At 38.9% G+C, this 72,089-nt stretch overlaps 1 long non-coding RNA gene across 2 annotated transcripts; it reads right to left on the bottom strand.

Moving 5' to 3' along the window:
* Window positions 1-43,807: 43,807 nt before the first annotated feature.
* On the bottom strand, window positions 43,808-70,550 carry LOC310643184. 2 transcript variants are annotated; one of them, XR_014493029.1, is made up of 8 exons: window positions 70,412-70,550; window positions 67,091-67,181; window positions 66,253-66,378; window positions 61,913-62,165; window positions 61,374-61,473; window positions 58,614-58,839; window positions 44,768-44,963; window positions 43,808-44,210 (listed from the first exon to the last, which is right to left on the bottom strand). It is a non-coding gene; the product is annotated as an uncharacterized lncRNA (long non-coding RNA). The 2 variants fall into 2 exon arrangements; XR_014493030.1 differs by lacking the exon at window positions 61,374-61,473.
* Window positions 70,551-72,089: the final 1,539 nt, after the last annotated feature.

Here is a 72,089-nt window from a genome sequence, read left to right as displayed (position 1 = left end):
TTCTTTGAGCTCGAACACATACTTGAAAAAAAATGTACTGATATAAACTAAGTTGTATCTTACTTTTCATAAATGCGTAGGAAACTGCTTTTTTCAGACAATTTAGATCCATCTATCTCAGTAATATCTGGTTGTTGGTTAGCAATGACTTTCCAGCATTTCAATTCAGAGACTTTTTAAAGTGCTACCTATAAATACCCGAACTGAAGTCAACATGTGCTATATGGAAAACGTGTATTCTGTGACTCCTCTAACGTTTCTTTGGTGTGTTGTCACCGTTAAAGCCCTGTATGATTTAAGAAATAATTATCTTGATCAAAAACCACTGTTTACTCCCAGTGGTTTTTGCTTTCCCAGTAAAATTGGGGAAAGCAAGTGTGCTGCCACCATGTGGCTGTGTGGAGAAATCACAATGTGGGCAGTCAGACCCTCCTACCCTATGACGTATTTCCTTTCCCCTCCCCTTTCTGGGATGGACTTCCTCCTCCTTTTTCCCTAGAGAGCCATGCTTCATTAGCAGAAAACATGGGGTCCCAATATGCAGACCCTGGGAGCATTATCATCTTCTAACCTTGGGGACACCATGGAAATATCTTGGAAATGCTGTACAAATGTCATCTGAATGTATCCACCTACTGTATTCGACTTTACGTGCAATAAAGGTATTTCTATATGATAAAGGTGTTTTCTACAAGTTCAAAACTATCTGGAAAGACCTGTTAAGGTTAATTATATCTGCTTACATAGACCATAGAAGTCTTACAAGAGATTAATTAAAGCACAACAGCTTCGATCCAGAATAGCAAGTTCTGCTTCTTAAGGAATATTATATTTGTAAACCACATTAACGAGCTTTCTCAGTTATAGACACTCTTCTTTGGAAATATCATTTCTCTTAAAATTAGATTAAATTAAAATTAGGCTCCCACCCTAATTGGCTTTTGTGAAGTCATAAAGACTGGTTTATCTAGATAACTTTGGGAATATATTAGTGATGATGGTAAATCTCCTGCTATGAGGTCAGGTATAGTGAATATACCCAAGGCACTGTTGCTTTGTTTTGCTGGTATTTTATCACTGGTTGCAAAGTAAGCCAAATATTTAGACAGAATTTTGCATTTTTATTCACCTAGTGACTCCTTCCTAATGACCTGGGATAGACAAATATTGTTATTTAATAATATTAAAGGTATCGTCACAGAATGTAAGCTATTCTAAGCAAAGCTGCCTTTTGCAATTAACTGATGATGATTTTGTCAATGCTGATGGTGATCTAGTAGTGCTCTAAATGTTTTGGGATTGCATCATAGGCATCTATTACTATTGTATTATCTTTGCCATTGTTGTTCTATTTCTTTTTCCACGTCTTTATATTTTGTGATTTTTGTAGTTCTTTTCTGTTTTGCTGTGTCCAGATATTGTAGTGTCCACGATCCAGATGTTTTTGTCTTTCTTATCATTTTTTTTTCTTTCTTATCAACTATTGTTCCATCTGGGGTATTATGTGTCTGATGTAATTTAACACCCCAATCTATTTGAATTCTAAAGTACCAGAGTATTTTAGCTTCTTCATCTTCTATTACTTTGCATATTTTGTAGTTGTGCTTGCAGGCAAATAGCATTTCTTGCAGATATTCCAATGCATAATTGTTGCTAATTTGTCATGCCATTGTTGAAATCAATCTGTGCAATCTTTTGCAGTAGCTAACTAGATGGTCCACTGTTTCTTCAGCTGCTTTGAAAATCTTACTTTATTGTATATGCATTTGTTCTTAAGGCTGTCTTAATCCCTCTGTGTCTTTCTTCAGCTTTCCTACTCTTAGGCATTTTCAAGTATTGTCGTTACCTGCTTTGCCTTCTAGCTTTTTTGTATGCTGGCCACATAATACTTTGCCTTGCTATATCTCTTTTATATTTTTCAGTTGGTCTTTCCTTTAGATCAGTTTGGTCTCTTTGATTTTCAGTAAGTCTTAGTGGTGTACTAGTATCAGTGCACATTCTTCATTTTATTTCTGACATTCTTCCAAAGCCCATTTTTTTCTTCCACTTTCAGTTGCACATACATTTCATGGTTTTGTATGCTGTTTTGCAAATAGTGTCTGTCAACACTGCTTTGTGGATGAAGGGCATGATTCCTTTTCATTATTTTTCTTGTCTTCCTATCCAGAGCTTATACTTCAGCTTGAAACTGGTCACTGTTCCAGATATATATTTAATAACTGGATTGTCCAGGTGTTCATTATTTTGGAATTTTCTCCACTGAGTTTGTACTTGGACTTTAAGATCTTCTTCACTTGTCTGTTGTATTTACTACTAACCTTCCTTTTGACTGAATGCTTAATTTTGATGTTGTTGTTGAGATGATGGTGATGATGATGATGATGATAACAACGATGATGATGATAGTTTATAAGCTGCTTTCAGCTTTGTTGGGTTGTTTATGCAAGCAAGTAAGTAAATAAATAATAAGATAAATAGTTGACAGGTAAGTCCAGGTAGCAATAATTTCTAATAAATATCTATTAACAAATGCACAAATGGAAACAAAGTCACAAATAACTGGCAGTAAAGTTAATATTATTAAAACACAATAAATATAGCATTCAAGCTAATGTAATAATTGTGCTGAAATAAATACACATGCTATTTAGTAAAAAGGACAAATTGATTTTACCAATCATTGTTCATATAACCAATACGATATCTGCCAACCAATTCTAAAATTAGGGGCACTCAAACTGAATCTGAGATTGAAAACAATCTATTCTAAGACATGACAACACAAGTATTATTTTACCAGCATCAAAGATGTTCAAACCTATATTATGTGATTCTTATTAGTAGTTCTAAATGATGCTTTAAAAGTCAAAATGTCTTTTTATCTCTGTTTTCTTCAATTTTTGGGGAAGAAAGTTTGCAACTGCTGAAGGAAAAAAAAGCATTGTGAATAAAATGGACTTTCATAATAGAATCAAGTATAAATAAAGGAAAAGATGTTCTATATAAAAGTGGTAGAGCTAGAATGGAATATGAATATAAAGACAGCAGAATGGAATTAGGAAAGATAAAAAACCAGAAACAGAATATGGAAACAAATTGCACAAGAGATGAATCTAAGTAAAACTTTTTCCCCCTAAGTATCTGAAAAATTAGAGATTAAGTAAAGAAAGATTATCCTTGGGAATATTGTAAAAATAATAATTTGATTGTCAGACAAGAATAGTGATAAAAACAGTTTCCCAATTTTCACAGAAGTAGTGGATAAAAGATCTAGCACTATGAGAAAACTAATGTTAATCATCAGTAACGGACATCATAAATTAGAGGTTGGTGGAAAACAAGGAAGTATAAAAAAATCACCTGAAAATTCATAATGGTTAAAAAGCTTACAAGCCTTGACACTGAACAGTAATTTATTCAATCAGAGACCTATAATAACATAAACTAGTTCAGGAAATCAACTCTCCTGCTTATGTATAAATCAAATATGTCAATGCAGATATTGTTTTAAAAGATTATTAGCTAGTCATTCAGTTAAACATTTCTCTGATATGTTAACAAAAAGTTGAGCAAGTGTAAATTAAAAAAAGAATATGTGTTTTAATATTTCTATTTGTACATTTGAGAAATGATAAGCAATAGACAAATTCACCTCTTTATTGACTTCCTTCATATCATTTCATTTCTGAAATATTCATAATTTTATTTTTATAATATACTGAATCTCTAAGCAATAGTTGGGAAATCTTAATGATCTTATTTTATTTGCATTTAACTGCATGGACATCTCTGACAATATCTTTAGTCTTCCTCTCATCATTATGATTTTTTTAATCTCATCCTCAGTAATTATCAAGGATGTTTAACATTATCCATAGCTGTTCCCATTTTAAAGTATTATTTTTCATTTAAGCCACAGCAGTGTTTTTCATGAATGAAATCGGATGTGCTTCATCAACCATTCCATTGCTGTTTCTGTCAGGTGACCTCTAGAAGTAAAATCAATCTGGCCCAATTTGCCACTTCTGATTAGTGCATGTATGCTCTTTTCCTTCAACTATGGGGCATTTCATTCAGGGTTATTCTGCCTCTCCACTTGTGGTCACCAGCCTCTAAGATTATCAAAGGGTCAGACTTCATAGTAACTGCCATCTATGGTAGTAGGAGAGGAGTCTTACTCTCACTTTTCCCACTTTAAGCTATCTCTATAGGCCTTTATGCCTCTATATGTTAACTGTCATTCAGCTAGCTGTCATTCAGCTAGTTTAAAATATGAATTTTCTCTTCTAGAATAGACAAATATATAGCCCCAATGAGCTGAACAATCAGCTTTGCTTTGGCAGAGTTATTTCTTTCAGGTGCTTTTGAAAGGAGTCTACTTATCTGCTGAAATTCCAGTAAAGCATTATAAAAAAAGGTAAAGGTAAAGGTTCCCCCCGCACAGGCATGCTAGTCATTTCCGACTCTAGGGGCCGGTGCTCATCTCCGTTTCAAAGCTGAAGAGCTTGTTCGAGGACGTCTCCGTGGTCATGTGGCCGGCATGACTAGATGCCAAAGGCGCACAGAACGCTGTTACCTTCCTACCATAGTGGTCCCTATTTTTCTACTTGCATTTTGATGTGCTTTCGAACTGCTAGATTGGCAGAAGCTGGGAGGAGTAACAGGCGCTCACTCTGTTACGCGGCAGTCAGGATTTGACCCGCCAAACTGCTGACCTTCTGATCGACAAGCTCAGTGTCCTAACCCACTGAGCCACCGCGTCCCTAAAAGCTTATAACCCTGTCCAAAAAAGGATCCTTGAAATTAGCCATACAAGGTGCTTGTATCAAAGCAAAATTTGTGTCGACAAATGGCTAATCTCACTAATATATCTTCTCCTAGCCATCTTACATAATAAGAGAATAACAGATGGATGTGTTCCTGATAACTCGTGATGTTTAACAGAACAGGTAGGAAACAAAGTTGGGGTAATTCACCAATTCTAATCCTTCCTTTAAAATAAACTATTTTAAAAGGGCAGCACTATTTTTTAGAAAAAATGACAAAAAGTTTAATTATCTAAGAGCAATCTCCTAGAAATTAATAGAATTTGTCAAGCTTGTTTTCTCTAGGATTTCTGTTGCTTGCAAAAGTGAAGATAAGATTATTTCTTCTTTATGAAGTTTTTTAATGCCTAAAATGTTAAATATATTACTAAGGAATAGTGTTGGTCAGTTTATATTTGAGTGAGTGTGTATTTAATGCTGGTTTGAAGATTTTTGTTTGTTTGTAAATTGATTTTTTGATTTTAAATTATGTGTAGGTTACCTTGATAAAACCTTTCAGATAAAGAAGAAATGTTTAGAGAAATAAATAAAAATATTAAAACTTCATAGAAAGATTTTAAATGCTAGAAATCTCAATTTCCTGTTTTCTGCACTATTGAACTGATACCATATTCAGTTTCCTAAAATACTAATAATCCTCTATAAAGTTTGAATTAAAAACCCCATAAAAACTTATAAAATCTACATTTGGTGTAAAAGCAGATATTAATCTGTATCACACATTTATCTTCCATAATTTAGATCATCATAATCTCATAATAACTTTAATGAAATAATCTCATTAAAAAGATGTTGAGATAGCCTGATACATCTTGATAAACAGAGTTTAGAAAAGCTTACAAGGGGCATAATCTCTCCTTGGAAAGATCTGACAACTCTTGACATCTCAAGAGAGCAATGCCTCCATGCCTTAAAACACTACTAGAATACAGAAAATCATATAACACCAGAATTATGGACACCTGTATATATTCTTTGTTCTCCATCTGCATCTAGCTTTTTTATGTATAGGCCAAAGGGGAAAGAGTCTTTAACTGTGACATTACAATTTCCAATTCCAATTTCTGTTGCCAGTTTCACAGGAAGAAAAATACATCCATTAAAATAAACCAAAGAATGTTGCTCATGACCTACATTCCTCTTCATTTTTCAAGAAGTGACAGATTTTCATTCCACTTTATTTCAGACAAAGGCCTTTATTTTATTATATGAAACTTAACCCCAGATTCTAAGTGCCTTCATGAGATTAATATGAAAATTTAAGTTCTAGGTATTGACCATACAGAATAATGATCTTTATGAAATAACTTGTCCTACATCTGTCATCCATGATGCAAACTATACTTGTGGAAGCTTCTTCATAAGTGTTTGTCATCCGAGAAAGATTCTATAATGGAATCTTTACTTGATCTGCTACCGCTATGAAGCTTATAAATGTAAATAATTTAAGTAATATCACTTTTGGGAAATGTTTTTTTAATAAAAATAGGCTAACAATTAATAATAAAATAAATAGTGAAAGAAGTTAAAAAGCTACATTAATCATGATTCAGAAATAACCTCAACCAGTTCCTGATTTCTAGTTTAGTTTAATTCTAACATACTCTGACTCAAGCCTTGAAGGAGTTTGTTGTGTACTGGGTTCGTTGTGCAGGAATGAAGATGAGGCGAGTGAGTTCAGCAAAGAGCATGGTTTATTTCTTGCAGGATCTGAACTAGAGAACAGGGCTGCAGCAATTTATACCTTGGCCCCTAGGCGGTGGCCAATAGGTTTGAAGCAACCTATTGCCACCTAGGGGCAACCAATAGCAGCGCTAGAGACGGGTTGTCTGAGATGCTGGGAGCCATTAGCTAGCTCCCTGCTCTAGCAACCTACCAGCCGTTACCACATGGTGTTAACAAGCAAGCCCAATACATTACACCCCTCCCTCCTTAGAATAAATAACACTATAGCAACAATAGAAAATAATTACAGCAATACACTTACAAAGACTTAACACTGGTGTGAATAGGTTCCACTTAGCAGCACAATAAAGTACTTACATCATTATAGCTCCTTTGTCTATTACAATTTTGTAGGTCAGCATTAAATACAAGGTACATACAACATTATAGCTTTATGTTACCGAACAAAATCTTTCAGATAAGCAGGAGGTTTGTGTGGCCTTGTGGAATGCCTGGGGGACTGAGGCACATCCTGGCCTACCAGCTTGCCCACCAGGCTGGGTAGACCAGTGTCTCTTAGTTCAAGCAATTCTGAGTGGCTTGGTGCTCTCTGGCTGGCCTTTCCAGGTTGGCCCACCCCAGAGTCAGTTTGTTCAGAGGAGTTAGCACAGCAGCTGTAGCTATCAGGTTGGCTTTCTCCATCAGGGGAGCCATGTTGTACATCCGGGCTTCCCTCCTCTATGGCCAACTCCTCATTGCTTGGGCTGTATGAACCTTCATAGTCTATTCATGGGCCGGCTTGGCTGCCAGTTTGTGGACCTTGGTAAGGACTTGTGATGAAATCCTTGCTTTGTGGCCATTCTGGGAAACTCTTCCTAAGCTGATCGATGTGGCACTGGACAACTCGCCTGCCCTCCAGCCCCACTTCGTAAGAGAGGGGGCCTGATGTTTTAGTAATTTTTCCAGGCACCCACAAATTCCCATGCCCATAGTTCCTGGCCCACATCTCGTCGCACACTTGCACCCCCCCTTGGGGGTTTGGGCACGAAGCTTCTGCTGCCACCCTATTTGGATGCAACCTGTCCAGTTTCATGATCAGTCGCCTCCCCCAGCACAGCTCTACTGGGCTTTTCCCTGTAGCTGTGCAGGGCGTGGAATGCTGGCAAAGTAAAAAGTCTGCCAATCTGTGATGCCAGTTCCCAGTCACTATATACTTTTGTGGTCCAGACCATCCATTCGGCTTGACCATTAGAAGAAGGGTAAAATTCGGCCGACTTTGTGTGCCTGATGAGGTTTGCTTTCAGGAATGCCTGAAATTCTGCTGCTGTAAATTGGGCTGCATTATCAGATACTATGATGTCGGGCAGCCCATGAGTGGCAAAGAGTTTCCTAAGCACCTGGATGGTCCTAGCAGTAGTCATGTTAGCAACTGGAATTACTTCAAGCCATTTAGAGTGGCTGTCAACTACTAGAAGGAAGAGCTGTCCTTGAAAGGGCCCAGCGAAGTCTATGTGAATTCTAGACCAGGGAGTGTGAGTCTCTTCCCACCTGTGAATTGGAGCATGCGGCATTTCAGGCCTTGATTGTTGGCATGTGTAACATCCTTGCACCTGGGCTTCAATGGCCTTGTCTAAACCTGGCTACCATAAGTAACTTCTAGCTAAAGCTTTAATACAGACAATACCCGGATGACCTTCAGTGATTGCAAGACCCTGTCCCTTAGTAAGGTGGGGACTATGACCCTGTTCCTACATAGGATACAACCCTTGTGAGCTGATAGCTCATGTCTTCTAGTAAAATAGCTCTGAAATTCAGAGCCTGGGCTCTTATCTAGCCACCCTGTTTGCACCCAAGAAAGCACTCTACTTAGTGTCTTATCAGCTGTTGTTTCTGCAGCTATGTCCCCAGCATGGAGGGGAAACTCTGGCAAACCCTGAATGGATAATATGCAGGCCCCTGGGGCCGGATATGGTTCAATCTGTGGCAGTGGAAGCCTACTCAGGCTGAATGCATGGCCCATTTCTTTGCCGGGTTTGTGAATCAGCTTAAACGTGTAAGCTGATAAAAAATAGACCATCTCAGCATTCTAGGGGATAATATGTGGGGTGTCTGTCTGTGGTGAATAACCCCAATAATGGTTTGTGGTAGAAGTTGAGGAGGCCCAAGAATGCTTGCAACTCTCCTTTAGTTTTAGGGCTAGGTGCCATCTGAATGGCCTTTACTTTGGGCTCAGCTGTGTGGATGCCATTAGCATCAATGTGAAACCCCAAAAATTCAGCCGAGGGAACCCCAATACTGCATTTGTTCTTTTTTAGTTTGAGGCCTGCTTCAAGCAGCCTCTGCAGGATGGCTCTGAGCCTCCTTGCTAGCACTTCTGTGGATTCTCCAGCAATAAGCATGTCATCAAAATAGGGGCAAACCCCTGGGATGCCTTTGAATATTCATTCCATGATTCCCTGAAAAATGCCCGGGGCTACACTGACCCCAAACTCTGAAAGTCCTCCTGTGGGTCACAATTGTCTGTGCTGCGGCCGTGGCCTCACCAACAGGTAATTGCTGATAGGCCTGCACCAAATCTAATTTTGCAAAAGTGGTGCCCTGCAAAGATGCCAGGATGTGGCTCACCACTGGAACTGGATATGCGTGCTGTTTAAGGGCCCGGTTAATTGTGCATTTGTAGTCTGTGCATATTCTGACTTCCCTGTTGGCTTTAAGTGGTGTTACAATAGGAGTTTCCCACTCCCCACTATCTACTGGTTGCAACATGCCCTATTCCACAAGCTTGTCTACTTCCATGTCTATTTTGTGCTTGAGGGCAAAGGGGACCCTGCGAGGCTTAATCCTGATGGGAACCACATTTGGGTCTAGTTTAAATGCTATTGGCGGGCCCATGTAAGTTCCTAGGGCTGAATCAAATACATCTGCAAAGTCCTTGCAAACTAATGCTAGGCTCGCGACTTGTGTCCAGTTGATACCGGTTACTTGGGTGCCTAGTGCATCAAACCAATTGAGCCCAATTAGGCTCGTTCTCTGACCCCCTACTACAACAACATCCAGGTGCCCTGCAAACCCTTTAAATTTAACGGCCAAGGTGGCTTCACCCTTGAATACAACCTTTGCGTTCTGGAAATCTGTTAAAAGTATGTCAGAGGGCCTCAGCTTGGCCCATCTCCTACTGCAACTGCACACAGAATTAAATGTGTCCAGAGAAATAATGGAAACGACGGAGTCTGTGTCCAGCTCCATCTTACAGGGGACCCCTTGCAGCTCCACCTGGGCAATCAACAGGACTTCTCTTGCAAAACGTTTCTGCTGCAGCTCTCTGTTGCGGAGCCACAGATGAGCCAGTCTCAGAGTCGCTCTTTGATGTCTGAAAATCAACACAGGCGTGCAGCCTGCCTCAAGCCGCAATGTACTTGGATGCGGTCTCTCCTGGTTGCTGTATTCGTTGTTCAAAGGCGTAGTGCCATGCAATTACCGACATCTTTGGTTGGAAGTGTTCTCAGAGCTTCTTCTTCAGTTCGGTGTAGGAGATGGATTCCAATGATGTGGGCGCAAACAGGTTTTTGGCCAGATCGAATGTCACTGGGCCGCACACACAGAGCAACATGGCGGCCTTCAGTCCATCCTCTGTGACCTAGTTCATCCGAAGGTAATTCTCGACCTGGGACAGGTACGAGGGCCATCCTTCTGGTTGCTTGATGTCAAATTTTCGCAGCCTTCCAACCTTGGGCATTCTGCTGGTCTTTGCAGCTGGATCTCAGCGTCTTTGGCTCCTGCCTCTCCATTGCCCAGGGACTGGTCCTCTGAGTGTGTGGTCACTAGCGTGGCATAGCTAGCCAACTGTAGGGGGGGAAATTTGCTTTCCCGCCAAGCGTGCACTGCCTCTCCCCTAGTGACTTTGAGCTTTGACGGAGAAGCAGGATCCCACCTTTGTCACCAGTGTTGTGTACTGGGTTCATTGCACAGGAATGAAGACGAGGCGAGTGAGTTCAGCAAAGAGCATGGTTTATTTCTTGCAGGATCTGAACTAGAGAACAGGGCTGCAGCTGCAGCAATTTATACCTTGGCCCCTAGGTGGTGGCCAATAGGTTTGAAGCAACCTATTGCCGCCTAGGGGCAACCAATAGCAGTGCTGGAGATGGGTTGTCTGAGATGCTGGGAGCCGTTAGCTAGCTCCCTGCTCTAGCAACCTACCAGCCATTACCACGTGGTGTTAACAAGCAAGCCCAATACATTACAGAGTTCATCACTGGATACAATGTGCCATGTGTACACATCATAAAATGAAAAGGGTTATTTAAATACTAACTTCCTATTGGAAACTGAAGGTGACATAACTGAGTGTCAGGGTCAAAAGCTGTTTCTTGTAATGACTTTTCTTATCTGAAATTATACAGAAAACGAACACTATGGCAAAAAATGAACAGCACCCTGATTTAGAATAACAAGTATAAGTAGCTTAATAATAAGCAGGCATATACATAGAATGAAGGCTATTGCTAAGCACATTAATTGGTGCTTAGATTGTAAGCCGCCCTGAGTCTTCGGAGAAGGGTGGGATATACTGTAAATGGGATTAAAAATAAAAAATAAAAAATAAAAAAATAACAGATGATTAACAGTTTTCAAGACTATTTTTTTATAATGGATTGCATCATGCTGAAGACAGGCAAGCATAAGTAAATAATCCTCTACAATATTTGCATTGTGGATCCTGATAATACTAGCAGATTACAGAGTAATTTGAAATACTCTTAACTTTCACTGATTTTTTTTTCTGAATTGCTGGGACTTTTAGGAATGTAGGAATTTAAGATTGACTTCCTTTTCCTGGTAACCCTGACTAAGAATTCTGTTTGTACAACAGACACCTTGTTCTCCTGCAGGTCTGACATGCTACCTAAGAAAATTAGATAGTTTGTTTCACTTCTTCTAGTCCAATATATCTTCTAGTAGATAATTTCACTTGATGTTCTAATATTGAGTTGGGTGTTTTTTGGCTGCAGGAGAAGTTGTAAGGCTACTATGGCTGTTGATTTTACTGAAATGACAAATAAATGAATGAAACTTTGAATTATATACATGTTCTAATAGTAGGAAATGTGGTTGCTCAGGATTGAGCTGTTAGGTTAATGATGACCTATGAGCTTGGTTGTTTTTATAGACATTTTGTTTCCAGGCTAGGAAGCATACAGTACTTGGATTGTGAAATTTGAAGGTTGTTTATATATGTTTGCTCAACCTGCCAATTTTATTTCATGTGTGGCTTTTTCCTTGATAATTCCTTGATTAGGTATTGTTGTGTTTTTTTTCTCTTTGATTATTTGTCTGGTGCTGGATATGGCTATTACATAGGAATTCCGTTCTTGAATGAAGGAGGGAGACTCCTTCCTTCCTTTTGAATATGAATATTCAAAACATTAAACATCTATAGTTAATGGATTTTTAGGATTACTTAAGATATTTTGGAGGTATTTTATTGGTTTGTGTGCTACGTTAATAGTAAGTGGTTTGATAGAATGAGAGAGAGGACAAACCAAGCCGCAAATGGAGTCACTTATGGAGCAAATTGAATAGCACAGTATCATTTTGGTTCAGCTTTTTGTTCCTTCTTCTCATTCATATCCTTATAGACTCCAGATGCAGGAGTCAAGATTTTCCTTGAAATACCACCTGAGTATAAAGGAAGTGCAAACAGAAGGAAAATAACAAAATACAGGTCATAATGTCATGATTCAAAATAAAGATGTGGCATTACAGATTGGAATAACCAATCGGTTAAACTTTCTTCCTCAAATTACCACAACTAGAAGTGGAGCTCAGAAAGCAGGGGAGCCATTATAGCCATGTGTCTAATTCATAACATTTGCAGGATATCATTGAGAAGAGAGCGAGAGAGATACAACAGGAGAATTTCATTCCTCCATATCTAGGTTCCAAAATAGGTCCATAATTCATGCAAATATAGATTTTAAACCTTGTTTAAGTCTGAATTCTGACTAAAAAGGGTCCAAATAATAATCTTCTTATAAGGTATTTTGTTGTTGTTGTTGTTAGTTACGAAGTCGTGTGTGTCCCATCGCGATCCCATGGACAACTTTTCTCCAGGCCTTCCTGTCCTCTACCATCTTCTGGAGTCCATTTAAGCTCACGCCTACTGCTTCAGTGACTCCATCCAGCCACCTCATTCTCTGTTGTCCCCTTCTTCTATTGCCCTCAATCTTTCCCAGCATTAGGCTCTTCTCCAGTGAGTCCTTCCTTCTCATTAGGTGGCCAAAGTATTTGAGTTTTAGCTTCAGGATCTGGCCTTCTAAAGAGCAGTCAGGGTTGATCTCCTCTAGGACTGACCAGTTTGATCGCCTTGCAGTCCAAGGGACTCACAGGAGTCTTCTCCAGCACCATAGGTCAAAGGCCTCAATTCTTTGGCGCTCAGCCTTTTTTATGGTCCAACTTTCACTGCCATACATTGCAACTGGGAAGACCATAGCCTTGACTATACGCACTTTTGTTGACAGGGTGATGTCTCTGCATTTTAGTATGCTGTCTAGATTTGCCATGGCTTTTTGCCCGAGGAGCAAGCGTCTATTAATTTCTTGGCTGCAGTCCCCGTTTGCGATGATCTTGGAGCCCAGGAAAATAAAATCTGTCACTACCTCCATTTCTTCCCCATCTATTTGCCAGGAATTGAGAGGGCCGGATGCCATGAAAATGGTTTCCTTAATGATAAGTTTCAACCCAACTTTTGCACTCTCCTTCTTCACCCACAACAAGAGGCTCTTTAGTTCTTCTTCACTTTCTGCCATTAGAGTGGTATCATCTGCATATCTTAGGTTGTTTATATTTCTCCCAGCAATCTTAATTCCAACTTTTGATTCATCTAGCCCTGCCTTTCTCATGATGTGCTCTACATATAAGTTAAATAGGCAGGGCGACAGTATACAGCCTTGCCAGACTCCTTTCCCAATTTTGAACCAATCTGTGGTTCTGTGTCCAGTTCTCACTGTTGCTTCTTGGCCCACATATAGGTTTCTCAAGAGACAAATAAGATGGTCTGGTACTCCCATCTCTTTAAGAACTTGCCAGAGTTTGTTATGATCTAAACAATCAAAGGCTTTAGTATAGTCAATGAAGCAGAAGTAGATGTTTTTCTGGAACTCTGTAGCTTTCTCCATGATCCAGCATATGTTGGCAATTTGATCTCTAGTTCCTCTGCCTCTTCGAAATCCTGCCTGTACTTCTGGTAGGTCTCGATCCACATACTGCTGGAGTCTAGCTTGTAGGATTTTAAGCATAACTTTACTAGCATGAGAAATGAGTGCAATGGTGCGATAGTTTGAACATTCTTTGACATTGCCTTTCTTTGGAATTGGAATGTAAACTGATTGTTTCCAATCCTGTGACCACTGTTGAGTTTTCCAAATTTGCTGGCAAATTGAGTGTAGCACTTTTACTGCATCGTCTTTTAATATTTTGAATAGCTCAGCTGGAATACTGTCACTCCACTAGCTTTGTTGTTCCTCAGCTTTTCTAAGGCCCACTTCACTTCACATTCTAGGATGTCTGGCTCAATCACCTCATTGTGATTATTAGGGACATTAAGCTCATTTTTTGTATAGTTCTTCTGTGTAATTTTGCCACCTCTTCTTAATCTCTTCTGCCTCTGTTAGGTCCCTGCCATTTTTGTCCTTTTTCATGCCCATTTTTTCATTAAACATTCCCTTCATCTCTCCAATTTTCTTCAAAAGATCTCTGGTCCTCCCTATTCTATTGTTCTCTTCTATTTCTTTGCACTGTTCATTTAAGAAGGCATTCTTATATCTTCTAGCTAATCTCTGGAATTCTTCATTCAATTGGGCATAACTTTCTTTTTCTCTCTTGCCTTCCACTTCCCTCCTTTCCTCAGCTATTTGCAAAGCTTCCTCAGACAGCCATTTTGCTTTCTTGCATTTCTTTTTCTTTGGGATGGTTTTGGTTGCTACCTGTTGCACAATGTTGCAAACCTCTGTCCATAGTTCTTCAGGCACTCTGTCTATCAGATCTAATTCCTTAAATCTATTTGTCACCTCTACTGTATATTCAACAGGGATATCATTTAATTCATACCTGAGTGGCCTAGTGCTTTTCCCTACTTTCTTCAGTTTAAGCCTAAACTTTACAAATAGAAGCTCATGGCCACAGTTAGCTCCTGGTCTTGTTTTTACTGACTATATAGAGCTTTTCCATCTTTGGCTGCAGAGCATATTGAATGGTTTGCCTTGGATTTGAACTGAGATCATTCTGTCATTTTGAGGATTGTATCCCATTATTGCTTTTCCTACTCTTTTATTGACTATGAAGGCTACTCCATTCCTTCTGAGAGATTCTTGTCCGCAGTAGTATACTGATGGTCATCTGAATTAAATTCACCCATTCCTGTCCATTTTAGTTAGCTGATACCTAAGATGTTGATGTTCAGTCTTGTCATCTCTTGTTTGACCACATCCAGCTTGCCTGGATTCATGGATCTTACATTCCAGGTTCCTATGGAGAAAAAAATGTTTACAGCATTGGACTTTCCTTTCACCACCAGACACATCCACAGCTGAGGGTCCTTTCGGCTTTGGCCCAGTTGCTTCATTATTTCTGGCACTACTAGTACTAGTCCTCTGCTCTTCCCTAGTAGCATATTGGACGCCTTCCGACCTGAGGGGCTCATCTTCCAGCGTCATATCGTGTTGCCTTTTGGTACTGTCCATAGGGTTTTCATGGCAAAGATACTGGAGTGGGTTGCCATTTCCTTCTCCAGTGGATCACATTTTGTCAGAACTCTCTGCTCTGACCTTTCCATCTTGGGTGGCCCTACACGGCATAGCTCATAGTTTCATTGAATTATGCAAGCCCCTTCACCACGACAAGGCAGTAATCCATGAATTGGGAGACTTGGCATAAAGCATTGCAATTATTTCTATAGATGCTGATTTTAAAGATTTCAGATTCTATGTTTAGGGATGTGTGTATGTATGTTTATTAGAATACATAAACTGAGGTACACATAACCTATTGATGAGAAAGTGATCTGGTTTTAGGAATGGATTTTAAAATAACTAAAATTCTAGTAGTTTAAGAGGCAGTTACTCAAAAACTATATATAATATTTGTATAAAAATAATAAAAGAACAAAGATTCATTTAGGTTACTATTACTAGTTAATGAATATATGCAGTTAGTTTGGGTTCATTTCATTTCATTAGTTATAAAGGAAAAAAATATTGTTATAGGCAAGTATTTATTTTATTGTGGTGTTTATAATATATTTCATGTCATATTATAAGTTTTTATGAGTTACAGTATTTAGATAAAGCAAGTAATATCCTTTTGAAAAATGTCAAGTAATAAATATTTACTACATCATTTTAATAACTTGGAGACAGTTCTCAGAGATCTGATGAATTAGGTTTATGACTTCCAGGTTTATTTTCAAACATGTGGAAGAAGCAACTAATTGAGGTGAATCAGGTTTTAATATGAGTTTTCATCACTTGGTTATGTGCAACATGTATAAACAACAATACTGCAAATTTTGCATGGAGAAAACTAAATGTCTGATGGAAGCTAGAAATCTGTTGACAAGCTATTACATTCTGTCTTGCTTCTTTGGCAAACATGTATTTTCCAAGAACTCCACTCTAATTATTTTTAACCTTTTTGTTCCTGGTGTTATTGAATCTCTATATTACCTTCTCCTTTCAGTCAAGTGCCAGGAGCACATACTGATTGAATTGGTTGGCTTTTGGATCAGTCATCCCAAAGACATATTAATTTGCATCCTGCTGTATCTTTAAAAGGAAGCTGTTGAAATTCTAACTTGTAGAAATGTCTATATTTTGCCACAGCAACTGTTCTCACTAATTTATTATACTTTTGTTTAATCAGTATACACTACTCTTTTTGGACATACAATAGAATTTGGGACATTATGGATTCCTCTTGCAGAGGGCATGAACAGAACTTTCAGAAAATTCAAATGAAATAAAAATGTGCTTCTATGTTGTATGGATTTCTATGGTATACAAAGTGCTGACTTAGACATGGAAGAACTACTGCAGTAACAAGTTGATAAACTCACACAGTGAAAGGAAACAATATAAAAAGCTCTGTAACTATATTGAATCAAAATTTTGGTCCATCTTGCCCAGTACTGCTACTGCTTAATAATAATAACAACTTGTCAACATTTCACTCAGAAACCTTTTCCAATGCTGCCTGAAATTGACAGGAAATAAACCTGGGAATTTTTTGTATGAAAAATATAAGCTTGACAAGTATAACTTTTTTTAATCTTGCACAATATACTGTGTGTGTGTGTGTGTGTGTGTGTGAGAGAGAGAGAGAGAGAGAGAGAGAGAGGGGGGGGAGAGTATGTGTGTGTAGAGAGAGAGAATGAGTGAGTATTATGGGATTTGCATCACACTAATCAAAGCAATATCACACACACACACACACACACACACACACACACACACAGAGTACATTATTTATATGTTAGGATTAATCAATCCTAAACATACAGTATTTTCTTTGACTTATTCCTTTTTAATGTTTTGGTTTTTGTTTTTATTTTTGAAGGAACTTTTCATGCTGAGTAAAACCTTTATCCACCTTAAAATTAGAATATAATTTGGTTTCTTCACTACCAATCCCAAGCTGTATCTATAACCTCTATTCCAATGTTACTGGAATAGAAGTATTCTGACTTTGTGTAATGGAGGCATAGAGCAAAAATATGACACTCATTTTTGGTAAATTAATCTACAAATTCATTTTTTTAATCCCATTTATATCCTGCCCTTCTCCGAAGACTCAGGGTGGCTTACAATTTAAGCACAAACCAATGTGCTTTATCAAAACTTTTCATCCCATAAATGCAGATATATAGAGCACTGAATAAGATTTTCCATTCCTTTCCTTTTTCATACACCATTACCATACTGTTCAGGAAAATAAGCTTTCCTCTTCTTCTCAACTTTTGTAAGCCATTGGAGTAAGGATATTCTCCTTCCCCTCTTAAGGATCCATAATTTTGAATCTGTGCTGTGTCCTGTTCTTTCTTGACAGAAGTGGGGAAAGATGGCAAGCAAAGGATGTAATGAACCCAGGCAGAGGGCATGCCCACATCAGCTTGAAGTAGCCAAGAGGCAGAGAACAGCCTTCACTTCTGTAGGACACCTGACTGCATTACTGACAAAATTGTCTTCAATGCATATCACATTTTACACACCATGACACTACCATGCTTTGTTAAAAACTTAATGAGGAAAATGAGACATTAAAATTGGAATAGCTAACTGATATACCAGACAATATTTATACTGTGGTTATATCTATGTCAGAAAAGGCCTAATATGTTCAAGATGGTCACATGGTTGCTTATTTTCTGTCTTTCTCCTCCAACAATTCTGTGAAGCAATTTAATAAAGAGTAAATGACTGACTAAAGATATTCTATTCAGTTGAGTGGAATCTTGCACATAGTTTTTGTACAATGTACATTTCTATGTATATACTGCATGGCTTTGATGCATTTTTATATTAGAAATGGTCACTGACTTCAAATTTTGTTGAATCTGTAATATTGTACAAAATAATCACAAATCTGGAAAATATATTTATAATAAAAATAAGACAAGAAAATTAAATATAAACAAATGTGTCATGATAATCCACTAGAGTGACTAGTAAAAATTATTATGGCAGAGGTCCCCAATCTTTTTGGTACCAGGGATCGGTTTCATGAAAGACAATTTTTCCATGGGCCCGGGAGGGGGGAGGTTTCAGGATGATTCAAATACATTACATTTATTGTAAATTTTCTAAATAAATAAACAAATAAATAAAATAATGCACTTTATTTATATTATTGTATTAGATTAGACCAGTGACTTTCTGCTTCTAAGAAAGTGGGAAGGAAAAAAGACAATCCTAAACTCAGTCTTACAGCAAAATCCTCCCCTACTGCAAGCCGGTTAGGAGCACACTTGGCTTGCAAACTTGGAGAGCTACACAAAGAAAGGAGGACACACACACACACAGACACAGACACACACAAATACACCAAATTAAACCTCAAAAAGCAGGCAGGAAGTTGCGAAAACACGAGGCACCTGGAGCATCAAAATAAAACCAAAAAACTCCAGTTGAAGTGCAATGGAGCCCAGCGGTCTTCGAAAAGGTTCAGATGAGAGAGAGAATCTCATGGAGATGCAGTGTTAAGGTGACAAGTACAGTAGCTTCTCCCTACCCCCATTTGCACTCTGAGAAAGACACTGGATTAGCGGCAGGAAGGACGAGGGAGACACGTCTTCGTTCAACTAGTTTATTTAGTCAGCCCGGACAACCGAACAGGGGCGAACATGCCTTATATAGGCGGCTGTCAAACGGGACAGCGAATCAGCTGGGCGCGTTTTCCCGCCAAGAACAGGGGGCCAATTGGTCAGCTGTTAGGGCAGAATCTCCCCAGAGACAACGCTAGCTAGTTAGCTAGGCAGGGGATCCCGTCAGCTGGTTTTGGCGCGCGGCCGGCGTTTTGACAGCTCGCCGCCGCTACTGCGCATGCGCCAACTTTGACAGCTCGCGGCGGCCGCCAAGGGCTTGCCGCGAGTTTGACAGTTCGGGTTGAAGTGCGCATGCGCGCCGTTTGACAACTGTCAAATGGCCGCGTGTATTTGTAGGCCGCGTGAGCGGCTGCGCATGCGTGGCCTTTTGACAGCTGTCAGTGCGGCCGCGAAAAAGCGGCCTGTGACAGCTGTCATTATGTCTTTGGGTATATTGCACCCCTTTTCCCCCCCCTTGAACTGAACTCATAACTTTGAGTAAACTTTTAACTGGTGTTGGAACTGTTTGGCGAACTTCCGGCCCATTCGAAATCCGACAAGTATGCTGGCGGCCTCTTCTGACGTGTAGATCTGCGAGGTGCAGGTTCTTCTATGGGTTCGGGGGTTTCTACGGGGGGAATGGGTGGTGGGTCTGTATGGCAAGGGGTATCTTCCTGGTAGTCGGCGCTGGGGGGTTCGGGATTTTCAGCCGCCGCTTCTGGCGTGGTGGTGTTGGGGGGTGACCGGGGGCGAAGCTGGTCTGCATGCCTCCTAATTGTGAGTCCCTTGCCCACGTTGATGGTGTATGACAGGGGGCCGGTTTGCTCGAGAACCACCCCCTGGGTCCATTTATCCCTTCCCCCATAATTTCGGGCCCATACATTTTGTCCTTTAGTGAATGTTTTGTGTGGCAGGGTGTTGGTTTTTTCGGCCGCTGGCCTGTCCGGGTGCAGTCTGTCTAGTCGAGTGACCAGTCGGCGACCCCATCTCAGTTCTGCCGGGGATTTTCCGGTGGTGGACACGGGAGTGGTGTGGTGTGCGAGGAGGAAGCGGGCGAGTCGGCGGTGCCAGTTTCCGACGATCATTCTGCGCAGAGAGTCCTTGGTGGTCTTCACCATGACCTCTGCGAGGCCATTACTGGACGGGTGGAACGGGGCCGATGTTGCGTGTCTAATACAGTTCCTCCTCGTGAAGATCTGGAAGTCACGGGAGGTAAATTGAGGCCCATTGTCAGTAATTATGACATCTGGAAGACCGTGGGTGGCAAAAACTCCCCTTAATGCTTGGATGGTGGCCTCTGATGTGGTGCTTGAAACCGGGAGAATCTCCAGCCATTTAGAGTAACTATCTACAATGATTAAAAAGGTTTGTCCCTGGAATGGTCCTGCATAATCGAGGTGGATGCGGGACCAAGGATTGGAAGTGATTTCCCATTTGTGAACTGGGGCGTGTGGAGGGGAGGGTCTGGTTTGCTGGCAGAGATAGCAGCCGGCTACATGCTGTTCGATGTCCCTGTCTAAGGATGGCCACCAGACATAACTGCGTGCCAGGGCCTTCATTTTTGAAATGCCAGGGTGACCTTCATGTAGTGTTTGGAGAACCCTGGCCCTGTGGCATGAAGGGACTATTACTCTGCATCCCCAGAGGATGCAGCCTAGATGTGTTGAAAGTTCGTGTCGTTTTGCAAAATATGGTTGGATGGGGGGGCAGGGGCAGGTTGATTGCCATCCTGATGTGACCCATGAGAGTACCCTGCTGAGGGTGGGGTCCCTGGTTGTGGCGTGTGCGATGTCCTTTGCTGTTACTGGGCATTCCGTGAGTTCTTGAATGGCCAGGACTTGGCCGGCTGGGGCTGGGTCAGGGTCTATTTGAGGCAGTGGGAGCCTGCTGAGGCCGTCTGCATGGGACATTTCCTTTCCAGGCTTGTAGATTAGTTGATAAGAGTAAGCGGATAGGAATGTCGTCCAGCGAAGCATTCGCGGGGATAAAATTTGCGGGGTTTGGCGGTCCCAAGTGAATATGCCTAGGAGAGGTTTGTGATCTGTATAGATTGTAAAAGGTCTGCCATAGAGGTAATCGTGGAATTTCTTAATTCCAGCTACTATAGCCAGGGCTTCCTTATCTATTTGCGCGTAGTTGCGCTCGGTTTTTGAAAGTGTCCTAGAGTAGTATGCGATTGGGGCTTGCGTGCCATCGTTGAGGGAGTGGCTGAGGACTGCCCCGATGCCATAGGGTGAAGCATCGCAGGCGATGCATAGTGGTTTGGTTTCGTTGTAGTGCGATATGGTTGTATCGCTGGAGAGTAATTGTTTTAGCTGTTTAAAACTGTCATTATGAAGTGGGGTCCACTGCCAGGGAGCCCCTTTGTCCAGGAGCCTATGGAGTGGTTCTGCTATTGTGGCTTTTCCGGGCAAAAATGAATGGTAAAAGTTTAGGAGCCCTAGGAATGCCTGGAGCTCCGTTTTATTTTTGGGGGGGGGTGCAGCTTGTATTGCTTGTATTTTTGCATTGGTGGGGTGAATGCCTTTGCCGTCTATTTTGTACCCCAAGAACTCTGCGGAGGGTACTCCGATTGAGCACTTCTCCCGTTTTAATTTTAATCCAGCTGCGCAGAACCTTGAGAGGACTTCGTGCAGCCTGGTTGCTAGTGAGTGGGTGGAGTCGCCCGCGATGAGGACGTCATCAAAATACGGGCAGACTCCAGGGATGCCCTTGAGAGTTCGTTCCATGACTTCCTGGAATATTCCAGGTGCCACGGAGATGCCAAATTGGAGGCGGTTCACTTTGAACGCCCCTCTGTGCGTCACTATGGTTTGGGCTTCTGCGGTTTCCCTGGTTACAGGGAGTTGCAGAAAGGCATGTGCCAGGTCTAATTTGGCAAAAATGGAGCCCGACCCTATTTCTGAAAGAACATCTCTAACTGATGGGACTGGGTATGCGTGGGGATTGAGTGCGCGGTTGAGGGTCGCTTTATAGTCTGCGCAGATTCTCACTTCACCATTGGGTTTGACAGGTGTCACTATGGGGGTTTCCCAAGTCCCGCTGTCAGTGGGTTCTAGGACTCCTAGCTTCAGCAAGCGGTCTAATTCCCTGTCTATTTTTGGTTTTAGGGTGAAGGGAACTTTCCTGGCTTTAATTCTAATTGGTCCGACCTCCGGTTTGAACTTGAGGTCGATGGGGGGGCCGTTGTATTTGCCCAGTGAGCCATCAAACACATCCGCAAATTTTTTGCAGATATTTTCTAGAGAATTGGTTTGGATGCGGTTTGTCCCTTCGAGGCGAATGCCTAATGCCTCAAACCAATCTAATCCTATTAAGCTAGTTCTTGGTTGCTTTGTTATTTGGGCTGTTAAGTGGCCTGAGAATTTTTTAAATTCGACTTTCAGGACAGCCTGTCCCTTTAAATCTATCTGCGCCCCTTGAAAATCTGCCAGCAAGACCCTGGAGGGTTGAATGGGGATGCGGTGATTTGTTCTGTTGGCTATTTTCTGGAGGGTGTCCCCTGACAGGATGGAAACGGAGGATCCTGAATCGACCTCCATTTCACAGGGGATTCCTTGTATTTTTACCCACATTCTAACTTTGGCTCTGGGGATGTTGTTAGCGGGAGCTTTTGTTAGGGAGCATACGGACTCTACAACCCCCGGGGGAGGGCGGGGAGGGGCGGTCCTACCTGCGGGGATCTCATCAAGGTCATGGAGGGTCTCCCGGTTTAGGCTGCGACAGGCTGATCGGATGTGGCCGGTTTTGCCACAGCCGTGGCACTTCGCGTTCCTAAACCTGCAGGTAGCTCTGGCATGGCTTCCGCCGCAGCTTGCACACTTCGCCCTGGCGTTGGTCAGTGTTTTCTTCGCGTTGGGGGCTGTCTGTCGGTCCTGGTTGCGGTCCCTTTCCCGGCCGGCGACCATCTGGTTGAAACGGGAGAGGATTGCATCGACCCCGGAGTTAGGCTCCGAGGGTCCTTGGTCAAGCTCCCGGGCTTGATGGACGGTGGTGCCCGAGTCTTCTCCGAACGCCTCTGCCTCGTCGCGGTGGCTATCTTCGTACGCCATTATTTCTAGGGTGAGCTCTGCGAGGTCCATTGTGGGCCTTGCCACGAGCTTCCTCTGCAGACGCGCGTTTTGGAGACCGGCGATGACCTGATCGCGAATTCGGTCCTCCAGGTCGGGAAAATGGCACTTGCGGGCGGCGTGCCTGACGGCCGCGATGAAGGCGGTGGAGGTTTCACCTGGTTGTTGCTTCCGTCGGGCGAAGTAGAGTCGCCAATACAGCTCCGACCGCCTTGGCATGAAATGTTTGCTGAGGCAGTCAGTGAGCTCGGCGTACGGAATAGTGGCGACTGGGTCCGGGCTGCAGAGGCCGACAGCGATGTCGTAAACTGCCGGCCCGCTGAGGCACAGGAGCGTGGCGGCCTTGTGGCGGTCCTCCGTGATTTTGTTTACGAGGAGGTACCCCTCAACCTGGCCCCAATGCGACTCCCATCCTTCTGGGTGCCGGACGTCGAACTCCCTCACATGTCCTAGGTTTGCCATGCTGGGTCCGCGGTACTTAGGGCGCCCGGATGTTTAGCTTGTCCGGTCGGTGACTTAGCTAGTGACTTCAGCGTTGACCGGACAGCGACTTCCAGGGCTGTGACTTCAGCTAGTACCGGAATCCCACCTTCGTCGCCAGGTGGATTAGCGGCAGGAAGGACGAGGGAGACACGTCTTCGTTCAACTAGTTTATTTAGTCAGCCCGGACAACCGAACAGGGGCGAACATGCCTTATATAGGCGGCTGTCAAACGGGACAGCGAATCAGCTGGGCGCGTTTTCCCACCAAGAACAGGGGGCCAATTGGTCAGCTGTTAGGGCAGAATCTCCCCAGAGACAACGCTAGCTAGTTAGCTAGGCAGGGGATCCCGTCAGCTGGTTTTGGCGCGCGGCCGGCATTTTGACAGCTCGCCGCCGCTACTGCGCATGCGCCAACTTTGACAGCTCGCGGCGGCCGCCAAGGGCTTGCCGCGAGTTTGACAGTTTGGGTTGAAGTGCGCATGCACGCCGTTTGACAGCTGTCAAACGGCCGCGTGTATTTGTAGGCCGCGTGAGCGGCTGCGCATGCGTGGCCTTTTGACAGCTGTCAGTGCGGCCGCGAAAAAGCGGCCTGTGACAGCTGTCATTATGTCTTTGGGTATATTGCAGACACCTTACAAACATACGTTGGAGGGGGGGTTCCCCTCCTATGAGGCTTTGGGGAGCCCCTGTTGCAAGCTGGGATGGCACATGTTTGTCTTGCAAATTTGGAGAGTTGCATGAAGGGAGTGCGAGCCCAGCTGGGGTAGCCAGGAGTGGGAGAGGAGGAAAGTGAGGAAGAAGAGGAGGAGGAAGAAAAAGAAGCATCAGGGAGAGGGAGCAGGACCAGGAAGAGGAGGAGGAGGAGGAGGCAGAAGGAGAGAAAGCAGAAGAAGCAGGAGGAGAGAGAGGAGGAAGGACACAGAACTCAAATGTTGCAAACCAGTTGCAAGCACAGCCATCAGAGGAGCTTGCACTGAGCAAGACGGCTTCTGTTCTGCCAGTTTCCTACCCCTGTCCAGACCCCTGCAGACTTGCCATATTCCTGGTGGTGGAAGATGTTCTTTCAGTGCACCTCCAGCTGGGCAGCCTGGTTCCTAAATGTGGACTCCTGTATTATGGCACATAAACATTTTAAAATAGTTTGATCTTCAATTTTTATGCATAAAATTATACATTTCCTCAAATTTCCTTTGTCCAAAATGTGTTATATAAGCAACAGTACAACATTTCTTTATATTTATATTTGTCTGGCCACCCATTTTACAAGAGTGATAATGTACATGCCTCTCACTTATTTTTAAAATATAGTGTTAAATATTTTATTTTATAAAAATGATATGAAACAAAAATAATAATTAATAATTAACACAATTAATAAAGAGATGTCTGTTTAAAACCCAATAGAGAAGGAGCAGATTAGAGTGCACAACAGAAAAATAGGTAGTGAAGACAGTAATTGAAGAGGAGGATTTTTAAAAAATGAAAAAACTTGTATTTTTTTTATGTATAGTTTGTCTATAAATAATGTCTGAGAATTCATCTAGGAAATAATCCCCTTTCTTTCTTTTGACCTAGTGCTCATGATTTTGGACCAATTAATGTGTTTTGCTAGATATGTATGTGTGTGTATGTGGTGTGTGCATACACACACGCATGCATGCATATATGTCTGTACACATATGCATTATTTTCATTAAACAGGCACATGTTTTCTTCATTTTTACAGTATGTAGCAAGTCTACATCACTCAGATTTAGAGTAGGGATTGTAGTATAAAGAACTTTTTTTCTTTGTTTGTTCTCATAACATTCTTCAAAGCTTTAACAAGCCTCTTCTGTAAATCCAGTATAGCAAAAAAATATCCAGGTCAGTCTATTGGCTTGTTATTTGCATATCCCTTTTAATTAATAAAACATTAGCTGGTTTCTTTTATATCTTGTGTGATATATTTCTCTATGTCACTCTTGTAGTTTGTCATTTTTAAATCTACTTTCAAAGAAGTCTGTCATATCAGGTAATAATTGTTTCTCTGTCAGAGCATATTTCAAACACAGTCCATCTAAAGAGGCAGGCACTATTAAAATTAACTTTTGGAAACATTGTTCAAAAATATCCTTCAGGATGTCCAAAGTTAAAATATTTTGGTTCATTCTGAATTAGTAAGTTGAGTTTGAGTATTCTTCTCCTTTAATTGTACTCTTTAGTTCCTTCCAGTTTGCTCTAGGTTCCAATTTTTGTATGCTTTTTTAAAAAATATTCAAAACAAAAGCATTTTTAACAGGAAATATTCTTTATAATTAATTCCAAATTTTATTTAAAATTTATATGAACCTGTAGGAAGTTATCACCTTCCCCCCCCAGAGAAGGAAATATTTTGGGGGATATTAAAAATGCAAAATATTATATTTCTTCAAAGGAATAATAGAAAATATTAGACATAAACCAGCCCCCCACCAGAAACCAACCTTCTCTCCCTGTCCCAAGCAGAAACCAGCTCTGTAGAAATGCAGATTTGATAATCCTAATCAGAAATACTGGCCACTTAATCATAAACTAAATCCTTTCAGCCATAGCCCCAGAGAATGTTTGAGTTGATGGGATTAGAAAAGCAAAGACTCCAATGAACATGACCTTTAGAAGGATTAACCCACCACCATTAGAATACCAAATGGGCGCACTCAACCTCAGGTCAAAGTTCATCGCACAGGAATTGGAAGAACCTGAATGAACCTTTATTGTCAAAGTACAACCATGTATACATTGAGATTGGCTGAGCCTCCCTTCGTGCCCCCCCACAACTCACAGTGACAACAAACCCACCATCTTATTACACTGTATGTAATATGGCCTTGCAAGTCAGTCATACATAAAATTATAAAATTATTTCCCATTCAAGAGCCTAACAGCCCATGGATAAAAGCTGTTCTTCAGCCTGTTGGTATGGCTGGCTATACTCCTGTATCTCCTACCTGATGGTAGGAGAGTAAAGAGATACCGACCAGGGTGTGAGTTGTCCCCGAGAATTTTCCTCACTCTTCCAAGGCAGTGAGCCCTGGTGATGTCATCCAGTGGTGTCAGGGGACAGCCCACAATGTCTTGTACTGTGCTCACCACCTTCTATAATACTTTCCTATCTGCGGCTGTCAGGCCAGCATACCAAACCAAAATACAGTGCGAGAGGACACTCTCTATAGTAGACCAGTAAAAGAGGGTCATTAACCATTGTTCTACCCTGTTCTTCCACAAGACCTTGAGGAAGTGGAGTCTCTGTTGGACCTTTCTGGCCACTTGGGTTGTATTAACTTTTCAGGTAAGATCTTCACAGAGGTAGACTTCCAGAAATTTAAAGGAGAAGACTCCACACAGCCCCCACCCCAATGTAAAGTGGGGCAGGTTCCTCTCTTTTCCTCCAGAAGTCTAGCAACATCTCTTTTGTCTTGCCGATGTTCAGGTGCAAGTTGTTCTTGGAATACCATATGGATATTTTTGTACCTCCCCCCCTGTATGCTGTTTCATCTCCACCTGTAATAAGACCCACTATGGTGGTATCATCTGCAAACTTAATTATCGCAGTAGATGGGTCAGACGATACACAATCATATGTGTACAATGAGTACAGGTAGGGGCTAAGCAGGCAGCCCTTTGGTGAGCCGGTGCAAAGCTTCAGGGGGTGTGGATAAAACAGACCTGACCCTCACTGTTTGTAGCCGGTCCCTGAGAAAGTCTTTAATCCAATTGCAGATGGAGGGGGGGAAATTCAAGTCAGTCAGCTTTTCAATAAGAGTGCTCGGCAAAATGGTGTTGAAAACCTGTCAAATACAAAGCCACAGGAACAGGAAGAATAAAAAATACAAAGCCCAAAAAAGGTATAAAAGCCCACCACTCCCAGCTCCATTTCATCAGCATACCAAGAACTGTATGCTGTTGCTGTTCTGTTCTTCAATAAAATAAACCTTTTTCCTAAGCAGCCTCCATTTTGTTTATTCCCAGCTTGAACTGGATGCTGAAGATTTTTCTTTCAACAGAGCCTTGTAACTTTATAAAATGAAAGTGAAACCATCCTTTTAAGGAAAAATAATAATTCCTTAAATTTGTATTTAAAACTTCTTTCGTTAAGGAAATTCAGCACTGCAAAACTTGCCAATCCAAAGGTTTCTAATAGCTGAAAACAATAATTAACGATCAATTTCAAAATGTTATTAGAAAAGAAAATAAGCACAATCAGTGTCCTTTCAAGACATGGACCCTGGTTTGAGCAAGATGGCTGTTCCCTCATCTCTTCACAAGTTCAGAGCACTTGTGATGATCTCAATTCCTCATATCACTTCAGTCATTCGCTCTGTTTTTTACAGGAACATGTTTGCTTTGCCATTTTCCCCATAGAAGTCTAAGCAACATTACTTTCAAAATGGGTATTAGATTAAAAACAAAAATAATAAAGCTCTCCTTGTTTTATTTTTAAATAAAATATATTTAAAAGTTGTCAAAAGAATTCCCAAAGTATAACTTCATTTTTAAAATATGCCGTAGATACATAAATGAGCCCAAGTGTGAAATAAAATATATGGGTTAATTTTATATAATACTCTTTATATAGTACTCTTTATTATATTAAATGTGTATGTATTGATTTATTTTCTATTTTATTGCTATATAACTATAAAAGAATCGTAGCATTGTATTAAATCAACAGTCAAAATGTTTTGTGTTCATTGAGATATTGGGTCTCAAATGATTTTTTTTTCTTATACATTATTCTTTTTGTTTAAAAAGTAAACAAAAAAGAAGCCAGATCCTTAATTTTTCATTGGTTAATTCATATTCATTCTGGTGATGTAGAGGAAGATCAAAGAACATATTTTTAATATTGTAAAATGAATCCTTTCTAATACAAGTCATTACTCTTCTAATTCCCAGATGCTGACAGGAACACTCAACATCTTCCGCCTTTGTTTCTCACCTGATCCTATGGATTAGACCTAAGCTGTGGAAGAATAAGTAAGAATGAGAGATGTACATCCAATTCAGATGAATACTGAAACTTTTACCATCACAGAATTTTTGGAGTAAACTCTGAAATAATACAATGCAGAAATGCTCAATGTTCATTGTCCCAGTAATGTTTAAAAATGATAGTTGTAGGCCCTGGGACAATTTAATATTAGTTATTTTCTAGAAAATTCTAGATGTTCCAAGGTATTCCTCAAATGCCAATCTCTGCTGTTATTCTCTTGTGCCTTGTTGCTTTTTCTGCAACTTGACTGCCCATTGAGCATGAAACATTTTTTTTTTCATTTATATAACTTTAATAATTATCCTTAAATATGGGTACGCATGTTTACTTGCTCATTCAGTGAAACTGAGTGACTTAAAACAGGGTAAAATAATAAATAAAATACCTTCTAACCTTGCATAATTAACCTGTAGAATTCATTACTGCAAGAAGCAGAGAAAGCTGCTAATGTGGATAATCAGATTGGATAAATTCATGGAGGAGAGTTCCATCAAGAACAATTTGCTTTAAAACAACTTTGTCTCCAGAATGAGAGAGGCCTGCTTCTATACACCTCTTGCAAAAGAACAAGACTGGAAAATGAATATTTGCAGGGCATCACAGAGGCATTTGGCTGATCACTTTGTGAAACAAAATGCTGAAGTAAAATGGAAAGCTTCTTATGTGCCATTTATACTAATTTGTCATGCAAGCCATGTTTTGTACCAATCGTGGCAAAGAAGAATGTAATCATACAAAAACATACAAGAAGTTTTTAGAAAAATGCACAGACAAAATTGGTAACTAATGTAAGATGGAAAACAAAGAAAACAAGAATATATATATATATATATATATATATATATATATATATATATATATATATATATATGTATATGTATATGTATATGTATATGTATATGTATATGTATATGTATATGTATATGTATATGTATATGTATATGTATATGTATATGTATATGTATATGTATATGTATATGTATATATATATGGATCTTTGGTCATTCGGGGTTTTTCCCGCGTAGAACTAAAGGTGTAGGCGCAACGTTTTGACAGAATCCCATCCGCCATCATCAGGCTGGTGGCTTCTGCTTCCTTCTTCTGGGAGAAGCATGTGGCTGTTTGTTCCTCTTTTTTAAACTGCCAGAGGGGGTGTGTTCTGTGGGTGGAGGTGTGCTCTGATTGGGTGGGGGAGTAAGTGTGTTCTGATTGGGTGGGAGTGTGTTTTGAATGGTGGGTGTGTTCTGATTGGGTGGGGGTGTGTTTTGAGTGGATGGGCTGGTCTCAGCTGCCAGCCTTAGACCTGAGCTGGTGAGTTGTGCTGCTTTTGTTCGGCTTCGTGTTTGTGTTTGTGACAGACGAGTCCCAACCACCAAGAATGATAGACCCAAAGTCATGATAACACCACATGACATCACCACCACACAACCATTCAAAAAGCAAATCCGAATCCACAATGATAACGAGGCACAACCACAAAACAGAAACCTAACTACAGCTGCAACATCAGCCACTTTAAACCCCTCCAAACCACACAATAAGCAAACTGACACCCACTATAAAAACATGGCACCACCACAAACACGAAGCCGAACAAGGCTGCGTTTCAGCTATGGGAGAAAAAAGGCCTAGACAAACCCTTTACAAAGAGTTTCTGGTCAGGCCTGAGATTCACCTTCCCAAAAGAAAAAGAAAAACAAAACAGGCCTGTACAATATTTATACTATACAATATCAGACAGGACAATAACATGCTGCCCTTTGCCATCTCATACTATATGTACTCTTGTTACTTTATTTGAAATGCTTTTGATCTTGAAAACAATGAAATCAATGTAAAGATACAGGATAAAAATATGTACCTCGCTTCTTTTTTCTGATTCTGAGCCTGCCTTGTTTCTGCAGTTTAATTCTTTCCATAACCTTTTGTTGATTATAAACATTCCTTAGAGTAATAAACATATATATTAATACACACATTGCATTTAAAGTATGCTCATTCTGGCATGATCCTGCAAAGTCAAAAGCTTTTCTTCGCAAGCAGTCCAGGGCTTATATCCAGAGTTGAGATCAGAAATTCCACTTCTGAGTGATGTATCATAAAGCAATATGTCACACTGAGGATTTTTAAGTGAGCATTCATCCCAATTCAAACATCCTGGGCTTGGCCCCCAGCAGCCCCAATTCTAGTGACTAAAGTAAGGCACTGGCTTCAACTCTCCCCACCCCTTTCTCTCTCTGTGTCACTGCCCTTTGTCAGCCCTGCACCTTGCCTTGCAAGGCAGCAAGCAGACTCATAACCATGTGGCTCTGGATTGCTTGCCAAGGGTGACTGCAAATGGGGTTAATGTATTTACTACAATTATTACTCTGAAGGGGCAGCTGACTGGAAAAAAATTTTTTTCTTCCCTTGAAAAAATTCATGGACTCCATTCCTTTCCCTACAAACCCCATGGAGAATTTTGAAAGGTCATTGTATACCTGATACTACCTCAAAGCAAGCAACTCATTCTGTGCAATGACTGAAAAGGCCATTTAATGTGAGGAGCACCCTAGTGTATAATAAAACACATATTTCTTGAGGTCAAAACCGGAAAAAACTGCTAAGGCACTATTCCAAGAACCATGTGCTTCAGATTCTTAAACAAAGTGTATCTGAACTGGATGGCTAGACAAAACTGAGAATGGCCTCCTTTCTTGTTTGTTTTCAAAAGAAACCTTAAACATTGCCATGAGTTTGTTGATTTGTTCTTTGCCAGAGACAAAGGTCAGCAGGGCATAATAAAGAATGCTTAAACTAATTGAGAAATTTCTGTCTCTTTGTGAAGAAACAAGGTTCTGTCTTATCAAATCATTGGAATTCCCCAAAGGATGACATCTTCATCAGTGAAGCATTATTATTTGCATGCAAAGATAACTTAATAAACATCCTGAATTTTGAAATGCCTGGTTTTATGGGTATGTAGTGGCAGGAACATTCCTGGAGCAATCATAAATATTTAGATCACTGTGTTGATTTTAATCAGTTAAAAATGTAAATGATGCAGTTTTTTGTCATGAAGGAGAAAGATACCAACATCACATGATGGTTATTTTATTAAAAATCTAGAGAAATGACTCCCCTTCAGTGCTGTCAATCCACTTCTGCATTTTGTTTTTAATTATTAAAATGAGCTTCATTAGCATGGAATGCAGTATTGCTGGTATTTGTCACAAAACATTATTTCAATTAATAAGTTAGGAAAATAAACTTAGCGTGGTTAATTTAAAAAAAACAAATCATCAAATCTCAACTTCAAACTTTTAATTCTATGATATTTTGATGAAATCCTTTAAAAAGTTGTAATCAGAACTTTTAAAAGAGTGAATGTCACTGAATAAATACCTAAGAAGAAGCCAACGGATACAGCTAAGGTTACTCTTAATAAGATACATTATGATAATAATAGAAATCATTCTCTTGTGTTGTTAATGGCAAAGTCATATAAGTTACCATGGGGTGCACATGCAAAAATAAGTAAGATTATAATTTTCAATTAAGTTTCAATGAGAGGCTATTGGACTTGAAAAAGTATATGTTGGCCAAATTACATAGCATACTATTAGAACTCTGGGTTTAGAGTTCCTAGTGTAATTGAACTGAGGTTCAATGTAGGTTAGATTTGGTGTTGAAGTTCACTTAATTTTTATGCAGTGCTCAAATATTTCCAAGTAAATTTAGCCAGATACTTGCAAAAGATATTATGGTCCTACTTCTAATTAAAGCAATAAAGTGAATTATGGCTTTGGCACTATTTCTTATGGTTTATCCCCATCCTTTCTTTAATTAATGTTTCATTTTTCATTCCTGCCTAGATAATTGCTTGTAGTTTCTCTATAACTTAATGCTGATTATCTGGAACAAATGCCTTTAGCAGAAAGAGATGGAAAAAACATGGGTATTCCCAGACTCATCTTCTGGCTTTTATATATTAATTCAACCTTTAACAAATCATGATTTTATGCCTTAAATATGTTAGCCTTATGAACTACAGCTGCAAGGATGAAGCAGCTGTTGAAACTAGACAATTAACTAATTAATTAATTAATGGTCAACAGATTATGTATTTTGCTTTATGTTCACTTATGACTACTTTACTAGCATTTATTGTCTTGACTCAGAAACAAAAATAGTCCTGGGAATATTTCTGTTAGAATATACCTGTTTTCTAATAGACTTCCTTCCTTCCTTCTTTCCTTCCTTCCTTCCTTCTTCCAGTTCTCATCATTAAATTGATACAATTAACAAGGGATATGAGAATCAATGGGATAAATTAATTTTTAGCTTTGTAACTGCAAGTAATTCTTAACCTTTTTTATTATTTGTATTGGAAATAAATTTTGGTATTTTGTCTTTATTTGTATAGGTTTTATTGTGATTTATTTTCTTACTTGCACTGACATCAGAATTGGTTTCTACTTCTTAGACTGCACGATGAGAGAGTAGGAATGGATAGGAAAGAAACTAGCTCAACAGCAGATGCTTCTATGATCAGAAGTGCCCAAATTATTGTAATCTCATACAATATTTGAAGGGTTCCTATATTAACTATGTTGGAAAGTGAGAATGAATAGGATGGAGGATTTACACACAAACACATACGATTAGTAAAGATAGGACTATTTATTACTATATAAATGTAATGTAAAATCTATTTATAAGATTTATAACCCATGTGTTTTTATGTATATTTATCTATAGTTGCCTTGGATAAGCAAGTATTCTAATATCTATTTAACATAATAATTGGAACTTAACCAGGCAATTTAAATTTCCTACAATTTGTTTATAATATAAACTACTCTGGGGCTACTTTCTTTTTTCTCCCAGCCAGTTTCAGACTGCAGTCAACTGGATTCCTAGCTAACAGCTCTACCCTTAATACTTTCTTGCCCAGTTATCCTGCACCTGTGCCATATAGTCAATCTGATTTCTGTGTTGACCGTCTGGTGATGTCCATGTGTAGAGCCGTCTCTTGAGTTGTTGGAAAAGAGTGTTTGCTATGACCATCGTATTCTCTTGACAAAATTCTATCAGCCTGTGCTCTGCTTCATTTTCTACTCCAAGGCCAAACTTGCCTGTTATTCCAGTTATCTTTTAGCTTCCCACTTTAGCATTCCAATCCCCCATGATGATAAGGACATCATTTTTTGGTGTTAGATCTATAAGGTGCTGTAGGGCTTTATAGAACCGGTCAATTTCATCCTCTTCAGCACCAGTGGTTGGGTCATAGACTTGGACTACTGTGATATTGAATGGTTTGCCTTGGATTCGAAGTGAGATCATTCTGTCATTTTGAGGATTGTATCCCAGTATTGCTTTTCCTACTCTTTTATTGACTATGAAGGCTACTCCATTTCTTCTGAGGGATTCATGGCAAAGATACTGGAGTGGGTTGCCATTTCCTTCTCCATTGGATCACGTTTTGTCAGATCTCTGCTATGACCTTTCCGTCTTGGGTGGCCCTGCAAGGCATAGCTCATAGCTTCATTCATTATTACAAAGTCAGCTTAATTGCCCCCAACAATCTGGGTCCTCATTTTACCTACCTCGGAAGGATGGAAGGCTGAGTCAACCTTGAGCCTGGTAGGATGCAAACCTGCACTAATTGCAGGCAGCTGGTGTTACTTAAGGAGGCATTAGCACACTGCTCCACCAAGGCTCTGTATATATATGCTTACCATGTCTCAATAACACAGATTCAGAGAATTATATTGAAATTCTTAATGAAGAAAAGTTACTTATCTGAATCTATCAATTTTTAATTAAAATTTAAATATGCTAACTTGTTATAACTATCAGTGCAGTTGGTCTAAAGCACAGGTGTCACATGATGTGTCGCAACACATCATGACTTTCTTTGCATTGCCAGAGCTGGGGTGGGTGTGGCCTCCGCATGATGCAACCAGCCTGTTGGCTAACAGTTTGACAAGTTATCAGTTTTCTCACTGATAACATCCACTCAGGAAGCCAGTGTAATGTACTGGTTAAGGCACCAGGCTAGAAACCAGGAGTCAGTGCGTTCTAGGCCTGCCTTAGGTATGAACCCTGCTAAGTGACCTTGGGCCAGTCAGTCTTTGTCTCAGGGCTAGGAACACAATTCAGTTCCAAAAGTCTTCCCAAGAAAACTGTAGGGACTTCTCCAGGCAGTGATCAGGAGTTAAGACTTATTCAAAAGCATTAAAAACAACAGCAACAAGAACTCTAGTTCATAGGATTGATAATATACCATTTTCATACTTTTACATGCATTCAAGATGCCAAACCCACAATGGTAAAGCTATCATATCACTTGGTGAAAATCAACAGCATACATGAAACAAGCATTGAAGGCAATGAAGAATATAACAAGAATATAACAAAGCCAGAAAGCTTTTGGTGTGACTCAGATAATTGAAAATGTCAATCCTCCAAATCTTCTGGGATGTGAATCATAATTAAAGCAGTAATAGAAAATGATAGATATTTCATATCTGGCATAAAAATCTAGTCTTGATCAGTGAACCAAGCTAGCTATGATGACTACTGTTAAAAATTGGGAGGAGTGGTAATTGAAATCTTCATTGGCAAAATGCTTCTTCCAATAGTTTGTTCAGTAAAAGATAATTACAATAGGCTGCCACCAGTCAGGCTAAACCGAATGACAGTGACAAACTGACAAACCTCTTCAGGTGTTTTTAGCTTTTCTGCCAAGGGCTTCTTTCTTTAGCTTAAACTAGGAAAAAATAGAAAATTGTTTCCTCGACAAAATACAAAAATTAACAAAATTAAATATTTATTTTCAAACACATAATATAGCTGTCCAGGCTAGCATGTAGGGATGTTTTTAATAAGACAACCAGAAGGAAGGAAGGAAGGAAGGAAGGAAGGAAGGAAGGAAGGAAGGAAGGAAGGAAGGAAGGAAGGAAGGAAGGAAAGAAAAAAAATCATCAGGAAATAAGAACACAGAATTCCAAATAATGTTAATAAATCATGTTGCAGATACAGTATATCTTTTGGGGGGAAATGCCCAGTTCCAGGAATTTGATCTCAGACTGATTTTACTGTGGTTTTGAAGTCCTGGTTTAATTTTTGTTATTATTATAGTTGCTTTTGTCATGTTTCCTGCCTCAAGCTATGTCTTTAGTTGTGATTATTGTTTTTAAATTCTGTAAACTACTCAAGGTGTACTAGAATGGGTAATTACAACAAATTTAAGATGATGATGATGGTTATGATGATGATGAGATATTCAGAGATACAGAGTTTTGCTGATTTTTTCTAAATTTCTGATATAAATAATTACTGTTAGTTACTAAACCTTTTATTTGTACACTATGTTTTTCTTTATCACAATTCTGAGTACATTTTGTTTCAATTTCTATCCTTTGTCTACATAGATAAGTGTGTCCATCCTTTTTAGATTTAACCTTTCAAAATAGGTCTAGGACTTGCAAATGAAACTTTGAAGAAATTCATTGCCTTGCTCTACTCTGTAGGTGGTGAGAAGGAGAAAAACATTTGCTTTAAGTTTCCTTCATGAAATTCAAATTGGAGAATATATAATAGTTGTTGCCTGTGAACATTCGTATAAAGATAAATATGCTATATAAATATTTAAATTAAATTCATATCTTTTGGAATTTAAACTCTAACCACATTTGATAGAGAAAATACTTTTGGTTAAAACTGAAATTGTAGGATCGCTGAAACCAGCAACAGCTGGTAAATATTAATTTCCTGCTCCGTCACCCACTGGAAAAGTGACCACAGACAACTCTTCAGATTTGACAGACCTCTTTGATATTGCTTCCCAAATGTCTTTGCACACTTCTGCCACTATATTTTCTTCTCGGCATACTTTGTATGAAAGCCAAATAAAGAACACTTAGTGTTCCTCATTGACCCCAAACCAACATATTATTTTAAATAGTAATTGCGCTTCCCAGCGCTAAAGAACATACCTGGGGGTGGTGTGGAGAAATTAGAATAGTGTCTTATAATATAGGAAAAAGAGGAAAAACTTTCATGAAGTGACTAGAGAACAGTTTAAATTATATTTATGTCTATTATAAGAAACCCCTGACATGTTGTTTTTCTTATTTGAAATTAAAAATAGGATAACTAATCAATATGAACTTCCATTCATTTTGTTTTTTCATTTCCTTTAACCTCTCTGAATCTTATTTGTCTTTCTTCTGCCTACTAAGACATCATGGATAAGCAGGCCACAGGCCATGGGCTGCAATTAGCGTCCATTAAGAATCGGAGTATTGGTTTACTTCTTTTTGCACAGCACATTTGATCCTGCTACAGAATGAAACTTCAATTTTAAATATAATTACTAGGAGGAAAGGAGAAAATTGCTCTACCTGTTGCCCTCCAATATTCTGCTAGAAACCATTGAGGGACAGAAGAAATTAGATGCCATCATCCTTCTTCTTGTAGATATGAAGATAGTTTATTGAGACAAAAACTAAGAGTGTATTTCACTCTCTTTACCCTCCTCTCTGCAATCTTATTTCAAAGAGCCTTGTAGTACAGGATTGTAGATTCCTCCATCTCTCAACAATTGTTAACGTGTGGAAAGGGACAAGACAGTGGAGGACAGAGGTTTGTATATGGCCTGTGTACAAGCTGTACATCTGAATCTTTGTAAGTAAACAACATATACATATATAAATGCAGCATAGGATTACATGTTCAAGATCCTTATTATTATTTTCTCTAATAGTTAAATTTTATTTTTTTTAAATACTGGTATTTTACTTTTTATTAAATTTATTTATAATATGTTTCATTATTTCAATTTTTATAATAATAAAAAAACCTTTATTGTCAAAGTACAACATGTGTACATTGAGATTAGCTGAGCCTCCCCCCCGTGCTCTCTCCCCCCAACACACAGTGACAACAAACCCTCCATCCCACCACACCATGTGAACCAACCAAATGTATATATAATATTTCCATTATTAAATTCAACCCAAATTATAGTTGGGGTGATTCTCAGTTCATCCAAACCAATTCATTATCCATCTGTTAAAAATAATTAAAATTTCATCAAGTTCAAGGTGATGGTCAACTTTAAGTTCAATGAGAAAATATGAGACAGGTCAGGATGAAATGTGATATTGCCCAGCTAAACATATCAGAGAAAGAAGAAAATAAACTCAGAACTTATTGATAGTAAAGTTATTTAGTCATAGATATTTTATTCTTACCTGTATCTTATTTTACCTAGTAACTGCCAACAATTGTCTGAAATATACCTAGCCATGAACTATTACATGACCCAATAAAAGGTTTTAGCCTTATCTGGAGACAGTATATTATGATCCAAGCAACACTTGCCACAATACAAAGGATTTTTTTTAATATAATGGTATCTTTCTTCATGTAGCATAGCAGTGACATGTATTGCTTTAAGGAAAAGCACCATGTGAAATGTTTCATTAATACACTATGAACTGATTGCAGCTTTATTTATATCAGGTTTATGAAGGGCCACTGGACTCCCCCAGTGCAAGCCCTTCAGTCTTCCTCCACATTGCCAATTCTTGTTAATAAAAGTTTTCATTTAAGATAAGTGCTTGGAGCAGAATAGAAAAATATTAATTTGATAAAAAGATTCACTGTCATGAATATTTCATTCCACTCAATGCAGCATGATTCCTGTTTACCACCCATAAATTAACCTAGGGATATAACTTATAAATTTACATGTGAAATTACTTTTCCTTATAGATTTTCACCGAACCTTGAAAGATGCATTACTTTATTGAAATAGAGCCTTTAGTTAAAGCAGCTCCTTGACTTACAGATTTATATCTCATTTCCCATACAAATGTATTGAACTTACCCAGATACTCAATCTTGTAACGCCATTCCTGAGAGATTTTTAAAGACCTTCAGTGTCCTGTTTTTCATTTTTGATAACAAATGAATACCAATTATGTCACCGATGTCTTTTGGCCAATAAAATATAGAACTTTGAGTTAAACAGGCTCTTTGAGGCTGTTGAGATTTACTTCTCTCATTGCTTCTGAAGGTAGCATATAATGTGAAATTATAAGATAAAAGCAATAAAGAACAAAGATAACATTTTAAAAGATGGGGAAAATAGTGATAATCTTAAAAATTACATTGAAACATTTGGCAATATTTAAACATCAATAAAGGCATATAAGAAGAGGCCATATATTTTCTGCCATCAGAAATATAAAAATGTATGTGCACCTGAAAGAAGCTTCAAAATTTAGCCACCAGCATTAAAAAGACCATCTCTCCAGTAGAGGTGTGCATTAGTTTGTATATTGAGTTGTAAGATTTGTTTTCCTTTTGTTTTTAATTGTAGTGGAAGTTGAATCATTGCTGTGTCTTGATGTAGTTCAGTGTATTTTGGGGACAGAACTTGGTCATTAAAAGAAATATATAGTGACTTTTTTGTGATTTCTATTCTCCATTAGTCACTTATACAATTCCAAAAGAAAGTACATGGAGGCCTTGACTTAAGACCACAATTGAGGCCAACATTTCTGATGCTAAGCAAGACAGTTGTTATGAACTTTCTTGCCACAATTGTTAACGAAATCACTGCAACTGTGAAGTTAGTAAATGATAGTTAAGTGAATCTGGCTTCCCCATTGATTTTGCTTATCAGAAGGTCACAAAACATGATCACAAGACCCTTGGACACCTGCAACCATTAACAATACATGCCAGTTGCCAAGGATATGAATTTTGATCATGTGACCGTAGGCATGCTAGAATGGCCATAAGTGTGAAACTGGTCATAAGTCACTTTTTTTTCTTTCCAGTATTGTTATTAGCATTCCTTCTACACATGTTTAATAATAATAATAATAATAATAATAATAATAATAATAATAATAATAATAATAATAATAGTTGAAAGGAACCTTGGAGGTCCTCTAGTCCAACCCCCTGCTCAGGCAGGAAACCCTATACCATTTCAGACAAATGGCTGTCCAATCTCTTCTTAAAGACTTCCAGTGCTGGAGCATTCACAGCTTTTGGAGGCAGGTTGTTCCTCTGATTAATTGTACTAACTGTTAGGAAGTTTCTCCTTAGTTCTAGGTTGCTTCTATCCTTGATTAGTTTCCATCCGTTGTTTCTGGTCCTATGTTCAGGTGCTTTGGAGAATAGCTTGACTCCCTCTTTTTTGTGGCAGTCCCTGAGATATTGGAACACTGCTGTCATGTCTCCCCTTGTCCTTCTCTTCATTAAACTAGACATTATCTTCAACTAGCAGCAGAAAACTATTTCCAGTTACATTATTGCCTTTTTTAAGCAATTGAAAAAATGTCCTTGATTTCCTGAACTCTTCCGTAAATCCCACAGCTATAATATGGTTGACAGTTTTTAACTAAGATTCATTATTTTATAATAAAACAACTTAACTTGCAAATAAGATGACTTCTTGGCATTAATAGCAATGCCTATGCTATTTTAAAAAAATCAAACTTATATTGAGATTATTAGGATTCAGATATTATGATAATTAGAGACAAAATGTAGTCTGTGTTAGAAATGTTACTTTGATAAATTATGTGAACAATTAGTTATTAAATCTTTGCCTATGGAAATTTATTTAATCTAATGCACATTCTGGTAATATGTTCTATTTTTCATACCACTATCTGATCTTTTAACATTTTTTCACTCTTTGTTCATTGATCCCTTTTTGGCCACTGACAGAAAGTGCATGCAAATGTAATGCTTCATGTGTCATATATTTACTCAGTTACTAGAATACATTTTGATCCAGTTATACAATATTCGTTATTTAATCTATGAGAAAACTGAAAGAGGTTTTAGGATTTCAAAATACAAAATAATTTTGCCCATTATGTTAAAATAATTTAGAATTACTTTATAATTAAGAAACCAATAGTGAAGTTAAAAACCAGATTAAACATTAGATTAGACATTAGTTCTGCCTTTTTAAAAATGTTTCGATCAAAAAATATTACCCTTAAGTATCAATAAGTCCTAATATGTATGCTATTCAGACCTAGTTCAAATGATCTTGAAATTCTGATCCATTCTAGGATGATGTTTTCTTTCAAATTTGGAACAATAATAATTATTTTGAACAAAAATCTATATATTAAAAAAAGACAGTATTAGTTCTTGTTTTCATTTACTATGTCTATCCACATTGCTGAAAAACTACTAAGGAAACACATTTTATGCTCTGATAAATAATTTGAAATAAAAATGGTAGATTATTGTCTGTTTTTAAAATAAAACCTGTTTTATGCTTTATTAAATAAAATGTTTATCTGAATATCATTGTTCTTCAACTGTATACTTCAATATTTGGGATGCCATTTAATGAACTGTAAAAGGTAAACACTGAACATAGTTTATATATTACGGAAGGTTTAAAATTATATATATAATGTGTGTGTGTGTGTATGCTGAAAGAAATAGCACATATGAGTTTTTATACAGTTTTTCCTCCTGCCCATCCTTAAATTACAGTCTGCTATGAAAAAAGGTAGGAAAAAAGCTTATGATTGATTGCATGCAAAATTCATGCACCCCATCCTGTGCTTTTCACTTAAAGTTTTTTCCTATAATGAAGAAAGGTTTTCGAGCTTTTTACATACATTTTGGGCATTTATCACAGAATAACATAAAGCAAGACCTCTAGAATTAGGGGGGGGGAATAAAATAGTCATAAGTACAATCATAAATCTGTAGATGTAAAAAATGAATTATATTACCTCTTTACTCAAAAGCTCCTGATTTCTAAGTCTACTTTAGAGGAATGCTCAACATTGTTAAATAATGTTTTCATTCCTTCATCACTCTACAAATGACTGCTTTTTTATTAAATAAGATTAACAATTAAAGGGAAGCCAGTCTGTGTTATGATATGTAGATCAAATATGCACCATTCTCTTTTTTCTTCTATACTACAAAATAGGTACTCTTTCCTTTTTCACCACAATGGAAACACATGGAGAAATATAACAAAGACAATAATATTCTTGAATATTATAATGTGACTTTTTAACTTGATATAGGGCATTAATTTTACATATATTTAGTGGAAAATCAAAGCAATAATTGATTGTATAATATTGTATAAAAGATGTTGTATAAAATTACTTATGTATGCATAAACATCAGATAGAAATGCAATGTTGCCTATTTCTTCCTTGAAAGTCAGTTCAATTCAACCTTATTTAATTGTTAGTAAGTTAGAACAGAAATGCATCACCTTTCTGCAATTGTGTCTTAACCTTGAAAGGACTCATGAAATTGCCTCAAGGGGAAAGAGAGAAAATTATCTATTCCTAAGACTCCTTATCTATATTCACCTTGAATAATGCTTAAAATAAAATTTGCAAAACTATGTCTGAAATCTAAAGAAAACAGTAGCTATTATGATGAAACCAGCTGTGGCCTTTTATAGCTTTCTTTATCTTTTATGACTGCTCTGTTCCCTGAAGTCTATCTGTGAAGCACAGAAAAAGTTTGCACCAGGTGATTATACTAAGGTTCCAAACTAGAAAAGTATAAGACAATCTTTTGAGCTGACAATTAGTATCTCAGTCAATCTATCAAGAAACCAAAAGTAAGTTATTCATGTGAAAAACTAAAGCTCACCTGAAGGTACAGCACTTTATCACTCTTCAATCAATATTTGTGACTGCATGTTAATATTTTGTGTCACGTGCGACCTGCGGCTTGACTCTTCTGCAGTTCAGGGCTTCTTGTAATGTCCAGTTGTTAAGACCCAGAGCATCTACAAAGCGAATTTCTGCATGTTTTCACCTTTGAATATGACAGAAATATTGAAACTGATTGTTTCGTAAGAATCCTTTCCATATATTATTAAAGTGTATAACTCCTGGACAGAGGAAATATTTTCATTCTTTCCATCCCTATGACTTCATCACCCTACAAGTCTGAAGGAAGTTTTTGAGCAAGAGTTTTCTCTTTGGAATCCTTTATGAAACACAGGATTTTAACAACTACATGCAAAATCTCCATGGGGAGAAGAGGGTCCTTGGTGCTCTCTGAGCTCAGTTGTTTTCTTGCAGATATTTTATTACCCAAACTAGGTAACATCATCAGTGCTAGAAGAGAGTCTTTAATATAATCAGCCTTCCCATGAAGAGGGACAACAATAGAAATTCAGGAGCTAGAGTGCTCTTTTTTCCAGTCTATGCACTTTAATGATGCTTGAGAAATGCTCAACTTTATTATTAAAACATCCAGTTCTAAAATAAAATACAGTTGAGATAAAATAAAACTGACATCTCAAAACTGTTTTAAATCTTCATCATATTGTATGGCATATTCATACCTACACTGATCAGTGACAGCAGTTGATGTTAATGACACAGAATTGTCATCTTAGCTGAGCTGTATTTCTATGAAGTTTATGATATAAGAGTATTCTGAAATTATTTATCACTCTGAACATTGTCTACTAAATTGGAGATTGTTTTATATTATTTTGTTTTGTTTTATAACATAGTATAAAAAGGGCTGGCATTAGTTATGATATTGGCAGGGAGCTACATCATATACACAGAGAAAAGTCTTTTATAAAAGCACAGGGATTTATGAATGCTTGTATCTCTGGAAATTTTTTACTATATAATCATATAACACTTGCAAAAAAACGTATATTGGAAATTTTAGATCAAACCTAGAATTCTAGATCAGACCTGGATTTCAAAATCTAGAGACTATTAATGATCATTGTTAAAGACTAGGAAATACTTCCAATGCAAGCATTTCCAATCATTCAGATCTGACCTTAATGACTGGCCAATAAATAAAGGCTTGTTTATTATGTGGTACTTACAATATAATTTGCCACTTGAAAAGTCAAGCTAATAGGTTAATTTCTTTCCCAGGGTTACTGTGCTGCAGAGCCTGGTTGATTACACATACACAGACATTTTGTAGTAGCATGTCAGATTTCAGAACACTTGAACCTTAGTGTTGGTCCAGTCTAGCTTATTATTTCCAATTCCTCTTTCAGTATCATTGGTAAAGTTTATAATTAGTTGCCAGAAATGCTTATGGCAGCAAAGTAATCTTCATTCTGGGGTCAAGATAACTGTAACAAGGCACTCAAATAAATTTCTCCTGATTGTCTACTATATGCATACAAAACTTAGAGCATGGGAAACACAAACAATTCCTTTTGTCCTTCAGGCTTATTATATTCAATTAATTTTCCTGTGCTGTTAAATGAAGTTGACAAGTCTATCTAATTTTACTCTCAAGCTCACATTCACACCTGCAAAGAAACATAGCTTTTCCCGGTTCTGATTTTTTTGGGGGGCTATGTGGCAAAATAACAGTGAAAACCACAGATGTTCATTCAAGTGATTTTATAAAAAAATAATTGTTCTTATAAAAATAGAAAAAATACATTGAAGCTCAATACCAGGAAGCTAATAATACAGATCCAATAGAAATATATTATAGGAGGATTATCGATAGCCAAACTATAATCAAGAAGGATCTCAACCTGGAACCCAAGAAAAGATCTAGAAGAGATTGTACAATATGAGAGGAAGCACTTCTTTCAATCTGCAGAAAGAACTGTAGTTCTTTCTATTCACTGTTTGTATCTTTTTCTTCTTTCAGGATCCATTCTCCTTGTTCTGAGACATTGATTCCTTGCTTTCCTCAAGCATTTCCTCAAGCAGGACTTGGCCACCAGAGTGAGTACTGTTACTGTTTCTGTGCCAGTTCATTGAACCATGATCTTCATTAACTTGGCTGGGATTTGGAGAAGTAAGACAAAAGTCATATCAGCTTTGTGCTTGTTCATAACTCTTTCAGACTGTGGAGGTTAAAAGTTAAAATTCTTTAAAAATAGAGAAAGTTACTTTTCTCTATCAACAGAGGATTACATAGAAATAAGATAATTGTTGGGATTCAGGATATCTTCTGATACTGTAGCGTAATCTAAAGTGATCCTGAAGAAGGGTGTTGAAGCCAGATAACAAGGCATAAAAATGTCAGGCAAACAGTAGTTTAAAAGAAGTGAAACAAAACTATGACACCATCCTTAAGGCCTGAATTTGTGTGATTACTTTATTGACAATATAAATTTGGAAGCTTTTCCTGCTTGTGCAAATATAATTATTTTTAACTGTCGATACACCATTTCTATCTCTTATGCAAGCTTTTGTCAATCTACTGTTGGGAATGTCAGTTTTATTAACAACAACAACAACACCCACAGTCACATGTGGTGAGATGTGTGGTTAAATAAATAAATAAATAAATAAATAAATAAATAAATAAATAAATAAATAAATGCAATTGTTTACCTGTACATTCTAACATCTAGCACAATCCTTCATGGCATTGAAAAATGTGACTTTCAACTGAGTGTTAAACTTAGGACTATCACAGCATCTCCATGGTCCCATGATCAAAGTTTAGGTACTTGACAACCAGCATTTATGACAGTTGCAGCATCCTGGGGTCATATGATTATCATTTGTGATCTTTTCCAACTGACTTCTAGCAAGCAAAGTCAATGGGGGATGAGTGAATTCACTTAACAAATATGGCAAAATCAGGCATGTCTCACTTAACAACCATCTTATTTAGCAATCAAAATTCTGATCCCAATTGTGGTTGTAAGTTGAGGATTACTTGCATTAGGTTCAATAACTGACTGTGTGCCTGAACATCTGATGGAAGCTTTTCATGTATCTAACTGCTAACTTTCCCAGCTCTCTATTTAGCTGGAGAAGAGAAAGAAATTTTCTGATGAAAACCATCCATCTTTACTATACAGGTGTATCCTCTTTCTTGCTGTAGGCTTTTCCTTTATGATTTCAATACCCAGATTTCTTATCATGATGGCATGAATATTCACAAATTTCTTTTATCATGATATATGTAAAGCATCATCCCATTAGCTTCCATGGCATGATAAAAAACATAGTCTGATGAGCTGAATGGTTGCAACAGGCAACATTTTATTATTATTTTTTAACAAATGACTTTTCTTTTGCATATTAGTGCATAATAATGATTTCATCAATTGTTTTACTAGCCCATAAATTTAATTTTAAAAGTAAGTGTCAAGTTCCACTTTGCAACTCCTGGGGGGGTGGGGGTAGCAAGGAGGGGGGATAATATCTCCTTGGAATTATTTCAACAAGAATTTATATTAAATGGAGATTTGACATTAGAATATCAAGCAAAGAATGGTTAAGAAATCTTAAGACTGCAGTGAATCATCTGCCACTCTAAAACATTCAAAGGCACTCAAACAAAAAAATATTTGTAGGGATAACTGACCTATTAATTATGTGCTAAAAAGCAAAGCAGATTCCCCACTGTTCTCTGAATTGTCTACAGAACAGAAATTGGTTTGTGAGTGACTATCAAGAGCATAATAAGAAATGATTTAAGAAAAGTATTAAAAGTTAAAAACAAAGTTTATCATGTGTGAGCTTTTCTTTAAATTAGTGTGATTATTTCATGCTGTTAATTAATATATATACTCAAACATTTTAACTATTTGTAGTCATCATGAAAAGTATTCATGTGGGGTTTTGTTGAAAACCAAATTTGTATAATTGTAAAACACTTTTGCAAAATTTAGTTTTGTCTTGCTTTCTTAAAAATGGTCCCAAAAGGAATGTTACATTTCTTGTAATCACATTAAGTATAAACTACCATACTATCCCCCTTCATGGATTACTGCCTTGTCGTGGCGAAGGGGCTTGCGTAATTCAATGAAGCTATGAGCTATGCCGTGCAGGGCCACCCAAGACGGAAAGGTCATAGCAGAGAGTTCTGACAAAACGTGATCCACTGGAGAAGGAAATGGCAAACCACTCCAGTATCTTTGCCATGAAAACCCTATGGACAGTACCAAAAGGCAAAACGATATGACGCTGGAAGATGAGCCCCTCAGGTCGGAAGGCGTCCAATATACTACTGGGGAAGAGCAGAGGGCTAGTACTAGTAGCGCCAGAAAGAATGAAGCAACTGGGCCAAAGCCGAAAGGACGCTCAGCTGTGGATATGTCTGGTGGTGAAAGGAAAGTCCGATGCTGTAAAGATTTTTTCTCCATAGGAACCTGGAATGTAAGATCTATGAATCAAGGAAAGCTGGACGTGGTCAAACAAGAGATGACAAGACTAAACATCGACATCTTAGGTATCAGCGAACTAAAATGGACAGGAATGGGTGAATTTAATTCAGATGACCATCAGGTATACTGCTGCGGGCAAGAATCCCTCAGAAGAAATGGAGTAGCCTTCCTAGTCAATAAAAAAGTAGGAAAAGCAATACTGGGATACTATCCTCAAAATGACAGAATGATCTCAGTTCGAATCCAAGGCAAACCATTCAATATCACAGTAGTCCAAGTCTATGCCCCAACCACCGGTGCTGAAGAGGATGAAATTGACCGGTTCTATGAAGCCCTACAGCACCTTATAGAACTAACACCCAAAAATGATGTCCTTATCATCATGGGGGATTGGAATGCTAAAGTAGGAAGCCAAAAGATAATGGGAATAACAGGCAAGTCTGGCCTTGGAGTACAAAATGAAGCAGGGCACAGGCTGATAGAATTTTGTCAAGAGAATACGATGGTGATAGCAAACACTCTTTTCCAACAACCCAATGGACATCACCAGACGGTCAACACAGAAATCAGATTGACTATATGCTCTGCAGCCAAAGATGGAGAAGCTCTATACAGTCAGTAAAAACAAGACCAGGAGCTGACTGTGGCTCAGACCATGAGCTTCTTGTTGCAAAGTTTAGGCTTAAATTAAAGAAAGTAGGGAAAAGCGCTAGGCCAGTCAGGTATGAATTAAATCATATCCCTGTTGAATATACAGTAGAGGTGACAAATAGATTTAAGGAATTAGATCTGATAGACAGAGTGCCTGAAGAACTATGGACAGAGGTTTGCAACATTGTACAACAGGTAGCAACCAAAACCATCCCAAAGAAAAAGAAATGCAAGAAAGCAAAATGGCTGTCTGAGAAAGCTTTGCAAATAGCTGAGGAAAGGAGGGAAGCGAAAGGCAAGGGAGAAAAAGAAAGATACGCCCAATTAAATGCAGAATTCCAAAGAATAGCTAGAAGATATAAGAATGCCTTCTTAAATGAACAATGCAAAGAAATAGAAGAAAACAATAGAATAGGGAGGACCAGAGATCTTTTCAAGAAAATTGGAGAGATGAAAGGAACGTTTTATGCAAAAATGGGCATGATAAAGGACCAAAATGGCAGGGACCTAACAGAGGCAGAAGAGATTAAGAACAGGTGGCAAAATTACACAGAAGAACTATACAAGAATGAGCTTAACGTCCCTGATAATCACAATGAGGTGGTCACTGACCTCGAGCCAGACATCCTAGAATGTGAAGTGAAGTGGGCCTTAGAAAAGCTGAGCAACAACAAAGCTAGTGGAGGTGACAGTATTCCAGCTGAGCTATTCAAAATCTTAAAAGACGATGCAGTAAAAGTGCTACACTTAATTTGCCAGCAAATTTGGAAAACTCAACAGTGGCCACAGGATTGGAAAAGATCAGTTTACATTCCAATTCCAAAGAAAGGCAGTGCCAAAGAATGTTCAAACTATCGCACCATTGCACTCACTTCTCATGCTAGTAAAGTTATGCTTAAAATTCTACAAGCTAGACTCCAGCAGTATGTGGATCGAGAACTACCAGAAGTACAGGCAGGATTTCGAAGAGGCAGAGGAACTAGAGATCAAATTGCTAACATACACTGGATCATGGAGAAAGCTAGAGAGTTCCAGAAAAACATCTACTTCTGCTTCATTGACTATGCTAAAGCCTTTGATTGTGTGGATCATAACAAACTCTGGCAAGTCCTTAAAGAGATGGGCATACCAGACCATCTTATTTGTCTCTTGAGAAACCTATATGCGGGCCAAGAAGCAACAGTGAGAACTGGACACGGAACCACTGACTGGTTCAAAATTGGGAAAGGAGTCCGGCAAGGCTGTATACTGTCGCCTTGCCTATTTAACTTATATGCAGAGCACATCATGAGAAATGCAGGGCTAGATGAATCAAAAGTTGGAATTAAGATTGCCGGAAGAAACATCAACAACCTAAGATATGCAGATGATACCACTCTAATGGCAGAAAGTGAAGAAGAACTAAAGAGCCTCTTGTTGCGGGTGAAGAAGGAGAGTGCAAAAGTTGGGTTGAAACTTAACATTAAGAAAACCAAGATCATGGCATCCGGCCCTCTCAATTCCTGGCAAATAGATGGGGAGGAAATGGAGGTAGTGACAGATTTTATTTTCCTGGGCTCCAAGATCACTGCAGATGGGGACTGTAGCCAAGAAATTAAAAGACGCTTGCTCCTTGGGAGGAAAGCCATGGCAAATCTAGACAGCACACTAAAAAGCAGAGACATCACCCTGTCAACAAAAGTGCGTATAGTCAAGGCTATGGTCTTCCCAGTTGCAATGTATGGCAGTGAAAGCTGGACCATAAGAAAGACTGAGCGCCAAAGAATTGAAGCCTTTGAACTATGGTGCTGGAGAAGACTCCTGCGAGTCCCTTGGACTGCAAGGCGATCAAACCGGTCAGTCCTAGAGGAGATCAACCCTGACTGCTCTTTAGAAGGCCAGATCCTGAAGCTAAAACTCAAATACTTTGGCCACCTAATGAGAAGGAAGGACTCACTGGAGAAGAGCCTAATGCTGGGAAAGATTGAGGGCAAGAGAAGAAGGGGACGACAGAGAATGAGGTGGCTGGATGGAGTCATTGAAGCAGTAGGCGTGAGCTTAGATGGACTCCAGAAGATGGTAGAGGACAGGAAGGCCTGGAGGAACATTGTCCATAGGGTCGCGATGGGTCGGACACGACTTCGCAACTAACAACAACAACAACAAACCATACTATCTGAAAGTCCCTTATTGTCACAGATACGTACAGCCACCCAGATGTATAAAAGAAAATGTTGTGATTTCCAGTCAATATAAAATTAAGAAATCTATAGGTTATAGAAGAAGAAATCAAAATTCATTATATGTTAAATATTATTTTAAGTTCCAGAAATGGGCCATGGGCAGTTTTAAAATTTGGCTATTAAGTGCTATTAATTTAAAATCCCAAAGAGATGTCATGAGGAGGAATCTATTACCTGTTCTCTCTTGTCTCAACATGAAAGACATGGAATAACTGTCTTAGTACTAGACAGGTGATTCCAGTTGCATGTTAGGGCATAAAAAATAATGGGAATAGCTCAGCAGTACAGTCAGTACCCATAAAGATGTCCTTTTCCACTGGCTTAATTAAAAAAGAAGCTGGAGTGACATTTTCTGAGAATAATTTAATTCTACACTTAGAAATGGCCTCTTTCAGGTCTAATTGTGTATTGTGGGAAGGATAAGGCATCAAAGTATCCAGATTTGAAAAACTCGTATTATTTTGAAGAATTATCAATATTAAGTCAAGCTACCTGTTTTAGCAACTAATAGCCATTTTAATTTTCCACGATGCCCTTAAGAAAACTGACTGTGACCATTGCTATCGCAATAGAAACTTAAAGGTGTGAATTATTAGCAAGCCTGTTTGTGATAATGATAATAGGACTAGTAGTCATAAAGTTCTGTGAAGGACCTTAAGGCATATAAAATGTATACGTAAAACCCTAGATATCCTAGAAATGTACATGAACACATAGAGTTTCTTTTCAGATCTTAAAATAAACACATAGTGCTTAAGGACAGAGTTTACTTTCATGATCTCACTTCACACAAAGCCATTTAAGCAACACAAACAAAATTCCTAGAACATTGCTATTACTATTATGATTGTGGAACTCTCAACCAAAAATGAACAACAAGCATCAGTTCAATACCGAATCCATCCTTTTTACAAATGACCCAAATCACATTTTAGTGAAGCCAATACTCTTGTTTTAACCTAAGAATCAAGTTCATTTATTTATCGTTCACATTTTTGCAGTTTAATCGTCTTTCATGTATGTGTATGTTTATGTGTATATGTGATAGTATAAACACCCGCACATACACTCACACAGACAAACTCTATAGATAATACAAGTTAGCAACATGATGTTATAAGCATTTGGTTTTTTAGTTTATCATAAAGCCTTTTTTGTAAAATGTAACCCAGTGCTGAGTCCTATGGCTGGATAGTGTAAGGGTTAGAATGCCACCTTTTGACATGGAAGACAGAGCCTTGGATCCCAAGTGGTACCTACATTACCAGTAGGGATCCTTGGGTAATGACCCCTTAAAATTTCACAAGAAGGCTACAATATTGTTAAACCAAGTGGGAAGGTATTTGTTTTCTTCCTATATCATTATTTTAATTATATATTCTCCATTATTTATTATGAATGGTATAGAAGCTTTTGTATTTTTATATCTTGTATTAATTGGAGTCAATAAATGTGCAATAGTTTTTTGTGAAGTTTCCGTCATTTCAGTGGAACTATATGATTATAACATTTTCAATATACCCAGGCAAAAAGCTGGATTAAATCTGTGGAACTGGTTTTTTCCCCCCCAAAAAAAACCTCCTTGACCTTTCATTTTATCCTTTCAAATGAAAGCTTAACATAAAATGACTAAAACAGTGCAGAGTAGTTTAAGAAATAAAATGGAGGGGAGCAGAAAACAGAATTTAGTTAGACTATCAGAGACTTTGGATGCACATCAGAGAAATATCTGTGAAAATGATCGCTTTGATTAATTCTAAATTCTGGCTAAAAAAGGCAATACATAATTATTTCACTGTGAACCCTTATTATTGGCAGTATACTGTATTCCATCAAGACCAGAATTTGATTTGTTCTTCTCTATCAGATTTGTCTTTCTCTAGGAATGGAGAAGGAGGAAGCTTCAGGGGGTATAAAAGCTTGAATGGATTTAAGATAAAAAAGAAAATAGTTATATTTATTATTATTGCTGGCCTTGGTCTCTATGCCTGAGAGAAAACCTGTCAATCACTCAATGATGAATGCTGTCTTCAAAAGGATGGTGTTTCTTTCAAATACAAATACAAATGCATACAAACACAGATGGAATGTAAAAAAAATAAAGGTAAGTATTTCCAATTTTTTGTAATTGCTAATATACTCCTCAGTATGCATGTAGGTCTTCTTATTTTAACATAAGTATTATAATTATTGACTTGACACTATTGATAAAGAGCCTTGGTGGAGCAGTGGGCTAATGCCTCCTTATCTTAACACCAGCTGCCTGCTATTAGTGCAGGTTCGCATCCCACCAGGCTCAAGGTTGACTCAGCCTTCCATCCTTCCGAGGTAGGTAAAATGAGGACCCAGATTGTTGGGGGCAATTAAGCTGACTTTGTAATAATGCCGCTTGGGGAGGGGGGGCGAAAGCCCTAATAAGCAGGCATATACATAGAATGAAGGCTATTGCTAAGCACATTTGATTTGTGCTTAGATTGTAAGCCGCCCTGAGTCTTCGGAGAAGGGTGGGATATAAATGGGATTAAAATAAAAATAAAAACATAAATCAATGTTTGTGTAATTTGCTTTTATTAATTCTAATAGTATTTAAGAACATATGATTAACCCTGCTGGATGAGCCTGTTCAGTCCATACAGAATAATTCAGCAGCCAACAGGATGCATTTGGAAAGTTCACAAATCTTAATGACAGGGATAGCCTTCTTCTGCATTGCTTTCTAACATCTAGTGTTTGTGATATGTTACCTATGAATATGAAATAATAAACATCTACCTAACCCTTGATCTTTCAGGATCCTAAAATCCTGAATGATAGGATTGGCAAAGATAGTTTAAATAAAAGAATTGGAAGGGAACTTTGGAGGTCTTCTAGTCCAACCCCTGCTCAAGCAGGAGACTGTCTATCATTCTAGACAAGTGGCTATCCAGTCTTTTCCTAAAAGCCTCCAGTGAGAATTCCAATATGACATGGTGACTCTTCCCCAAACTTCAGGCAACTTCAACCCCCTCTATCACTCCAGGATAGCTGTCCCTCTATTGCCTCCTCTACCTTTTGGATGACAAAGTTGTCAGAGAGAAGATAGTCAAATTTAGTGATGATTCCAATGTAATGAAGCAATCTGAAATTGATTTGATAAATGCATTTCTTATACATCAGTTTAATACATAAACATGTGGGTTTTAAAAAGAAAACAATGCTACCAAAGCAGTAGTAGAAGAAATAAAGAATAGAAAATGCAATAAGAGTACAAAATATTTCATATTATAAGAAAATAATAGTATTTTCCTTAAAATATAAAACTATATAAAGTATATAAATGTGCTTTAAAACTCAGACAATATTCCTATATTAAGCATTTTTTGTATGTTAAATGGCATTCAGTTGACTGTAATATAGATAATCTGTCTGCGTTGCCTTATTTTTTAAAAAAGACATTAACTGTCTGCCACAATGTTCACAAAAATTATCCCAAAGGGGATATACCATTAACTGTTATTAACTGTTTTCATAAAAGGCTTTGCATCTTACAGATACATACTATATTTGCTGGGTACCTCTGGTATAGGCAAAATACTGACACTGTTATGAGAAAGAAAATTACTATATGAATAAAAATATTATTAAGACTTATTAAGGGAATTAGTTACAGAGGAATAAAGTGTTGCTTTTCAACTCAAAATACAAGATTATTTCAGAATTAGGTCAAATATACTCAGTTCCAATTCCTAGTATTTCACAGTCTTTCAACTTTTTTAATTCAGATAACCTAGCTCAGCAGGGCTCTGCAGGAAATTGGACAAGTCTCATTGCAAGTCCTTGAAAGAGCAACATTTTCTCTTTTACACACACATGCACACACTCATGTGCATGTGAGCATACACAGAGAGAAAGACAGAAAAAGAGAAAGGAGAGAGAAACAGTTCATATTCTGTGAGCAATCTGTATTTTTGAGTTAAAAGTTTAGGTATTATGCAAAATATTAGCCTCAGTCATACTTCAAAGTCAGAAAGGCTGTAAATATTATCTTTTTAACTTGTACTCAGTGCTGAATGACATTACAACAACCTTTGAAAAATGACAAATAACATTTGGTAAGGTATGAGATCATTGGCTTTGTTTGTTTTTTGGACCATTAGGTTAGTGTTGACTCCCAGCTCAAATAGTTGACTGTAGACTCCTGAAGTTTTCTTGGCAAGATTTAGGAAGTGGCCATTGCCTGTATCCCAGGGCTAAGAAACAGTGATTATACCAAGGTCACCCATCTAGCTTCCTGCCTCAATCAACACTAGAACTCATGGTGCCACAGTTTCTAGCTCAGTGTCTTAACTACTATACCAAACTCATTCTCTTAGTGTCAGAATCCATTTATATCATATTCATAAATGGAATTCTTCTCATCAAAACTGCACAGAAATATGAACAAATTCCCCATCTCATTTTGCTATTACAACAATTATCACTATATTTTTTAGTTCTTTACAATAATTTAAAAAGAAGGGAAATTAATTGCTTATAATAAATACCTGGGGAGTTTGTATTTTGCAACCTATCCCAGTTTACTAAAATATATTTTTTTAAAAAAGGGGATGTTCTGGTTATTATATGGAGGATTACACTTTATTTAAAATGTAAAAAATGCCAGGTCTCTCCCAAGGTTATAATATGAATAGCTTGCAACTGCCTCAAACCTGACTGAGTGCTGCATATGCTACATTTTTATTAGGACTGGATTATAGCAGCAGCAATCCAGGAGTTTCAAATGCATAACCATTGGAGACAATCAGAAGACTACAAAAATCTCTACATAATGAACTTAAATATTCTTTCAAACAGAAAATCATAATCTACTCTGCTGTAATCAAGTCTATATTGTTGCATGAAGAATTTTAAGCAGCTAAATCAAGTGTGCTGCTGGAAAAAGAGAAGCAAAGAAACTCTTTTCTAGTGTTCCATAGAAGCATTCTAAATGCCTAATGCTTATTTAAGTCTAAGTATAATTAGAGCCAGGAGATGAGGTCTGTGGTTTTTGCTCTCATACACTTTTCCTTTAAAAATAGAAGAAAATTGAAATTTGCCCTTAACCTGAGAAATATATTTAAGAGGATTCAATGTTTAAAATGATCATTCTGAAAACTCTAATATGCTCCACACAATAGTATTCCTGCTTGCCATAGCTTCTGATTACAACGTTCATAATCTCAAGCTGTAGAAATGGCTGGTCTCCTTTCTAATTAAATAGTGCTGTTTTGCAGCTTTCATTCTTTTTTACATTCTCTGCTTACTTACTAGGAATTTTAGTCACTTTAATAACAGGATAAATATATAATTATATTGTATCCATCATTTTAGAAGAACATTTTCATTCAGTTTTTAGACTACTCATTTTCTCATTTATAAACCCAAGTTAGATGTCCTCTTGTTTTTATATATTAGAACTAGACTACCATGACTCTCTAGAATTGGCAAATAATACTCCAGCATTTTCTTCATCATAGGCTTACCTAGCTGCACCTGCTGAAAATTGTAGTATAGGTCCATTTCCTCTTCATGAATTACTGCCTTGTCATGGCAAAGGGGCTTGCCTAATTCAATGAAGCTATGAGCTATGCTGTGAAGGGCCACCCAAGATGGACAGGTCATAGCAGAGAGTTCGCAACATTGTACAAGAAGTAGCAACTAAAACCATCCCAAAGAAAAAGAAATGCAAGAAAGCAAAGTGGCTGTCTGAGGAAGCTTTGCAAATAGCTGAGGAAAGGAGGGAAGCAAAAGGCAAGGGAGAAAAAGAAAGATACACCCAATTGAATTCAGAATTCCAGAGAATAGCTAGAAGAGATAAGAATGCCTTCTTAAATGAGCAGTGCAAAGAAATAGAAGAAAACAATAGAATAGGGAGGACCAGAGATCACTTCAAGAAATTTGGAGAGATGAAGGGAACGTTTCATGCAAAAATGGGCATGATAAAGGACCAAAATGGCAAAGACCTAACAGAGGCAGAAGAGATTAAGAAGAGGGGAAAAATTACACAGAAGAACTATACAAGAACGAGCTTAACATCCCTGATAACCACGGTAATGTGGTCACTGACCTTGAGCCAGACATCCTAGAATGTGAAGTGAAGTGGGCCTTAGGAAAACTGAGCAACAACAAAGCTAGCTGAAAGTCCTAATAAGCAGGCATATACATAGAATGAAGGCTATTGCTAAGCACATTGATTTGTGCTTCTTAGACTGTAAGCCGCCCTGAGTCTTCAGAGAAGGGCGGGATATAAATGGGATAAAAAAAGTGACAGTATTCCAGCTGAGCTATTCAAAATCTTAAAAGATGATGCAGTAAAAGTGCTACACTCAATTTGCCAGCAAATTTGGAAAACTCAACAGTGGACACAGGATTGGAAAAGATCAGTTTACATTCAAAAGAAAGGCAGTGCCAAAGAATGTTCAAACTATCGTACCATTGCACTCATTTAACATGCTAGTAAAGTTATGCTTAAAATCCTACAAGCTAGACTCCAGCAGTATGTGGATTGAGAACTACCAGAAGTACAGGCAGGATTCTGAAGAGGCAGAGGAACTAGAGATCAAATTGCCAACATACACTGGATCATGGAGAAACGTAGGGAGTTCCAGAAAAATATCTACTTTTTCTTCATTGACTAAGCTAAAGCATTTGATTGTGTGTATCACAACAAACTGTGGCAAGTTCTTAAAGAGATGGGAGTACCAGACCATCTTATTTGTCTCTTGAGAAACCTATATGCGGGTCAAGAAGCAACAGTGAGAACTCGATACGGAACCACTGATTGGTTCAAAATTGGGAAAGGAGTCCGGCAAGGCTGTGTACTATCGCCCTGCCTTTTTAACTTATAAGCAGAGGACATCATGAGAAAGGCAGGGCTAGATGAATCAAAAGTTGGAATTAAAATTGCCTGAAGAAATATCAACAGCCTAAGATATGCAGATGATACCACACTAATGAGAGAAAGTGAAGAGGAACTAAAGAGCCTCTTGTTGCAGGTGAGAAGGATGGTGCAAAAGTTGGCTTGAAACTTAACATTAAGAAAACCAAGATCATGGCATCTGGCCCTCTCAATTCCTGGCAAATAGATGTAGAAGAAATGGAGGTAGTGACAGATTTTTATTTTCCTGGGCTCCAAGATCACCACAGACAGGCACTGCAGTCAATTAATTAAAAGACACTTGCTCCTGGAGAGGAAAGCCATGGCAAATATAGACAGCACACTAAAAAGCAGAGACATCACCCTGCCAGCAAAAGTGCGTATATTCAAGGCTATTGTCTTCCCAGTTGCAATGTATGGCTGTGAAAGGTGGACCATAAGAAAGGCTGAATGCCAAAGTATTGAGGCCTTTGAAGTATGGTGCTGCAGATGACTCCTGCGAGTCCCTTGGACTGCAAGTCGATCAAACCGGTCAGTCCTAGAGGAGATCAACCCTGACTGCTCTTTAGAAGGCCAGATCCTGAAGTTGAAACTCAAATACTTTGGCCACCTAATGAGAAGGAAGGACTCACTGGAGAAGAGCCTAATCCTGGGAATGGTTGAGGGCAAGAAAAGAAAGGGACGACAGAGAATGAGGTGGCTGGATGGAGTCACTGAAGCAGTAGGCGTGAGCTTAAATGGACTCCAGAAGATAGTAGAGGACATAAAGGTCTGGAGAAACGTTGTCCATGGGGTCACGATGGGTCAGACACAACTTCACAGCTAACAACAACAACAACAACAACAACAACAACAAGGTCCATTTAGAAAGGTAATTTCCCTAACCTATTTCCAGGCAAAAAGAGAGTGAGGAAGAAAGAGATTATTTATTTATTTGATAAACCTAAATAGTTATCCATCTTATATACTATAAATCCAGGCAGCGCACAGCACAAGAATAAAAGCATAAGAAACAATATAAAAGAAAGCGCCCCAAAATAGCACCCACCACCCTAAATCAGCTGTCCCCAGTTTCATCTGGTTCGCATCCTTAAAGGAAAACCCAACTTCTTAAGGCCTTCCAGAAAACTAGAAGGTTGGAGTAAGTATCAGAGAGGAGGGTGTTCCACTGGACTGGGACCACTACTGACACACTTCCTTAGTCTGGCTAGATAACAATCTGCAGGACCTGGATGATTGGATGGAATGGGCAGATAATTTCAGGGAGGCAGTAACCTGAACGGGGTTTTAAAAGTGATTACCAGAACCTTGAATTATATCTTGAGAAAAAATGGAAGCCAGTGTAATTAGCACACCTGTAGTATTATATGGGGAAACAAATGGCACCTGAGACTTTATGTGCCACTCCATTCTGAACCAGTTGTAACTTATGGATGGTCTTCAAGGGCAGCCTTTGTACAGTGCAGTAATGCAATCAGGAAGTGAACAAGGTGTGAATGTTATATTCATTCCTGGAACACTGTTCTACTATGAGAACTGAGATAATCAACAATAGCCTGGCCTGAGGGGGGATTGGGGGGGTTATTATTATTTTATTGGGGTTATTTATTATGTATTAATTGTTCTTTTAACGGGCATGTATTTAATTACTTTTAACTTTTGTAATTTTGTATTTTATTCTTGCCCTGTACACCGCCCTGAGTCCTTCGGGAGAAGGGCGGTATAGAAATATTAATAAATTAAATTAAATTAAATTAAATAGTATCAACTTCTACAAGTAAATAAATAAATAAACTGCTCATCTCTCAATGGCAACTTTAACATATAATTATATTCAATACACATACATATGGTATTTTAATCAATCACAGAAGTGTGGCAAAGAACTAAAATGAGAAGAGAATCTAAATTAATACCAACAGAGATTTCTCTTTAAAAGCAATTAAACTGGGGAGGGAGTATATAATTATAATGTCTGTGAAAGAAGGCAATTCTTAAACAGTGCTCATCAGTGATTCCATATTAAATTGGGAAAATGTTTTGAATGGCATGTTGCAGGACTATAACCTGCAAAAATAAGACTTTTTAACATTTTAATTAATGTCTTTGATTAGGAAAGCAGTTTTAACTGAAATATGTACTTATTTTTAGTATGTGGGCAGGGTCATATTTCAAAATAGGTAGGGTCAGGACAAAGAAGTCTGTTGTACAAAAAAAATTGATTTTATTTAAATTAAAATTTAATTTAATGTAAATCAAATTAATAAAACACAGCTAATAAGATTACTTACCCATGAATATAATAATTTCCCATCGCCCGGTGCGCTCACACAGGGAGGGCCTCGTCAGGGTGCCGTCGGCTAGACAATGTCAGCTGGCGACCCCCATGGGGAGGGCCTTCTCTGTGGGAGCACCTGCCCTGTGGAATCAGCTTCCCCTTGAGCTCCGGATGGCCCCGGATCTCCGGTCCTTTCGTCACGACCTCAAAACATTTCTTTTCCATCAGGCTGACCTGGACTGACGATAGGGTTTTTTAAAAAAGAAAATGTTTTTAATATTTTATCACTGGGGCTTGTTAGTTTAATTTTTTTTAAAAAAAACCATTTGTATTATTGTGCTTTATTGTTGTTAGCCACCCTGAGTCCTTCGGGAGATAGGGCGGCATATAAGTCCCAATAATAAATAAATAAATATATTTCCTAGTCTATCATATTTAAAATAGCCATTCTTTATCAACTTTGGAAAAGTACTTTAAACTTACACTTTCTATTGTATAACACTGAACATGAGATAATATAGACAATTTTTAATTTATTAGCATAAGAAACAAAAGTTGCATACATAGCTTTCTTATTTTCATATTTTTCCTCAAACAACTTTCCTTAGTAGTATATTATGCAAATTCATATTTGCCACTTGTTCTCCCTGTTTTTGTTAACACTTAAACCAATATTCCACATTAGGTATTAATAGTTATTTATATTTAATCCCTCACTGATATTCATCCTGATATTTCAGAAAATATGAATAAAATCACAATAATTGTGAACAATCCAAAAATGGACTAAAATTACCAAGATACATTTTGTAGTTTTCGAAATGTTGTTGTTGTTGTTAGCTGCGAAGTCGTGTCCGACCGATCGCGACCCTATGGACAACATTCCTCCAGGCCTTCCTGTCCTCTACCATCTTCTGGAGTCCATTTAAGCTCACGCCTACTGCTTCAGTGACTCCATCCAGCCACCTCATTCTCTGTCGTCCCCTTCTTCTATTGCCCTCAATCTTTCCCAGCATTAGGCTCTTCTCCAGTGAGTCCTTCCTTCTCATTAGGTGGCCAAAGTATTTGAGTTTTAGCTTCAGGATCTGGCCTTCTAAAGAGCAGTCAGGATTGATCTCCTCTAGGACTGACCGGTTTGATCGCCTTGCAGTCCAAGGGACTCGCAGGAGTCTTCTCCAGCACCATAGTTCAAAGGCCTCAATTCTTTGGCGCTCAGCCTTTCTTATGGTCCAACTTTCACTGCCATACATTGCAATTTCGAAATGTAGGAACCATTAAAGGAATTGTCAATAAAATTTGCGTAATTCATCAAGCAGATACTGTTAGTTCTTCCCTATCCTTCCCTGATAGCCACACATAAATAAAACAAAATTAGGAAAAATATTTCTGTAAAGATACTAAACTCATCCCCTCACCACAACTATACTCCACACCTTGACTTTTCCCCAAATTCTGAAAAATACACAAGATGTACAATGGATCAATACCCATATGCACACAGAGACAGTGTTCCACCCCAGGATTGTTAGATATCAGTGTCATTTCTTTTTCAATTAAACAAAATGAAATTGAGGTTAATTGATGACACAATATTAACTCAATTAATGCTATTTGTAACAGAAACCACTTTTCCTTTCCTTGCTATTCTCAAGACTATTCTTGATCACGATACAGAGTCACACCATGGATAGAAGCATGTTGTAAAAGCATAAGACATTATGCTAAATGGCAATTTGGTTTGAAAATATTCAAAAGATTCAGTACAGTTTAATTCTTATTTTAATTTTTAGTATTTTTCATTTTAAAAAATCAAAAGAAGCAGAATAATTCAGTTGGCATTCTGTGGTCCCTGTGACATTGTTGATCCCTGATTTATGGTAACAAAGATTCTGGTCAATATGTAATGCTCATCAATCAGCTTGAAAAGTCCTTGAATCTATATATCTCCCTATCTCTTCAGTTAGACATTACAAATTAGAGCATGGTAATTATATATTACCAATTAGAGTATGGAGAGTGAAGTAATTTGAATAGACTGTGGTTATCTTTTCAACCAAAATACATTGGAAGTTCTTATACTTTATTCTCATAGCAGGCAGCTCTTAGCAAAGTATTAACAGTGATAGTGTGCTGTGTATGCAATTACTGAAATTCAATTTAGAGTGATGCAAACCAGGAGACATTGAAGCCATTAGTACAGGCAGAATGCAGAACCTTCCATTTCATTATGCAGTCCTTTTTAAAATGGAGATTGCATAAAACCCTAAACAGAAGCAACAAAAAGGCAGAGACACGTTTTCCACAGCAGGTCTAATCCTACACAACCCGAACCTATGATTACAGGTTGAAGTGTAAAGGAAATTCAATTAAATTGTGTATTACTTCCATCTAAAGTGATGTACTAAAGAATGCAGGTGCCAGTTTGCTGCATGCTATGCTGAATACTAACAACATGCATTTCATCCAATAGTTTTCTTTAAAAAAATCCTGAAAAGATTTGGCTTTTAAAAAAAATAGAGATAAGCTACTAAAAAATATAACTGGCAAGAAAGAAATCTATAGAGAAATCACTGGTAAGGATAATGTGAAGAAAAAGCATATTTATTTTTTAAAAAGAAGTTTATTTCATAGCTAGAAGTACAGGGATCATATTTAAAGGAGTTAAAATGTTGGTTCAGAATTCCTAAAACTATTTAATTTGGACCTTCATTTCTACATATTCCCTACCCCTTCCCCTCCCCCCTCACACACACAATCCCTTTTTCAGAAATACCTTGTTTTACTGAAACAATCTGTATAGATTAATGAAGCTCAAGAAGTCAAAATAATTTTCTTGGCATCCACATGTCCTGCCTTTGCTGCATGCGGAGGACCTGAAAACACAGCATCTTATTCTGTAGATCTGTGGTTTTAAGTATTTCTTTATTATCCTTTATATCCGTTAAACTGTTCTTCATAGAGAAAGTAGGACTGGAGTTAGTCTTGTGAACCCACTGCTAACACTAAACAAAATGTTACCGGTATCTCTTCCCATTTTAACATGAAAGCCCTGAGCACATGTAGCAGGCCTGACTATGTAAGCTCCCCAGAACCCTCCATGACTGACCTCAAGGAAGACAATCCCTCAGAGGAAAAAAAATGTGTGAACAGGGATTCCATAGAAGATTTAACACCATTTCTCAAAGATTAAACAGAGGTCAAGATTCTTTCATAGCTTCACATTTGTTAATTAGCTGTTCAATGCAACACTGTTTGCCCAGACTTAATATCTACTTTATGTATATTCACTTCTAAAGCCATTTCATTTCTCACATTTTATTCACCATTCTCCCTTGTGTGCTCTCACTTGTCCCAGCAACAGCTATTTCACAGAATTGAACTCCATGCATCCAACATAGGGAGCTGTGATCAGGAAAGCTTATGCAATCATGCACTGGTTAAGCTTTAAAGTGCCATAATATTCTTTGTTCTTTTTGAATTCACATATTTCTTTTGTTCTTGCCCATCCCTTTCTCTTGCTATATTGAGATGATGTTATTAGCCATTATTTTAAATTGTGGGTTGCCTAGAATACAAGACAGAAAGTTGGCACGTGAATGTAGCAAGTATATTATTAAACATGTAGCCAAATGTACATTTGCGATGGAATAGACATTCAGTACATAATTAAATGTAAGCATATAAAAAGAATCCTGCTGGATCAAGATTATACCCCACTGCATGCCCTGTTTCTAACAACATACAAATGCCTTCAGGGATGCTCCCAAGTAGAATATAATAATGTTTTTCCACTATTTTAAGAGTCAATCTTCCTCTTAGTCTACATCTATTGCTCTTAGCTATCAATGGCTATTATAATCCTTCAGAAATTTTTATAATGCTACAATTTTCTATTATAGCAGTTTAGTTTGGCAGCCTTTTAGTAGAAATTCTCTAGCTTTCTTAGGGAGCAACTGAAAGAATAACTCCTTTAGTCTTCTACCATTCAACTTATTTAAATTAACTCAGGTTCTGATATAATGAGAAAGAGAGAAACCTTTCAAATTCATTGTCTTCATATCAACCACTAGATCACTGTGTTGCTGATTTCTGCAGGTCTGAAATATAGCAAACAGATCTTATTTTAATTTATTTATTTGTTTTTTATTCAATTTATGTACATTCCCCTCCTACATTGTGACTCTGGGTAGTATAATTAGTCAAAAAGGGTTGGGGAGGGGGGAAGGATAGGGTTGGGGGGGAATTGGGGTGTATATTAGCCGGCTGTCAGTCTGGGCCTGTGATGGTCTCTGGTGGGATGGGGTCGGGGTTTGGGGCTTCCGGTTCCATGAGCATTGGGGTGGGGTTGCAAATCCCCACGATGATTGGGAATGGCAGCAGATGTCTACCCGGAGGGCCACATCAACATCTGGGATCGCGCCCCCGCTGTCTTCGAGCGGTGGCATGCTCTGACCCTCCGATTGGTACCCTTTTGTCCGGGGGTGAGTGGGATCAGGCCCCTGAGCTCAGGCTGGTTTATTTTAATGCCAGATCTGTTGTAAACAAGGCCCCCCTCATCCGAGATTTGATCAAGGAGGAACATGCAGATCTGGCATGCATTACAGAAACCTGGTTGGGCTCGGAGGGAGGGGTCCCTCTGACTGAGTTATGCCCACTGGGTTTCTTTGTGCTACACTGGCCACGGGCTCAAGGCAGGGGTGGTGGGGTGGCGGTGGTTATACAGGAGACCTTGTGCCCACGGGAGACCACCGTTGTGCAGATAGGTGGGAGTGAGTCCCTCCTCATGAGGTGTGGCCCTTGGGCTCAGTTGGGTCTGTTGCTAACATACCTGGCACCCAGCTGTGTGGCAACGGCCCTGCCTGGGCTGCTGGACACCCTCTCAGGGTTGGCGGTGGAGTTTCCCAAGCTTATAGTTCTGCGTGATTTCAACCTGCCTTCGCTGGGAGGGTCGTCAGAGTTAGCTCGGGAGTTCATGCCTTCCATGACGGCCATGGACCTGACCCAAGTGATTCAGGGCCCAACTCATGGGGGGCTCCCACTCTTATCTGGACAATGGGTTTTTTTTCTTATCTGGACAATGGTTGGATAATCTGGGAGGGGGCTTGCCAACTATTGTCCCCCTGTCATGGTCCGATCATTATCTCCTGTGGCTGGTCTTCCGCTATGCCACCCCCTGCCACTGGGCTGGGGAGCCAACCAGGTGGTTCCGCCCCAGGTGCCTAATGGACCAAGAACGGTTCCAGATGGCGCTTCGGTCTTTACCTATCTCCCTCACTCACAGCCCGGCCGATGCCATGGTGGATGCCTGGGAAAGGGTGGCCACTGAGGCACTCGACCATGTTGTACCCTTGCGACCCCTGACCCGGTGCAGATCCCGTTGGGCCCCATGGTTTTCTGTGGAGCTTCGGGAGATGAAGCATTGGAGACGGGGTCTAGAGAGAGGTTGGAGGTCCACCCGGTCTGAATCTGACCAATTGTGACTAAGAACCTTTACAAGGTCTTATCTCGCGGCGATGAGGATGGCAAAGTCTAATTACTTTGCTGCCCTCATCGCGTCTGCAGATAATTGCCCGGCTGCCCTGTTTAGGGTGACTCGCTCTCTCCTTAATCAGGAGATGAGGGAGGAACCCTTGCAGGGGCGGGCCAAGGAGTTTAGTCATCATCTGGCAGACAAAATCGCTCAGATCCGGACCGGTCTGGACTTTGACTGGGCAGAGTCTGACATCGAGCAGTCTTGAGCATGTTATCTGGACTGAGTTTGATCTTGTGTCCCCCGATGACGTGGACAGGACCATGAGGAGACTGAGCTCATCACTTGTTTATTGGACCCGTGCCCCTCCTGGCTGGTTTATGCAGCCCGGGAGGAGACACGAGGCTGGTTCCAGGCAGTAATAACTGCTTCCTTGAAGGATGGTATCTTCCCTGCCGCCTTGAAGGAGGCAGTGGTGAGACCCCTCCTCAAGAAGCCTGCCCTGGACCCGGCTGTTTTAAATAACCATCGTCCAGTCTCCAACCTTCACTTTTTGGTGAAGGTTGTTGAGAGTGTGGTGGTGCATCAGCTACCTCTGTTCCTGGAGGAAACTGATTATTTTGACCCGTACCAATCGGGCTTCAGGCCCGGGTGCAGCACGGAGACGGCATTGGTCGCGCTGGTGAATGATCTCTGGTGAGCTTGGGACACGGGATGTTCCTCTGTCCCAGTCCTGTTAGACCTCTCAGCGGCTTTTGATACCATTGACCATGGTATCCTACTGAGGCATCTCAGGGGGTTGGGAGCGGGAGGCACCATTTTACAGTGGTTCTCCTCCTATCTCCTGGGCTGCTCGCAGTCGGTGTTGACGGGAGGGAAGAGGTCCGCCCCGAGGTCTCTCATTTGTGGAGTTCCTCAGGGGTCGGTCCTCTTCCCCTCCTGTTCAACATCTATATGAAGCAGCTGGGTGAGCTCATTCGTGGTATTGGGGTGGGGTATCATCAGTATGCTGATGATACCCAACTTTTTCTTTCCACCCCAAACCAACCCAGTGATGCCCTTGACGTGATGTCCCATTGCCTGGAGGCGGTCCGAGTTTGGATGGGGAGAAACAGGCTTCGTCTCAATGTTGCCTAGACTGAGTGGCTGTGCATACCAGCATCTCAGGTTAACCAGTTTGTTCCATCATTAATGATGGGGGGTGAGGTGTTACCCCCGTTGATAAGGCTCGCAACTTGGGCATCCTCCTGGATTCACGGCTCAGCTTTGAAGATCATATAGGAGCCGTGACCAGGGGGGCCTTTGCCCAGGTTTGCCTGGTGTGCCAGTTGTGGCCCTATCTGGACTGAGGTGCCCTACACATAGTCACCCATGTGCTCGTGACCTCCCAGCTAGACTACTGCAATGCTGTCTACATGGGGCTGCCCTTGAGGACCACTGGGAGGCTTCAACTGGTGCAGAATGCAGCCACGTGAGTTGTGATGGGAGTTTCCCGATACTCCCATGTGACACCTCTTCTCCGCGAGCTGCATTGGCTTTTGGTTGCCCTCCGAGTGAGATTCAAGGTGCTGGTGATGACCTATAAAGCCTTAAATGGCTTGGATCTGGATTATCTGAGGGAGCATCTGCTGCCGGCATCCACTTCCCATCATCCTGTGCGCTCCCACAGGGATGGCCTTCTTAGGGTACCACCGGTGAAGGATTGCTGGCGGGTGACTCCCAGAGAGAGGGCCTTCTCTGTGGGTGCGCCTGCCCTTTGGAACCAACTTCCAATAGAACTTAGGACTGCCTCCAACCTCTGCTCATTCCGTCGGGACCTGATTCTGTCGGGCCTAGACTGAGGGGTTTTAATTGGGTTTTAAAAGTTTTAATTTTTAAACTTTGGGCTTTAAATTTAATTAATTGTTTTAATTTTTTTAACTTTTGTATGGTATGATTTTAATTGCCCTGTAAACTGCCCTGAGTCCTACGGGAATAGGGCGGTATATAAGTTGGAAAAAAAAATCAAAATAGTTAAAAACAAAGCCATTAAAATATAATGAAAACAGTTAAAAGCTATAATAAAACAAATAATATTACATGCCTACAAGCAAGTGTATATTCCATGAATCTAGGGCAGGGTTCACAATGTCAGCATGGCAGGCCCAACCAAGCAAATTAAGCTCCACTGCATTTTACCCACATGTGATGTATAATACTCATGGTAAAAAGCAACCGTGTTTTGATCCACCAGTAGTGTTAAAATTTTGAGTTACTGCTCTTCTTTATAGAGCTCTGGACATTCCTCCAATGTTAAAAATTGCTACACCTAAAGAGAAATGAAAAAAGAAAAAATATGCTAGTGTTTGTGAAGTAGACAAGTTTTACAATTTTTGAACTTTTATTACGTGCAATGAAAATACAGAAAATATTTTCAGAGTATGATCTACAGAAATCTTAAATATTTTCTCCATATCTGAGATTTTTTTTATTTAAACAAATTCAGAATCAACATGTGATATAGCCTGTGAGCAAAAAGATGTAATCCATTTAAAAGCAGAGAAAATAATGCAACTGAACAGTTTGAAACATGGCATGCTTCCATACTGTAATGCAGGGGTAGGCAACCTTGCTCTTTTATGACTCGTGGACTTCAACTCCCAGAATTCCTGAGCCAGCATGGCTGGCTCAGGAATTCTGGGAGTTGAAGTCCACGAGTCATAAAAGAGCCAAGGTTGCCTACCCCTGCTGTAATGGAATATATCCTTTACAACAGGGGTGTCAAACTGGTGGCCAGCAGACCATGCCCACCCCAGCTCTGCAAAGGCAAAAAACATTGTGATACATCACATGACATGATCGAGTTTGGCACCCGTGCTTTATAATCACAACCTAAATTAATTATGTAAGCAAAGGAAAAGTTTAAAATTCCCATATAAATTTTACAAAATATGACTGCTGAACAGGAAGATACAATCAGCAAGAAAGATGGCTGATTTTTTGTTTCATGACATCACACTCATGTATAAAAATAACCAAACCTGTGTTGTAACCAGTGCAATACTGGTTTTGTCATTTTGATGAATGCATCAGGTCCTGCAGATGCCACTGCATACATCTGCCTTTCTTCTTCTAGTACAAACAACAAAATGGAAGGGTATAAGTTGGAAATATGGGTAAAGATTAGTTTTCCTAGAAAAGAAAGAAAAACAAAAAAGATAAAGAAACTGCCTGGAGATGACTCAAGCTGCACAAGAAAGAAAAATAGGGGGGAAATGTGTTCAGCAGGCTTACTTGAAGCAATGCAATTTTATTTTAGTGAAGTAATTCAGACTATGGAGGTGACCTCATTTGGTGTGTCAAAGATAAACAGGGTACCAAAGTTATGCTGACAAAGTAATTTAGGTGTCCTTTCTCTGAACAATAGTACCGAACAACAAATTTTTTGTTTGAAAACAATTTTTTCAAAATTTCTTGAAGATCTTTTGGTCCTTTCGTGTATTGACTTTTTTCTGATACTGCACATGGAGACCAGCAATATAAAAGGATGGTGTCTTTCCCTTCTCTGGTCTTTCCAAACTGCTGGCTAACTTCCAACAGTTGGGAAAGCCTAGTGGCATAAAGGAAGCTTTCTGTATCATTGTTGTTCTACATTTACTGGTAGGTTTAGGAGAATTAAAGCCACCTGAAAGGACACATGCTCACCACTGATCCTCTTAATCATTGGTCACCTAGGCAGAGATTGGACAGCCCAGCAACATAAAAGGAACTTTTCTGCATTTCCTGTTTTTCAATAAGGTAAGAAGCTCAGAGAAAAATTCCCTGCAATCTTCACTGAAATTTGAGAAACTTTCACCAGTACTGTAGGGAAAGCCTCCTTTCAGCTATCTACCATAGCATTAGCTTTACAGATAAAATTAAGAGGGCTCCAGAACCTGACTTAAAGAAACATGGCTGCTTCACTTTGATCTTAGAAGTGATAGGGCTTCTGCTGTTTCACACAACAAGCTTGAGAGATATTTTATTTGAAGCTACTTTGAAGTAAAAAAACTCTTTCAAAGCTTTGAACAATCCTATTATTTAGGTGTTGAAAAAGAATTGTAAAACTTCTGCAGACAAGCAGCCATTCTAAGCTTCAGCTAATCTTCAAACATATCTATATTTTATGGCAATAATATTCCGAGCCATATACCCATTTATTTCTTTTCAAGAGCATATTTTATGCTATCTAGCACATGCCATATACCTCTCTCCCCAATCACAGATAATTATTTGGAAAAAATGAAATCTTATTTTCCAAATATATAAGTATAGCACCTCAGATATACAAATGCTTCCACATGCAACAAGTTAATGAAAAAACAAGAAATAGTTTAATATCTTTTAGGCATATATATCACTAGGGGAAAAAATCTTGATAATAATTAACCATATTGAACATATGTTGAACATCTTTTTGATATGTTGCTAAATGTAATGAAACATCTTGTATTTTGCCACTGCAAATTAACCCTCATTGCCATTACTCGGAAAGTTGGACCATAAGAAAGGCTGAATGCCAAAGAATTGAGGCCTTTGAACTATGGTGCTGCAGAAGACTCCTGCGAGTCCCTTGGACTGCAAGGCGATCAAACCAGTCAGTCCTAGAGGAAATCAACCCTGACTGCTCTTTAGAAGGCCAGATCCTGAAGCTAAAACTCAAATACTTTGGCTACCTAATGAGAAGGAAAGACTCACTGGAGAAGAGGCTAATTCTGGGAAAGGTTGAGGGCAAGAGAAGAACGGGACGACAGAGAATGAGGTGGCTGGATGGAGTCACTGAAGCAGTAGGCATGAGCCTAAATGGACTCCAGAAGATGGTAGAGGACAGGAAGGCCTGGAGGAATGTCGTCCATGGGGTCATGATGGGTCAGACACGACTTTGCAACTAACAACAACAAGCCATTACACAGGAACATTGTTGTCTGCAGTGGGTAAGTAGTTATTGGAGAGAATAAGATGTAATTTAGGTTTTGCTTGAAAATGTAATAATTTCTATATGTTCCACAAAAATGAGACCCTTGAAAACTTTAAAGTATAGTCGTCATACATTGTTCTAAGATGGTGGCGCCTGGAATGGCTGCGGCTGCATTGGCTCTTGAAGGTGAATAGTTTTGGGAGGGATAGTAAGGGCTATAGGCCACATGATCAGGAAGATTTTAATGTGTTTGAGCAACATGGTGGAACTAAGGTAACATACGACATACGACCGACAATCTTTGCTGGCCTGGCGAGTTTCTAGTTGTTTTGGAACTGTTGGTGAGACTGTTAAAAGTCGTTGGCGCTGTTTGAATTTGTTCTACCAGCAGCAAGATCTGACTGCTGGCCCAGTGATGGATTGTATTGCAAATCAGGGCTGTTTCCAGAGGAGGAGAGGACCTGGAGCTTATGGAGCGAAGGAACTGGATGAGGCTGTCGGCAGGCCCAGAGGAAGAGAGAGAGGATTTTGGAGGAGTTGGTGGCGGTGGCAGCAGCATGCTCCAGGGGCAAAAAGAAGCAAGGCCTCTTTAAGGAAAGGGTGGAAGAGTCAGGATCAGAAAAAGGAAAGAAGGCGAAGTTGTCAGAATACAAGCGAATTTGAGGGCTAATCCACATGGAGCCCCATTTCCATCTGTCCTGTTTGCCATCGTTCACTCCCTAGAGACTAAAATGGACAATTTAAAATTTGAGCAGGCCCCGAACAAGGAGTATATATCGGAGGTGGTGACCCTTTGAGAGCTGTATGCAACAAAATTTCATTTTGATGTATGCCGATTGGTGTACATTCAAAGTGACAATAAAGTTATCATCATCAACATCTTCTATTGGTGGAAGAGTTCATTTTATTTGTGTGGAGGCTCATAATATATCAGAAGGGGCATTTGTAAAATAGAGTTGCCACTTAGGAGGGTTGGATTTAATGATTTAAATGTCTGTTTAAGATGTATGGCATTTTTAGTCCATTTAGCCATGCTGTTTCCTGTATCAACCTTCTGTGCTGTTTCAGCAATTCTTCTTATTCTTTGGAGTCTATTTTAGAAGATCACATAGATACAGATAGAATAAGGAAGATGGCATTCTTCACATACAATTTCAGCATTTAGCTAAATGCATTTTAACTAAGTGCAGAAGTTTCTAAGATTTAACTTATATTATCTCCAGCTCAATAGGGTTATGGATAGTAAAAGATAATTCTGAGTGGAACTATAGAGTAAAAGTCGATGATATAGGAACACTGGAGCAAATAATCTGAAATGATGGGATCACTGTATTCCAAAAGCATCTCAGCAAAGCAAGATTATGCCAAAATTAGGTCATGCACATGTCACAAATTCCACACTTACATAATTATGTCTCTGTGTGATAGGATTGTGTTCTGTTGCATTTTGATGCCGATATTGTAACTTTGGCCTGTTTGCTCTCCAGAGATACTTTATCCTGCACATCAAGATAATAGGAATCATGACTAATAGTAAATATGTGGTCCACCCAAGCATTCACATATCATACATAAAATGCAGCAAAAGAACCATCAATTTTCAGCAATTCTCTATTCTTTAAAATAAAAAACAGAAAAGCACTGTCAGGCTTCAACGCCTACTTTATATTTAGCACTTTCAACTATCCCCCCTCTCTAAAATATGACTAACACAGATGAATTACAAAAGGTTGTAGAGAGATATTTGTATATCCAAATGAAAACTTTAAATATTGTGTAAAAATGAGATACTAAAAATGCATTGCCACAGCAAACTCATTTTTCAAGGCAGATCTAGCACTTCTAAAATTTACCAAACCATATTTAACTATATTTTACTGGGCTAAACACTTATATTCCATTTGGTCCTGTCTGTTTCCACTTTTAATTCACTCCCAGTTTTGAAACAATACACACAAGGGCAAAGAAAGAGCAAGAGTTCAATTCCTAAATATGCATAAAATTAATTTATATTATGCTTTTATATGAATTCATCATGTGGCTGTAAGGATAAGATTTGGCCTCCAAGGAAGCATTTCAAGTTGACAGAAGATTCTACTGTATTGAAACAAGAACCAATAAGTCATTTCCCTTGTTCTAGTAATAAACAGTTTTAATTAAAAAAGAAAGCATTGAAAATTAGACTCTAGAGAATAAAAATTAAAGATAAACAAAAAAAAACTATGCATGAAAGGAGCGTGTGCAGAGTAAAGTATAACTATGAAATTATATCTAGACTTGGCAGGCTGAGGTTCTGCAATAAACCATGGTTACAGTATTTTAGTTATACCTATATAACCTTTAAATTGAATGCTAGGCAGAAATACACCCAGAAGTACAACATAGGACATAAATGAACAACCAATTTAAGTCTGAATTCTCCTCTCTATATTTTTTAAAATAGCATATTATTGAAAATGTAGCAAGAGATGATGAATACCTTTTATTCAATCTGTTTTTTTTAAAAAAATCCAAACTCACTTTGCCTTATTATTTTAACTAAGACTAGGAGGCCCCTGGTTACTTTTTTAGTTAAATTTTTTAGGGGGTTAGGGAGTGGGGCGGGGGGTAATGGTTGTTTGACTATGGGGGGTGGCCATACAACCATGGTGCAGGCCAGGCCTGGGTCTGACTGCGTTCGGGGGGAGCGGGGTGTGGTTACATCTGGGGCTCAGGAGCGGGTCGTGGGATTACCGATTCCCACGACACTGGGGTATGGCAGCAGGCGTATGGACAGAGGGCCGTATCGTTACCAGGAGGGCCGTCCCCGCTGTTTACAAGCAGTGAGGCGCTCCGACCCTCTGTTTCTTCCCCGAGGTGCCGGGAGCGAGGATGCGCAGCCTCCTGAGCTCCGGCTGGTGTACCTGAATGCCAGGTCCGTGGTTAATAAGGCTCCCCTTGTGCGGGATTTGGTGGAGGGTGAGCATGCGGACCTGGCTTGTATTACCGAAACCTGGTTGGGCCCAGAGGGTGGGGTCCCTTTGGTTGATCTTTGCCTACCAGGTTTCCGAGCGTTACACCGGCCCCAGGCTCAAGGTAGGGGT

The sequence above is a fragment of the Vipera ursinii genome (assembly GCF_947247035.1).
Source record: "Vipera ursinii genome assembly, chromosome: 7".
In the NCBI taxonomy this organism is placed as follows: domain Eukaryota; kingdom Metazoa; phylum Chordata; class Lepidosauria; order Squamata; family Viperidae; genus Vipera; species Vipera ursinii.
This window is presented reverse-complemented; position numbering and strand designations above follow the sequence as displayed.